Here is a 72089-nt window from a genome sequence, read left to right as displayed (position 1 = left end):
GGCCCTGCACTTGCCACCCCAGAAAAATATCTCATCTCCAAAGAAGGATTCTTCCGCTACCGGTTGAAAAGGGCTCCCGTTCTTGAAACAGTGGTGAAAAAATGGTGAAATAATACTGCAAACAATCCTATCTTCCAAGGCTCCTGTGCCAGCTATGGGAAATAGCAAGTTACCTGGGCCTCAGCAGAGGTTTCTCTGTAAAAAGCATCATAGGCTTCAGGATGCAGAGACCGACCTCATGACTATTACGGTGCCAAACGCCGTGGAAACGGCAAATAATTACCAACACACTGGTCATTTCAAAGTGTCTGGATGAAATCTGAAGCACGATCCACACTTTTCCCATCTCACGCAAATATGCACTTTCCAACTCTGGAGGTAAACAAATCAAAGGCAGGGCTGACAGAAGCCCCGAACTTACACCCCACCCAGAAATCTCAACTACCAGGCAGGATTCTTGTGCTAATGCGAGAACCATGCTCGGGTTCTGAAAATAATGCTGAAACCACAACGGAATAATACTTAAAAGAACACTTTCTTGGTAGTCTCTAGGACCAACTATTGGAAATGGCAAGATTAATGGGCCTCAGCCTGTTTCGTCTGTGAAAACTCTGGTATGCTTAAGGATGCAGAGACCAACCTTAGGACAATTACGGTGAAAAGTGCTTCGGAAAAATACCAAATAGTTCTCCACTTAGCGTTTCTTTCAAAAGTTGGGCCACACACCTCTTGGAAAGATCGAGTTACTTTGGCCTAGCCTTCGATTGGTCTGGAGAAGCAATCGCCATTCCTAGCTGATGAATCAAATGATTCTGAAAGGAACGGTGAAAAGTGCGGATCCTGTTTCAGTCTTTAGACTGAAACAGGATCCGCACTATTCACCTGTCCCACAAAGGCGCACTTCTCATGTCTGGCGCTAGTCCAACAAACCCAGGACTGACAGAGGCCCTGCACTTGCCACCCCAGAAAAATGTCTCATCTCCAAAGAAGGATTCTTCCGCTAACGGTTGAAAAGGGCTCCCGTTCTTGAAACAGTGGTGAAAAAATGCTGAAATAATACTGAAAGCAATCCTATCTTCCAAGGCTCCTGTGCCAGCTATGGGAAATAGCAAGTTACCTGGGCCTCAGCATAGGTTTCTCTGCAAAAAGCATCATAGGCTTCAGGGTGCAGAGACCGACCTCATGACTATTACGGTGCCAAACGCCATGGAAATGGCAAATAATTACCAACACACTGGTCATTTCAAAGTGTCAGGATGAAATCTGAAGCACGATCCACACTCTTCCGATCTCACGCAAATATGCACTTTCCAACTCTGGAGGTAAACAAATCAAAGGCAGGGCTGACAGAATCCCTGCACTTACACCCCACCATGAAATCTCAACTACCAGGCAGGATTCTTATGCTAATGCGAGAACCCTGCTCCGGTACTGAAAATAATGCTGAAACCACAACAGAATAATACTTAAAAGAACACTTTCTTGGTAGTCTCTAGGACCAACTATTGGAAATGCCAAGATTACTGGGCCTCAGCCTGTTTCGTGTGTGAAAACTCTGGTATGCTTAAGGATGCAGAGACCAACCTTAGGACAATTACGGTGAAAAGTGCTTAGGAAAAATACCAAATAGTTCTCCACTTAGCGGTTCTTTCAAAAGTTGGGCCACACACGTCTTTGAAAGATCGAGGTACTTTGGCCTAGCCTTCGATTGGTCTGGAGAAGCAATCGCCATTCCTAGCTGAGGAATCAAATGATTCTGAAAGGAACCGTGAAAAGTGCGGATCCTGTCTCAGTCTTTAGACTGAAACAGGATCCGCACTATTCACCTGTCCCACAAAGGCGCACTTCTCATGTCTGGCGCTAGTCCAACAAACCCAGGACTGACAGAGGCCCTGCACTTGCCACCCCAGGAAAATATCTCATCTCCAAAGAAGGATTCTTCCGCTACCGGTTGAAAAGTGCTCCCGTTCTTGAAACAGTGGTGAAAAAATGGTGAAATAATACTGCAAACAATCCTATCTTCCAAGGCTCCTGTGCCAGCTATGGGAAATAGCAAGTTACCTGGGCCTCAGCAGAGGTTTCTCTGCAAAAAGCATCATAGGCTTCAGGATGCAGAGACCGACCTCATGACTATTACGGTGTCAAACGCCATGGAAATGGCAAATAATTACCAACACACTGGTCATTTCAAAGTGTCAGGATGAAATCTGAAGCACATACACACTTTTCCCATCTCACGCATCTATGCACTTTCCAACTCTGGAGGTAAACAAATCAAAGGCAGGGCTGACAGAAGCCCCGCACTTACACCCCACCATGAAATCTCAACTACCAGGCAGGATTCTTATGCTAATGCGAGAACCCTGCTCGGGTACTGAAAATAATGCTGAAACCACAACAGAATAATACTTAAAAGAACACTTTCTTGGTAGTCTCTAGGACCAACTATTGGAAATGCCAAGGTTAATGGGCCTCAGCCTGTTTCGTCTGTGATAACTCTTGTATGCTTAAGGATGCAGAGACCAACCTTAGGACAATTACGGTGAAAAGTGCTTCGGAAAAATACCAAATAGTTCTCCACTTAGCGGTTCTTTCAAAAGTTGGGCCACACACCTCTTGGAAAGATCGAGTTACTTTGGCCTAGCCTTCGATTGGTCTGGAAAAGCAATCGCCATTCCTAGCTGATGAATCAAATGATTCTGAAAGGAACGGTGAAAAGTGCGGATCCTGTTTCAGTCTTTAGACTGAAACAGGATCCGCACTATTCACCTGTCCCACAAAGGCTCACTTCTCATGTCTGGCGCTAGTCCAACAAACCCAGGACTGACAGAGGCCCTGCACCTGCCACCCCAGAAAAATATCTCATCTCCAAAGAAGTATTCTTCCGCTACCAGTTGAAAAGGGCTCCCGTTCTTGAAACAGTGGTGAAAAAATGGTGAAATAATACTGAAAACAATCCTATCTTCCAAGGCTCCTGTGCCAGCTATGGGAAATAGCAAGTTACCTGGGCCTCAGCAGAGGTTTCTCTGCAAAAAGCATCATAGGCTTCAGGATGCAGAGACCGACCTCATGACTATTACGGTGCCAAACGCCATGGAAATGGCAAATAATTACCAACGCCAGGTCATTTCAAAGTGTCAGGATGAAATCTGAAGCACGATCCACACTTTTCCCATGTCACGCAAATATGCACTTTCCAACTCTGGAGGTAAAGAAATCAAAGGCAGGGCTGACAGAAGCCCCGCACTTACACCCCACCATGAAATCTCAACTACCAGGCAGGATTCTTATGCTAATGCGAGAACCCTGCTCGGGTTCTGAAAATAATGCTGAAGCCACAATGGAATAATACTTAAAAAAACACTTTCTTGGTAGTCTCTAGGACCAACTATTGGAAATGCCAAGATTACTGGGCCTCAGCCTGTTTCGTCTGTGAGAACACTCGTATGCTTAAGGATGCAGAGACCAACCTTATGACAATTACGGTGAAAAGTGCTTCGGAAAAATACCAAATAGTTCTCCACTTAGCAGTTCTTTCAAAAGTTGGGCCACACACCTCTTGGAAAGATCGAGTTACTTTGGCCTAGCCTTCGATTGGTCTGGAGAAGCAATCGCCATTCCTAGCTGATGAATCAAATGATTCTGAAAGGAACTGTGAAAAGTGCGGATCCTGTTTCAGTCCTTAGGCTGAAACAGGATCCGCACTATTCACCTGTCCCACAAAGACGCACTTCTCATGTCTGGCGCTAGTCCAACAAACCCAGGACTGACAGAGGCCCTGCACTTGCCACCCCAGAAAAATATGTCATCTCCAAAGAAGGATTCTTCCGCTAATGGTTGAAAAGGGCTCCCGTTCTTGAAACAGTGGTGAAAAAATGGTAAAATAATACTGAAAACAATCCTATCTTCCAAGGCTCCTGTGCCAGCTATGGGAAATAGCAAGTTACCTGGGCCTCAGCAGAGGTTTCTCTGCAAAAAGCGTCATAGGCTTCAGGATGCAGAGACCGACCTCATGACTATTATGGTGCCAAACGCCATGGAAATGGCAAATAATTACCAACACACTGATCATTTCAAATGTCAGTATGAAATCTGAAACACGATCCACACTTTTCCCATCTCACGCAATTATGCACTTTCCAACTCTGGAGGTAAACAAATCAAAGGCAGGGCTGACAGAATCCCCCAACTTATACCCCACCCAGAAAACTCAACTACCAGGCAGGATTCTTATGCTAATGCGAGAACCCTGCTCGGGTACTGAAAAGAATGCTGAAACCACAACAGAATAATACTTAAAAGAACACTTTCTTGGTAGTCTCTAGGACCAACTATTGGAAATGCCAAGATTACTGGGCCTCAGCCTGTTTCGTCTGTGAAAACTCTGGTATGCTTAAGGATGCAGAGACCAACCTTAGGACAATTACGGTGAAAAGTGCTTAGGAAAAATACCAAATAGTTCTCCACTTAGCGGTTCTTTCAAAAGTTGGGCCACACACCTCTTGGAAAGATCGAGTTACTTTGGCCTAGCCTTCGATTGGTCTGGAGAAGCAATCGCCATTCCTAGCTGATGAATCAAATGATTCTGAAAGGAACGGTGAAAAGTGCGGATCCTGTCTCAGTCTTTAGACTGAAACAGGATCCGCACTATTCACCTTTCCCACAAAGGCGCACTTCTCATGTCTGGCGCTAGTCCAACAAACCCAGGACTGACAGAGGCCCTGCACTTGCCACCCCAGAAAAATATCTCATCTCCAAAGAAGGATTCTTCCGCTAACGGTTGAAAAGGGCTCCCGTTCTTGAAACAGTGGTGAAAAAATGGTGAAATAATACTGCAAACAATCCTATCTTCCAAGGCTCCTGTGCCAGCTATGGGAAATAGCAAGTTACCTGGGCCTCAGCAGAGGTTTCTCTGCAAAAAGCATCATAGGCTTCAGGATGCAGAGACCGACCTCATGACTATTACGGGACCAAACGCCATGGAAATGGCAAATAATTACCAACACACTGGTCATTTCAAAGTGTCAGGATGAAATCTGAAGCACGATCCACACTTTTCCCATCTCACGCAACTATGCACTTTCCAACTCTGGAGGCAAAACAAATCAAAGGCAGGGCTGACAGAAGCCCCGCACTTACACCCCACCATGAAATCTCAACTACCAGGCAGGATTCTTATGCTAATGCGAGAACCCTGCTCTGGTACTGAAAATAATGCTGAAACCACAACAGAATAATACTTAAAACAACACTTTCTTGGTAGTCTCTAGGACCAACTATTGGAAATGCCAAGATTAATGGGCCTCAGCCTGTTTCGTCTGTGATAACTCTGGTACGCTTAAGGAAGCAGAGACCAACCTTAGGACAATTACGATGAAAAGTGCTTAGGCAAAATACCAAATAGTTCTCCACTTAGCGGTTCTTTCAAAAGTTGGGCCACACACCTCTTGGAAAGATCGAGTTACTTTGGCCTAGCCTTCGATTGGTCTGGAGAAGCAATCGCCATTCCTAGCTGATGAATCAAATGATTCTGAAAGGAACGGTGAAAAGTGCGGATCCTGTTTCAGTCCTTAGACTGAAACAGGATCCGCACTATTCACCTGTCCCACAAAGGCGCACTTCTCATGTCTGGCGCTAGTCCAACAAACCCGGGACTGACAGAGGCCCTGCACTTGCCACCCCAGAAAAATATGTCATCTCCAAAGAAGGATTCTTCCGCTAATGGTTTAAAAGGGCTCCCGTTCTTGAAACAGTGGTGAAAAAATGGTAAAATAATACTGAAAACAATCCTATCTTCCAAGGCTCCTGTGCCAGCTATGGGAAATAGCAAGTTACCTGGGCCTCAGCAGAGGTTTCTCTGCAAAAAGCGTCATAGGCTTCAGGATGCAGAGACCGACCTCATGACTATTATGGTGCCAAACGCCATGGAAATGGCAAATAATTACCAACACACTGATCATTTCAAATGTCAGTATGAAATCTGAAACACGATCCACACTTTTCCCATCTCACGCAATTATGCACTTTCCAACTCTGGAGGTAAACAAATCAAAGGCAGGGCTGACAGAATCCCCCAACTTATACCCCACCCAGAAAACTCAACTACCAGGCAGGATTCTTATGCTAATGCGAGAACCCTGCTCGGGTACTGAAAAGAATGCTGAAACCACAACAGAATAATACTTAAAAGAACACTTTCTTGGTAGTCTCTAGGACCAACTATTGGAAATGCCAAGATTACTGGGCCTCAGCCTGTTTCGCCTGTGAAAACTCTGGTATGCTTAAGGATGCAGAGACCAACCTTAGGACAATTACGGTGAAAAGTGCTTAGGAAAAATACCAAATAGTTCTCCACTTAGCGGTTCTTTCAAAAGTTGGGCCACACACCTCTTGGAAAGATCGAGTTACTTTGTCCTAGCCTTCGATTGGTCTGGAGAAGCAATCGCCATTCCTAGCTGATGAATCAAATGATTCTGAAAGGAACGGTGAAAAGTGGGGATCCTGTCTCAGTCTTTAGACTGAAACAGGATCCGCACTATTCACCTGTCCCACAAAGGCGCACTTCTCATGTCTGGCGCTAGTCCAACAAACCCAGGACTGACAGAGGCCCTGCACTTGCCACCCCAGAAAAATATCTCATCTCCAAAGAAGGATTCTTCCGCTAACGGTTGAAAAGGGCTCCCGTTCTTGAAACAGTGGTGAAAAAATGGTGAAATAATACTGAAAACAATCCTATCTTCCAAGGCTCCTGTGCCAGCTATGGGAAATAGCAAGTTACCTGGGCCTCAGCAGAGGTTTCTCTGCAAAAAGCATCATAGGCTTCAGGATGCAGAGACCGACCTCATGACTATTACGGTGCCAAACGCCATGGAAATGGCAAATAATTACCAACTCACTGTTCATTTCAAAGTGTCTGGATGAAATCTGAAGCACGATTCACACTTTTCCCATCTCACGCAAATATGCACTTTCCAACTCTGGGGGTAAACAAATCAAAGGCAGGGCTGACAGAAGCCCCGCACTTACACCCCACCATGAAATCTCAACTACCAGGCAGGATTCTTATGCTAATGCGAGAACCCTGCTCGGGTTCTGAAAATAATGCTGAAACCACAAAGGAATAATACTTAAAAGAACACTTTCTTGGTAGTCTCTAGGACCAACTATTGGAAATGCCACTGGGCCTCAGCCTGTTTCGTCTGTGAAGACACTGGTATGCTTAAGGTTGCAGAGACCAACCTTAGGAAAATTACGGTGAAAAGTGCTTAGGAAAAATACCAAATAGTTCTCCACCTAGCGGTTCTTTCAAAAGTTGGGCCACACACGTTTTTGAAAGATCGAGGTACTTTGGCCTAGCCTTCGATTGGTCTGGAGAAGCAATCGCCATTCCTAGCTGATGAATCAAATGATTCTGAAAGGAACGGTGAAAAGTGCGGATCCTGTTTCTGTCTTTAGACTGAAACAGCATCCGCACTATTCCCCTGTCAAACAAAGGCGCACTTCTCATGTCTGGCGCTAGTCCAACAAACCCAGGACTGACGGAATCACTGCACTTGCCACCCCAGAAAAATATCTCATCTCCAAAGAAGGATTCTTCCGCTACCAGTTGAAAAGGGCTCCCGTTCTTGAAACAGTGGTGAAAAATTGGTGAAATAATACTGAAAACAATCCTATCTTCCAAGGCTCCTGTGCCAGCTATGGGAAATAGCAAGTTACCTGGGCCTCAGCAGAGGTTTCTCTGCAAAAAGCATCATAGGCTTCAGGATGCAGAGACCGACCTCATGACTCTTACGGTGCCAAACGCCATGGAAATGGCAAATAATTACCAACACCCTGGTCATTTCAAAGTGTCAGGATGAAATCTGAAGCACGATCCACACTTTTCCCATCTCACGCAACTATGCACTTTCCAACTCTGGAGGTAAACAAATCAAAGGCAGGGCTGACAGAAGCCCTGCACTTACACCCCACCCAGAAATCTCAACTACCAGGCAGGATTCTTATGCTGATGCGAGAACGCTGCTCGGGTTCTGAAAATAATGCTGAAACCACAATGGAATAATACTTAAAAGAACACTTTCTTGCTAGTCTCTAGGACCAACTATTGGAAATGCCAAGATTACTGGGCCTCAGCCTGTTTCGTCTGTGAAAACTCTGGTATGCTTAAGGATGCAGAGACCAACCTTATGACAATTACGGTGAAAAGTGCTTCGGAAAAATACCAAATAGTTCTCCACTTAGCGGTTCTTTCAAAAGTTGGGCCACACACCTCTTGGAAAGATCGAGTTACTTTGGCCTAGCCTTCGATTGGTCGGGAGAAGCAATCGCCATTCCTAGCTGATGAATCAAATGATTCTGAAAGGAACGGTGAAAAGTGCAGATCCTGTTTCAGTCTTTAGACTGAAACAGGATCCGCACTATTCACCTGTCCCACAAAGGCGCACTTCTCATGTCTGGCGCTATTCCTACAAACCCAGGACTGACAGAGGCCCTGCACTTGCCACCCCAGAAAAATATCTCATCTCCAAAGAAGAATTCTTCCGCCAACGGTTGAAAAGGTCTCCCGTTCTTGAAACAGTGGTGAAAAAATGGTGAAATAATACTGAAAACAATCCTATCTTCCAAGGCTCCTGTGCCAGCTATGGGAAATAGCAAGTTACCTGGGCCTCAGCAGAGGTTTCTCTGCAAAAAGCATCATAGGCTTCAGGATGCAGAGACCGACCTCATGACTCTTACGGTGCCAAACGCCATGGAAATGGCAAATAATTACCAACACACTGGTCATTTCAAAGTGTCTGGATGAAATCTGAAGCACGATCCACACTTTTACCATCTCACGCAAATATGCACTTTCCAACTCTGGAGGTAAACAAATCAAAGGCAGGGATGACAGAAGCCCTGCACCTAAACCCCACCCAGAAACCTCAACTACCAGGCAGGATTCTTATGCTAATGCGAGAACCCTGCTCGGGTTCTGAAAATAATGCTGAAACCACAACGGAATAATACTAAAAAGAACACATTCTTTGTAGTCTCTAGGACCAACTATTGGAAATGCCAAGATTACTGGGCCTCTGCCTGTTTCGTCTTTGAAGACTCTCGTATGCTTAAGGATGCAGAGACCAACCTTGTGACAATTACGGTGAAAAGTGCTTCGGAAAAATACCAAATAGTTCTCCACTTAGCGGTTCTTTCAAAAGTTGGGCCACACACCTCTTGGGAAGATCGAGTTACTTTGGCCTAGCCTTCGATTGGCCTGGAGAAGCAATCGCCATTCCTAGCTGATGAATCAAATGATTCTGAAAGGAACGGTGAAAAGTTCGGATCCTGTTTCAGTCTTTAGACTGAAACAGGATCCGCACTATTCACCTGTCCCACAAAGGCGCACAACTCATGTCTGGCGCTAGTCCAACAAACCCAGGACTGACAGAGGCCCTGCACTTGCCACCCCAGAAAAATATCTCATCTCCAAAGAAGGATTCTTCCGCTAACGGTTTAAAAGGGCTCCCGTTCTTGAAACAGTGGTGAAAAAATGGTGAAATAATACTGAAAACAATCCTATCTTCCAAGGCTCCTGTGCCAGCTATGGGAAATAGCAAGTTACCTGGGCCTCAGCAGAGGTTTCTCTGCAAAAAGCATCATAGGCTTCAGGATGCAGAGACCGACCTCATGACTATTACGGGGCCAAACGCCATGGAAATGGCAAATAATTACCAACACACTGGTCATTTCAAAGTGTCTGGATGAAATCTGAAGCACGATCCACACTTTTCCCATCTCACGCAAATATGCACTTTCCAACTCTGGAGGTAAACAAATCAAAGGCAGGGCTGACAGAAGCCCCACACTTACACCCCACCCAGAAATCTCAACTACCAGGCAGGATTCTTATGCTAATGCGAGAACCCTGCTCGGGTTCTGAAAATAATGCTGAAACCACAACTGAATAATACTTAAAAAAACACTTTCTTGGTAGTCTCTAGGACCAACTATTGGAAATGCCAAGATTACTGGGCCTCAGCCTGTTTCGTCTGTGAAAACTCTGGTATGCTTAAGGATGCAGAGACCAACCTTATGACAATTACGGTGAAAAGTGCTTCGGAAAAATACCAAATAGTTCTCCACTTAGCGGTTCTTTCAAAAGTTGGGCCACACACCTCTTGGAAAGATCGAGTTACTTTGGCCTAGCCTTCGATTGGTCTGGAGAAGCAATCGCCATTCCAGGCTGATGAATCAAATGATTCTGAAAGGAACGGTGAAAAGTGCGGATCCTGTTTAAGTCTTTAGACTGAAACAGGATCCGCTCTATTCACCTGTCCCACAAAGGCGCACTTCTCATGTCTGGCGCTAGTCCAACAAACCCAGGACTGACAGAGGCCCTGCACTTGCCACCCCAGAAAAATATCTCATCTCCAAAGAAGGATTCTTCCGCTAACGGTTGAAAAGGGCTCCCGTTCTTGAAACAGTGGTGAAAAAATGGTGAAATAATACTGCAAACAATCCTATCTTCCAAGGCTCCTGTGCCAGCTATGGGAAATAGCAAGTTACCTGGGCCTCAGCAGAGGTTTCTCTGCAAAAAGCATCATAGGCTTCAGGATGCAGAGACCGACCTCATGACTCTTACGGTGCCAAACGCCATGGAAATGGCAAATAATTACCAACACACTGGTCATTTCAAAGTGTCTGGATGAAATCTGAAGCACGATCCACACTTTTCCCATCTCACGCAAATATGCACTTTCCAACTATGGAGGTAAACAAATCAAAGGCAGGGCTGACAGAAGCCCCGCACCTACACCCCATCCAGAAATCTCAACTACCAGGCAGGATTCTTATGCTAATGCGAGAACCCTGCTCGGGTTCTGAAAATAATGCTGAAACCACAACAGAATAATACTTAAAAAAACACTTTCTTGGTAGTCTCTAGGACCAACTACTGGAAATGCCAAGATTGATGGGCCTCAGCCTGTTTCGTCTGTGAAAACTCCCGTATGCTTAAGGATGCAGAGACCAACCTTATGACAACTACGGTGAAAAGTGCTTCGGAAAAATACCAAATAGTTCTCCACTTAGCGTTTCTTTCAAAAGTTGGGCCACACACCTCTTGGAAAGATCGAGGTACTTTGGCCTAGCCTTCGATTGGTCTGGAGAAGCAATCGCCATTCCTAGCTGATGAATCAAATGATTCTGAAAGGAACGGTGAAAAGTGCGGATCCTGTTTCAGTCTTTAGACTGAAACAGGATCCGCACTATTCACCTGTCCCACAAAGGCGCACTTCTCATGTCTGGCGCTAGTCCAACAAACCCAGGACTGACAGAGGCCCTGCACTTGCCACCCCAGAAAAATATCTCATCTCCAAAGAAGGATTCTACCGCTAATGTTTGAAAAGGGCTCCCGTTCTTGAAACAGTGGTGAAAAAATGGTGAAATAATACTGAAAACAATCCTATCTTCCAAGGCTCCTGTGCCAGCTATGGGAAATAGCAAGTTACCTGGGCCTCAGCAGAGGTTTCTCTGCAAAAAGCATCATAGGCTTCAGGATGCAGAGACCGACCTCATGAGTATTACGGTGCCAAACGCCATGGAAATGGCAAATAATTACCAACACACTGGTCATTTCAAAGTGTCTGGATGAAATCTGAAGCACGATCCACACTTTTCCCATCTCACGCAAATATGCACTTTCCAACTCTGGAGGTAAACAAATCAAAGGCAGGGCTGACAGAAGCCCCGCACCTACACCCCACCCAGAAATCTCAACTACCAGGCAGGATTCTTATGCTAATGCGAGAACCCTGCGCGGGTTCTGAAAATAATGCTGAAACCACAACGGAATAATACTTAAAAAAACACTTTCTTGGTAGACTCTAGGACCAACTATTGGAAATGCCAAGATTACTGGGCCTCAGCCTGTTTCGTCTGTGAAAACTCTGGTATGCTTTAGGATGCAGAGACCAACCTTATGACAATTACGGTGAAAAGTGCTTCGGAAAAATACCAAATAGGTCTCCACTTAGCTGTTCTTTCAAAAGTTGGGCCACACACCTCTTGGAAAGATCGAGGTACTTTGGCCTAGCCTTCGATTGGTCTAGAGAAGCAATCGCCATTTCTAGCTGATGAATCAAATGATTCTGAAAGGAACGGTGAAAAGTGCGGATCCTGTTTCAGTCTTTAGACTGAAACAGGATCCGCACTATTCACCTGTCCCACAAAGGCGCACTTCTCATGTCTGGCGCTAGTCCAACAAACCCAGGACTGACAGAGGCCCTGCACTTGCCACCCCAGAAAACTACCTCATCTCCAAAGAAGGATTCTTCCGCTAACGGTTGAAAAGGGCTCCCGTTCTTCAAACAGTGGTGAAAAAATGGTGAAATAATACTGAAAACAATCCTATCTTCCAAGGCTCCTGTGCCAGCTATGGGAAATAGCAAGTTACCTGGGCCTCAGCAGAGGTTTCTCTGCAAAAAGCATCATAGGCTTCAGGATGCAGAGACCGACCTCATGACTATTACGGTGCCAAACGCCAAGGAAATGGCAAATAATTACCAACACACTGGTCATTTCAAAGTGTCTGGATGAAATCTGAAGCACGATCCACACTTTTCCCATCTCACGCAAATATGCACTTTCCAACTATGGAGGTAAACAAATGAAAGGCAGGGCTGACAGCAGCCCCGCACCTACACCCCATCCAGAAATCTCAACTACCAGGCAGGATTCTTATGCTAATGCGAGAACCCTGCTTGGGTTCTGAAAATAATGCTGAAACCACAACAGAATAATACTTAAAAAAACACTTTCTTGGTAGTCTCTAGGACCAACTACTGGAAATGCCAAGATTGATGGGCCTCAGCCTGTTTCGTTTGTGAAAACTCCCGTATGCTTAAGGATGCAGAGACCAACCTTATGACAACTACGGTGAAAAGTGCTTCGGAAAAATACCAAATAGTTCTCCACTTAGCGTTTCTTTCAAAAGTTGGGCCACACACCTCTTGGAAAGATCGAGGTACTTTGGCCTAGCCTTCGATTGGTCTGGAGAAGCAATCGCCATTCCTAGCTGATGAATCAAATGATTCTGAAAGGAACGGTGAAAAGTGCGGATCCTGTTTCAGTCTTTAGACTGAAACAGGATCCGCACTATTCACCTGTCCCACAAAGGCGCACTTCTCATGTCTGGCGCTAGTCCAACAAACCCAGGACTGACAGAGGCCCTGCACTTGCCACCCCAGAAAAATATCTCATCTCCAAAGAAGGATTCTTCCGCTAACGGTTGAAAAGGGCTCCCGTTCTTGAAACAGTGGTGAAAAAATGGTGAAATAATACTGCAAACAATCCTATCTTCCAAGGCTCCTGTGCCAGCTATGGGAAATAGCAAGTTACCTGGGCCTCAGCAGAGGTTTCTCTGCAAAAAGCATCATAGGCTTCAGGATGCAGAGACCGACCTCATGACTATTACGGGGCCAAACGCCATGGAAATGGCAAATAATTACCAACACACTGGTCATTTCAAAGTGTCTGGATGAAATCTGAAGCACATACACACTTTTCCCATCTCACGCAAATATGCACTTTCCAACTCTGGAGGTAAACAAATCAAAGGCAGGGCTGACAGAAGCCCCGCACCTACACCCCACCCAGAAATCTCAACTACCAGGCAGGATTCTTATGCTAATGCGAGAACCCTGCTCGGGTTCTGAAAATAATGCTGAAACCACAACTGAATAATACTTAAAAAAACACTTTCTTGGTAGTCTCTAGGACCAACTATTGGAAATGCCAAGATTACTGGGCCTCAGCCTGTTTCGTCTGTGAAAACTCTGGTATGCTTAAGGATGCAGAGACCAACACTAGGAAAATTAAGGTTAAAAGTGCTTGGGAAAAATACCAAATAGTTCTCCACTTAGCGGTTCTTTCAAAAGTTGGGGCACACACCTCTTGGAAAGATCGAGTTACTTTGGCCTAGCCTTCGATTGGTCTGGAGAAGCAATCGCCATTCCTAGCTGATGAATCAAATGATTCTGAAAGGAACGGTGAAAAGTGCGGATCCTGTTTCAGTCTTTAGACTGAAACAGGATCCGCACTATTCACCTGTCCCCCAAAGGCGCACTTCTCATGTCTGGCGCTAGTCCAACAAACCCAGGACTGACAGAGGCCCTGCACTTGCCACCCCAGAAAAATATCTCATCTCCAAAGAAGGATTCTTCCGCTAACGGTTGAAAAGGGCTCCCGTTCTTGAAACAGTGGTGAAAAAATGGTGAAATAATACTGAAAACAATCCTATCTTCCAAGGCTCCTGTGCCAGCTATGGGAAATAGCAAGTTACCTGGGCCGCAGCAGAGGTTTCTCTGCAAAAAGCATCATAGGCTTCAGGATGCAGAGACCGACCTCATGACTCTTACGGTGCCAAACGCCATGGAAATGGCAAATAATTACCAACACACTGGTCATTTCAAAGTGTCTGGATGAAATCTGAAGCACGATCCACACTTTTCCCATCTCACGCAAATATGCACTTTCCAACTCTGGAGGTAAACAAATCAAAGGCAGGGCTGACAGAAGCCCTGCACCTAAACCCCACCCAGAAATCTCAACTACCAGGCAGGATTCTTATGCTAATGCGAGAACCCTGCTCGGGTTCTGAAAATAATGCTGAAACCACAACGGAATAATACTTAAAAAAACACTTTCTTGGTAGTCTCTAGGACCAACTATTGGAAATGCCAAGATTACTGGGCCTCAGCCTGTTTCGTCTGTGAAAACTCTGGTATGCTTAAGGATGCAGAGACCAACCTTATGACAATTACGGTGAAAAGTGCTTCGGAAAAAAACCAAATAGATCTCCACTTAGCGGTTCTTTCAAAAGTTGGGCCACACACCTCTTGGAAAGATCGAGGTACTTTGGCCTAGCCTTCGATTGGTCTGGAGAAGCAATCGCCATTCCTAGCTGATGAATCAAATGATTCTGAAAGGAACGGTGAAAAGTGCGGATCCTGTTTCAGTCTTTAGACTGAAACAGGATCCGCACTATTCACCTGTCCCACAAAGGCGCACTTCTCATGTCTGGCGCTAGTCCAACAAACCCAGGACTGACAGAGGCCCTGCACTTGCCACCCCAGAAAAATATCTCATCTCCAAAGAAGGATTCTTCCGCTAACGGTTGAAAAGGGCTCCCGTTCTTGAAACAGTGGTGAAAAAATGGTGAAATAATACTGAAAACAATCCTATCTTCCAAGGCTCCTGTGCCAGCTATGGGAAATAGCAAGTTACCTGGGCCTCAGCAGAGGTTTCTCTGCAAAAAGTATCATAGGCTTCAGGATGCAGAGACCGACCTCATGACTATTACGGTGCCAAACGCCATGGAAATGGCAAATAATTACCAACACACTGGTCATTTTAAAGTGTCAGGATGAAATCTGAAGCACGATCCACACTTTTCCCATCTCACGCAAATATGCACTTTCCAACTCTGGAGGTAAACAAATCAAAGGCAGGGCTGACAGAAGCCCCGCACTTACACCCCGCCATGAAATCTCAACTACCAGGCAGGATTCTTATGCTAATGCGAGAACCCTGCTTGGGTTCTGAAAATAATGCTGAAACCACAACAGAATAATACTTAAAAGAACCCTGTCTTGGTAGTTTCTAGGACCAACTATTGGAAATGCCAAGATTAATGGGCCTCAGCCTGTTTCGTCTGTGAAAACTCTGGTATGCTTAAGGATGCAGAGACCAACACTAGGAAAATTAAGGTTAAAAGTGCTTGGGAAAAATACCCAATAGTTCTCCACTTAGCGGTTCTTTCAAAAGTTGGGGCACACACCTCTTGGAAAGATCGAGTTACTTTGGCCTAGCCTTCGATTGGTCTGGAGAAGCAATCGCCATTCCTAGCTGATGAATCAAATGATTCTGAAAGGAACGGTGAAAAGTGCGGATCCTGTTTCAGTCTTTAGACTGAAACAGGATCCGCACTATTCACCTGTCCCACAAAGGCGCACTTCTCATGTCTGGCGCTAGTCCAACAAACCCAGGACTGACAGAGGCCCTGCACTTGCCACCCCAGAAAAATATCTCATCTCCAAAGAAGGATTCTTCCGCTAACGGTTGAAAAGGGCTCCCGTTCTTGAAACAGTGGTGAAAAAATGGTGAAATAGTACTGCAAACAATCCTATCTTCCAAGGCTCCTGTGCCAGCTATGGGAAATAGCAAGTTACCTGGGCCTCAGCAGAGGTTTCTCTGCAAAAAGCATCATAGGCTTCAGGATGCAGAGACCGACCTCATGACTATTACGGGGCCAAACGCCATGGAAATGGCAAATAATTACCAACACACTGGTCATTTCAAAGTGTCTGGATGAAATCTGAAGCACGATCCACACTTTTCCCATCTCACGCAAATATGCACTTTCCAACTCTGGAGGTAAACAAATCAAAGGCAGGGCTGACAGAAGCCCCGCACCTACACCCCACCCAGAAATCTCAACTACCAGGCAGGATTCTTATGCTAATGCGAGAACCCTGCTCGGGTTCTGAAAATAATGCTGAAACCACAACTGAATAATACTTAAAAAAACACTTTCTTGGTAGTCTCTAGGACCAACTATTGGAAATGCCAAGATTACTGGGCCTCAGCCTGTTTCGTCTGTGAAAACTCTGGTATGCTTAAGGATGCAGAGACCAACACTAGGAAAATTAAGGTTAAAAGTGCTTGGGAAAAATACCAAATAGTTCTCCACTTAGCGGTTCTTTCAAAAGTTGGGGCACACACCTCTTGGAAAGATCGAGTTACTTTGGCCTAGCCTTCGATTGGTCTGGAGAAGCAATCGCCATTCCTAGCTGATGAATCAAATGATTCTGAAAGGAACGGTGAAAAGTGCGGATCCTGTTTCAGTCTTTAGACTGAAACAGGATCCGCACTATTCACCTGTCCCCCAAAGGCGCACTTCTCATGTCTGGCGCTAGTCCAACAAACCCAGGACTGACAGAGGCCCTACACTTGCCACCCCAGAAAAATATCTCATCTCCAAAGAAGGATTCTTCCGCTAACGGTTGAAAAGTGCTCCCGTTCTTGAAACAGTGGTGAAAAAATGGTGAAATAATACTGAAAACAATCCTATCTTCCAAGGCTCCTGTGCCAGCTATGGGAAATAGCAAGTTACCTGGGCCGCAGCAGAGGTTTCTCTGCAAAAAGCATCATAGGCTTCAGGATGCAGAGACCGACCTCATGACTCTTACGGTGCCAAACGCCATGGAAATGGCAAATAATTACCAACACACTGGTCATTTCAAAGTGTCTGGATGAAATCTGAAGCACGATCCACACTTTTCCCATCTCACGCAAATATGCACTTTCCAACTCTGGAGGTAAACAAATCAAAGGCAGGGCTGACAGAAGCCCTGCACCTAAACCCCACCCAGAAATCTCAACTACCAGGCAGGATTCTTATGCTAATGCGAGAACCCTGCTCGGGTTCTGAAAATAATGCTGAAACCACAACGGAATAATACTTAAAAAAACACTTTCTTGGTAGTCTCTAGGACCAACTATTGGAAATGCCAAGATTACTGGGCCTCAGCCTGTTTCGTCTGTGAAAACTCTGGTATGCTTAAGGATGCAGAGACCAACCTTATGACAATTACGGTGAAAAGTGCTTCGGAAAAAAACCAAATAGATCTCCACTTAGCGGTTCTTTCAAAAGTTGGGCCACACACCTCTTGGAAAGATCGAGGTACTTTGGCCTAGCCTTCGATTGGTCTGGAGAAGCAATCGCCATTCCTAGCTGATGAATCAAATGATTCTGAAAGGAACGGTGAAAAGTGCGGATCCTGTTTCAGTCTTTAGACTGAAACAGGATCCGCACTATTCACCTGTCCCCCAAAGGCGCACTTCTCATGTCTGGCGCTAGTCCAACAAACCCAGGACTGACAGAGGCCCTGCACTTGCCACCCCAGAAAAATATCTCATCTCCAAAGAAGGATTCTTCCGCTAACGGTTGAAAAGCGCTCCCGTTCTTGAAACAGTGGTGAAAAAATGGTGAAATAATACTGAAAACAATCCTATCTTCCAAGGCTCCTGTGCCAGCTATGGGAAATAGCAAGTTACCTGGGCCTCAGCAGAGGTTTCTCTGCAAAAAGTATCATAGGCTTCAGGATGCAGAGACCGACCTCATGACTATTACGGTGCCAAACGCCATGGAAATGGCAAATAATTACCAACACACTGGTCATTTTAAAGTGTCAGGATGAAATCTGAAGCACGATCCACACTTTTCCCATCTCACGCAAATATGCACTTTCCAACTCTGGAGGTAAACAAATCAAAGGCAGGGCTGACAGAAGCCCCGCACTTACACCCCGCCATGAAATCTCAACTACCAGGCAGGATTCTTATGCTAATGCGAGAACCCTGCTTGGGTTCTGAAAATAATGCTGAAACCACAACAGAATAATACTTAAAAGAACCCTGTCTTGGTAGTTTCTAGGACCAACTATTGGAAATGCCAAGATTAATGGGCCTCAGCCTGTTTCGTCTGTGAAAACTCTGGTATGCTTAAGGATGCAGAGACCAACACTAGGAAAATTAAGGTTAAAAGTGCTTGGGAAAAATACCCAATAGTTCTCCACTTAGCGGTTCTTTCAAAAGTTGGGGCACACACCTCTTGGAAAGATCGAGTTACTTTGGCCTAGCCTTCGATTGGTCTGGAGAAGCAATCGCCATTCCTAGCTGATGAATCAAATGATTCTGAAAGGAACGGTGAAAAGTGCGGATCCTGTTTCAGTCTTTAGACTGAAACAGGATCCGCACTATTCACCTGTCCCACAAAGGCGCACTTCTCATGTCTGGCGCTAGTCCAACAAACCCAGGACTGACAGAGGCCCTGCACTTGCCACCCCAGAAAAATATCTCATCTCCAAAGAAGGATTCTTCCGCTACCGGTTGAAAAGGGCTCCCGTTCTTGAAACAGTGGTGAAAAAATGGTGAAATAATACTGAAAACAATCCTATCTTCCAAGGCTCCTGTGCCAGCTATGGGAAATAGCAAGTTACCTGGGCCTCAGCAGAGGTTTCTCTGCAAAAAGCATCATAGGCTTCAGGATGCAGAGACCGACCTCATGACTATTACGGGGCCAAACGCCATGAAAATGGCAAATAATTACCAACACACTGGTCATTTCAAAGTGTCTGGATGAAATCTGAAGCACGATCCACACTTTTCCCATCTCACGCAAATATGCACTTTCCAACTATGGAGGTAAACAAATCAAAGGCAGGGCTGACAGAAGCCCCGCACCTACACCCCACCCAGAAATCTCAACTACCAGGCAGGATTCTTATGCTAATGCGAGAACCCTGCGGGGGTTCTGAAAATAATGCTGAAACCACAACGGAATAATACTTAAAAAAACACTTTCTTGGTAGTCTCTAGGACCAACTATTGGAAATGCCAAGATTAATGGGCCTCAGCCTGTTTCGTCTGTGAAAACTCTGGTATGCTTTAGGATGCAGAGACCAACCTTATGACAATTACGGTGAAAAGTGCTTCGGAAAAATACCAAATAGTTCTCCACTTAGCTGTTCTTTCAAAAGTTGGGCCACACACCTCTTGGAAAGATCGAGGTACTTTGGCCTAGCCTTCGATTGGTCTAGAGAAGCAATCGCCATTTCTAGCTGATGAATCAAATGATTCTGAAAGGAACGGTGAAAAGTGCGGATCCTGTTTCAGTCTTTAGACTGAAACAGGATCCGCACTATTCACCTGTCCCACAAAGGCGCACTTCTCATGTCTGGCGCTAGTCCAACAAACCCTGGACTGACAGAGGCCCTGCACTTGCCACCCCAGAAAACTACCTCATCTCCAAAGAAGGATTCTTCCGCTAACGGTTGAAAAGGGCTCCCGTTCTTGAAACAGTGGTGAAAAAATGGTGAAATAATACTGCAAACAATCCTATCTTCCAAGGCTCCTGTGCCAGCTATGGGAAATAGCAAGTTACCTGGGCCTCAGCAGAGGTTTCTCTGCAAAAAGCATCATAGGCTTCAGGATGCAGAGACCGACCTCATGACTCTTACGGTGCCAAACGCCATGGAAATGGCAAATAATTACCAACACACTGGTCATTTCAAAGTGTCTGGATGAAATCTGAAGCACGATCCACACTTTTCCCATCTCACGCAAATATGCACTTTCCAACTCTGGAGGTAAACAAATCAAAGGCAGGGCTGACAGAAGCCCCGCACCTACACCCCACCCAGAAATCTCAACTACCAGGCAGGATTCTTATGCTAATGCGAGAACCCTGCTCGGGTTCTGAAAATAATGCTGAAACCACAACGGAATAATACTTAAAAAAACACTTTCTTGGTAGTCTCTAGGACCAACTATTGGAAATGCCAAGATTACTGGGCCTCAGCCTGTTTCGTCTGTGAAAACTCTGGTATGCTTTAGGATGCAGAGACCAACCTTATGACAATTACGGTGAAGAGTGCTTCGGAAAAATACCAAATAGTTCTGCACTTAGCGGTTCTTTCAAAAGTTGGGCCACACACCTCTTGGAAAGATCGAGTTACTTTGGCCTAGCCTTCGATTGGTCTGGAGAAGCAATCGCCATTCCTAGCTAATGAATCAAATGATTCTGAAAGGAACGGTGAAAAGTGCGGATCCTGTTTCAGTCTTTAGACTGAAACAGGATCCGCACTATTCACCTGTCCCACAAAGGCGCACTTCTCATGTCTGGCGCTAGTCCAACAAACCCAGGACTGACAGAGGCCCTGCACTTGCCACCCCAGAAAAATATCTCATCTCCAAAGAAGGATTCTTCCGCTAACGGTTGAAAAGGGCTCCCGTTCTTGAAACAGTGGTGAAAAAATGGTGAAATAATACTGCAAACAATCCTATCTTCCAAGGCTCCTGTGCCAGCTATGGGAAATAGCAAGTTACCTGGGCCTCAGCAGAGGTTTCTCTGCAAAAAGCATCATAGGCTTCAGGATGCAGAGACCGACCTCATGAGTATTACGGTGCCAAACGCCATGGAAATGGCAAATAATTACCAACACACTGGTCATTTCAAAGTGTCTGGATGAAATCTGAAGCACGATCCACACTTTTCCCATCTCACGCAAATATGCACTTTCCAACTCTGGAGGTAAACAAATCAAAGGCAGGGCTGACAGAAGCCCCACACCTACACCCCACCCAGAAATCTCAAGTACCAGGCAGGATTCTTATGCTAATGCGAGAACCCTGCTCAGGTTCTGAAAATAATGCTGAAACCACAACTGAATAATACTTAAAAAAACACTTTCTTGCTAGTCTCTAGGACCAACTATTGGAAATGCCAAGATTACCGGGCCTCAGCCTGTTTCGTCTGTGAAAACTCTGGTATGCTTAAGGATGCAGAGACCAACCTTATGACAATTACGGTGAAAAGTGCTTCGGAAAAAAACCAAATAGTTCTCCACTTAGCGGTTCTTTCAAAAGTTGGGCCACACACCTCTTGGAAAGATCGAGGTACTTTGGCCTAGCCTTCGATTGGTCTGGAGAAGCAATCGCCATTCCTAGCTGATGAATCAAATGATTCTGAAAGGAACGGTGAAAAGTGCGGATCCTGTTTCAGTCTTTAGACTGAAACAGGATCCGCACTATTCACCTGTCCCACAAAGGCGCACTTCTCATGGCTGGCGCTAGTCCAACAAACCCAGGACTGACAGAGGCCCTGCACTTGCCACCCCAGAAAAATATCTCATCTCCAAAGAAGGATTCTTCCGCTAACGGTTGAAAAGCGCTCCCGTTCTTGAAACAGTGGTGAAAAAATGGTGAAATAATACTGAAAACAATCCTATCTTCCAAGGCTCCTGTGCCAGCTATGGGAAATAGCAAGTTACCTGGGCCTCAGCAGAGGTTTCTCTGCAAAAAGTATCATAGGCTTCAGGATGCAGAGACCGACCTCATGACTATTATGGTGCTAAACGCCATGGAAATGGCAAATAATTACCAACACACTGGTCATTTCAAAGTGTCAGGATGAAATCTGAAGCACGATCCACACTTTTCCCATCTCACGCAAATATGCACTTTCCAACTCTGGAGGTAAACAAATCAAAGGCAGGGCTGACAGAAGCCCCACACCTACACCCCACCCAGAAATCTCAACTACCAGGCAGGATTCTTATGCTAATGCGAGAACCCTGCGCGGGTTCTGAAAATAATGCTGAAACCACAACGGAATAATACTTAAAAAAACACTTTCTTGGTAGTCTCTAGGACCAACTATAGGAAATGCCAAGATTACTGGGCCTCAGCCTGTTTCGTCTGTGAAAACTCTGGTATGCTTTAGGATGCAGAGACCAACCTTATGACAATTACGGTGAAAAGTGCTTCGGAAAAATACCAAATAGTTCTGCACTTAGCGGTTCTTTCAAAAGTTGGGCCACACACCTCTTGGAAAGATCGAGTTACTTTGGCCTAGCCTTCGATTGGTCTGGAGAAGCAATCGCCATTCCTAGCTAATGAATCAAATGATTCTGAAAGGAACGGTGAAAAGTGCGGATCCTGTTTCAGTCTTTAGACTGAAACAGGATCCGCACTATTCACCTGTCCCACAAAGGCGCACTTCTCATGTCTGGCGCTAGTCCAACAAACCCAGGACTGACAGAGGCCCTGCACTTGCCACCCCAGAAAAATATCTCATCTCCAAAGAAGGATTCTTCCGCTAACGGTTGAAAAGGGCTCCCGTTCTTGAAACAGTGGTGAAAAAATGGTGAAATAATACTGCAAACAATCCTATCTTCCAAGGCTCCTGTGCCAGCTATGGGAAATAGCAAGTTACCTGGGCCTCAGCAGAGGTTTCTCTGCAAAAAGCATCATAGGCTTCAGGATGCAGAGACCGACCTCATGAGTATTACGGTGCCAAACGCCATGGAAATGGCAAATAATTACCAACACACTGGTCATTTCAAAGTGTCTGGATGAAATCTGAAGCACGATCCACACTTTTCCCATCTCACGCAAATATGCACTTTCCAACTCTGGAGGTAAACAAATCAAAGGCAGGGCTGACAGAAGCCCCACACCTACACCCCACCCAGAAATCTCAAGTACCAGGCAGGATTCTTATGCTAATGCGAGAACCCTGCTCAGGTTCTGAAAATAATGCTGAAACCACAACTGAATAATACTTAAAAAAACACTTTCTTGCTAGTCTCTAGGACCAACTATTGGAAATGCCAAGATTACCGGGCCTCAGCCTGTTTCGTCTGTGAAAACTCTGGTATGCTTAAGGATGCAGAGACCAACCTTATGACAATTACGGTGAAAAGTGCTTCGGAAAAAAACCAAATAGTTCTCCACTTAGCGGTTCTTTCAAAAGTTGGGCCACACACCTCTTGGAAAGATCGAGGTACTTTGGCCTAGCCTTCGATTGGTCTGGAGAAGCAATCGCCATTCCTAGCTGATGAATCAAATGATTCTGAAAGGAACGGTGAAAAGTGCGGATCCTGTTTCAGTCTTTAGACTGAAACAGGATCCGCACTATTCACCTGTCCCACAAAGGCGCACTTCTCATGGCTGGCGCTAGTCCAACAAACCCAGGACTGACAGAGGCCCTGCACTTGCCACCCCAGAAAAATATCTCATCTCCAAAGAAGGATTCTTCCGCTAACGGTTGAAAAGCGCTCCCGTTCTTGAAACAGTGGTGAAAAAATGGTGAAATAATACTGAAAACAATCCTATCTTCCAAGGCTCCTGTGCCAGCTATGGGAAATAGCAAGTTACCTGGGCCTCAGCAGAGGTTTCTCTGCAAAAAGTATCATAGGCTTCAGGATGCAGAGACCGACCTCATGACTATTATGGTGCTAAACGCCATGGAAATGGCAAATAATTACCAACACACTGGTCATTTCAAAGTGTCAGGATGAAATCTGAAGCACGATCCACACTTTTCCCATCTCACGCAAATATGCACTTTCCAACTCTGGAGGTAAACAAATCAAAGGCAGGGCTGACAGAAGCCCCACACCTACACCCCACCCAGAAATCTCAACTACCAGGCAGGATTCTTATGCTAATGCGAGAACCCTGCGCGGGTTCTGAAAATAATGCTGAAACCACAACGGAATAATACTTAAAAAAACACTTTCTTGGTAGTCTCTAGGACCAACTATAGGAAATGCCAAGATTACTGGGCCTCAGCCTGTTTCGTCTGTGAAAACTCTGGTATGCTTTAGGATGCAGAGACCAACCTTATGACAATTACGGTGAAAAGTGCTTCGGAAAAATACCAAATAGTTCTGCACTTAGCGGTTCTTTCAAAAGTTGGGCCACACACCTCTTGGAAAGATCGAGTTACTTTGGCCTAGCCTTCGATTGGTCTGGAGAAGCAATCGCCATTCCTAGCTAATGAATCAAATGATTCTGAAAGGAACGGTGAAAAGTGCGGATCCTGTTTCAGTCTTTAGACTGAAACAGGATCCGCACTATTCACCTGTCCCACAAAGGCGCACTTCTCATGTCTGGCGCTAGTCCAACAAACCCAGGACTGACAGAGGCCCTGCACTTGCCACCCCAGAAAAATATCTCATCTCCAAAGAAGGATTCTTCCGCTAACGGTTGAAAAGGGCTCCCGTTCTTGAAACAGTGGTGAAAAAATGGTGAAATAATACTGCAAACAATCCTATCTTCCAAGGCTCCTGTGCCAGGTATGGGAAATAGCAAGTTACCTGGGCCTCAGCAGAGGTTTCTCTGCAAAAAGCATCATAGGCTTCAGGATGCAGAGACCGACCTCATGAGTATTACGGTGCCAAACGCCATGGAAATGGCAAATAATTACCAACACACTGGTCATTTCAAAGTGTCTGGATGAAATCTGAAGCACGATCCACACTTTTCCCATCTCACGCAAATATGCACTTTCCAACTCTGGAGGTAAACAAATCAAAGGCAGGGCTGACAGAAGCCCCACACCTACACCCCACCCAGAAATCTCAAGTACCAGGCAGGATTCTTATGCTAATGCGAGAACCCTGCTCAGGTTCTGAAAATAATGCTGAAACCACAACGGAATAATACTTAAAAAAACACTTTCTTGGTAGTCTCTAGGACCAACTATTGGAAATGCCAAGATTACTGGGCCTCAGCCTGTTTCGTCTGTGAAAACTCTGGTATGCTTAAGGATGCAGAGACCAACCTTATGACAATTACGGTGAAAAGTGCTTCGGAAAAAAACCAAATAGATCTCCACTTAGCGGTTCTTTCAAAAGTTGGGCCACACACCTCTTGGAAAGATCGAGGTACTTTGGCCTAGCCTTCGATTGGTCTGGAGAAGCAATCGCCATTCCTAGCTGATGAATCAAATGATTCTGAAAGGAACGGTGAAAAGTGCGGATCCTGTTTCAGTCTTTAGACTGAAACAGGATCCGCACTATTCACCTGTCCCACAAAGGCGCACTTCTCATGTCTGGCGCTAGTCCAACAAACCCAGGACTGACAGAGGCCCTGCACTTGCCACCCCAGAAAAATATCTCATCTCCAAAGAAGGATTCTTCCGCTAACGGTTGAAAAGGGCTCCCGTTCTTGAAACAGTGGTGAAAAAATGGTGAAATAATACTGAAAACAATCCTATCTTCCAAGGCTCCTGTGCCAGCTATGGGAAATAGCAAGTTACCTGGGCCTCAGCAGAGGTTTCTCTGCAAAAAGTATCATAGGCTTCAGGATGCAGAGACCGACCTCATGACTATTACGGTGCCAAACGCCATGGAAATGGCAAATAATTACCAACACACTGGTCATTTTAAAGTGTCAGGATGAAATCTGAAGCACGATCCACACTTTTCCCATCTCACGCAAATATGCACTTTCCAACTCTGGAGGTAAACAAATCAAAGGCAGGGCTGACAGAAGCCCCGCACTTACACCCCGCCATGAAATCTCAACTACCAGGCAGGATTCTTATGCTAATGCGAGAACCCTGCTTGGGTTCTGAAAATAATGCTGAAACCACAACAGAATAATACTTAAAAGAACCCTGTCTTGGTAGTTTCTAGGACCAACTATTGGAAATGCCAAGATTAATGGGCCTCAGCCTGTTTCGTCTGTGAAAACTCTGGTATGCTTAAGGATGCAGAGACCAACACTAGGAAAATTAAGGTTAAAAGTGCTTGGGAAAAATACCCAATAGTTCTCCACTTAGCGGTTCTTTCAAAAGTTGGGGCACACACCTCTTGGAAAGATCGAGTTACTTTGGCCTAGCCTTCGATTGGTCTGGAGAAGCAATCGCCATTCCTAGCTGATGAATCAAATGATTCTGAAAGGAACGGTGAAAAGTGCGGATCCTGTTTCAGTCTTTAGACTGAAACAGGATCCGCACTATTCACCTGTCCCACAAAGGCGCACTTCTCATGTCTGGCGCTAGTCCAACAAACCCAGGACTGACAGAGGCCCTGCACTTGCCACCCCAGAAAAATATCTCATCTCCAAAGAAGGATTCTTCCGCTAACGGTTGAAAAGTGCTCCCGTTCTTGAAACAGTGGTGAAAAAATGGTGAAATAATACTGAAAACAATCCTATCTTCCAAGGCTCCTGTGCCAGCTATGGGAAATAGCAAGTTACCTGGGCCGCAGCAGAGGTTTCTCTGCAAAAAGCATCATAGGCTTCAGGATGCAGAGACCGACCTCATGACTCTTACGGTGCCAAACGCCATGGAAATGGCAAATAATTACCAACACACTGGTCATTTCAAAGTGTCTGGATGAAATCTGAAGCACGATCCACACTTTTCCCATCTCACGCAAATATGCACTTTCCAACTCTGGAGGTAAACAAATCAAAGGCAGGGATGACAGAAGCCCTGCACCTAAACCCCACCCAGAAATCTCAACTACCAGGCAGGATTCTTATGCTAATGCGAGAACCCTGCTCGGGTTCTGAAAATAATGCTGAAACCACAACGGAATAATACTTAAAAAAACACTTTCTTGGTAGTCTCTAGGACCAACTATTGGAAATGCCAAGATTACTGGGCCTCAGCCTGTTTCGTCTGTGAAAACTCTGGTATGCTTAAGGATGCAGAGACCAACCTTATGACAATTACGGTGAAAAGTGCTTCGGAAAAAAACCAAATAGATCTCCACTTAGCGGTTCTTTCAAAAGTTGGGCCACACACCTCTTGGAAAGATCGAGGTACTTTGGCCTAGCCTTCGATTGGTCTGGAGAAGCAATCGCCATTCCTAGCTGATGAATCAAATGATTCTGAAAGGAACGGTGAAAAGTGCGGATCCTGTTTCAGTCTTTAGACTGAAACAGGATCCGCACTATTCACCTGTCCCACAAAGGCGCACTTCTCATGTCTGGCGCTAGTCCAACAAACCCAGGACTGACAGAGGCCCTGCACTTGCCACCCCAGAAAAATATCTCATCTCCAAAGAAGGATTCTTCCGCTAACGGTTGAAAAGCGCTCCCGTTCTTGAAACAGTGGTGAAAAAATGGTGAAATAATACTGAAAACAATCCTATCTTCCAAGGCTCCTGTGCCAGCTATGGGAAATAGCAAGTTACCTGGGCCTCAGCAGAGGTTTCTCTGCAAAAAGTATCATAGGCTTCAGGATGCAGAGACCGACCTCATGACTATTACGGTGCCAAACGCCATGGAAATGGCAAATAATTACCAACACACTGGTCATTTTAAAGTGTCAGGATGAAATCTGAAGCACGATCCACACTTTTCCCATCTCACGCAAATATGCACTTTCCAACTCTGGAGGTAAACAAATCAAAGGCAGGGCTGACAGAAGCCCCGCACTTACACCCCGCCATGAAATCTCAACTACCAGGCAGGATTCTTATGCTAATGCGAGAACCCTGCTTGGGTTCTGAAAATAATGCTGAAACCACAACAGAATAATACTTAAAAGAACCCTGTCTTGGTAGTTTCTAGGACCAACTATTGGAAATGCCAAGATTAATGGGCCTCAGCCTGTTTCGTCTGTGAAAACTCTGGTATGCTTAAGGATGCAGAGACCAACACTAGGAAAATTAAGGTTAAAAGTGCTTGGGAAAAATACCCAATAGTTCTCCACTTAGCGGTTCTTTCAAAAGTTGGGGCACACACCTCTTGGAAAGATCGAGTTACTTTGGCCTAGCCTTCGATTGGTCTGGAGAAGCAATCGCCATTCCTAGCTGATGAATCAAATGATTCTGAAAGGAACGGTGAAAAGTGCGGATCCTGTTTCAGTCTTTAGACTGAAACAGGATCCGCACTATTCACCTGTCCCACAAAGGCGCACTTCTCATGTCTGGCGCTAGTCCAACAAACCCAGGACTGACAGAGGCCCTGCACTTGCCACCCCAGAAAAATATCTCATCTCCAAAGAAGGATTCTTCCGCTAACGGTTGAAAAGGGCTCCCGTTCTTGAAACAGTGGTGAAAAAATGGTGAAATAATACTGCAAACAATCCTATCTTCCAAGGCTCCTGTGCCAGCTATGGGAAATAGCAAGTTACCTGGGCCTCAGCAGAGGTTTCTCTGCAAAAAGCATCATAGGCTTCAGGATGCAGAGACCGACCTCATGACTATTACGGGGCCAAACGCCATGAAAATGGCAAATAATTACCAACACACTGGTCATTTCAAAGTGTCTGGATGAAATCTGAAGCACGATCCACACTTTTCCCATCTCACGCAAATATGCACTTTCCAACTATGGAGGTAAACAAATCAAAGGCAGGGCTGACAGAAGCCCCGCACCTACACCCCATCCAGAAATCTCAACTACCAGGCAGGATTCTTATGCTAATGCGAGAACCCTGCTCGGGTTCTGAAAATAATGCTGAAACCACAACAGAATAATACTTAAAAAAACACTTTCTTGGTAGTCTCTAGGACCAACTACTGGAAATGCCAAGATTGATGGGCCTCAGCCTGTTTCGTCTGTGAAAACTCCCGTATGCTTAAGGATGCAGAGACCAACCTTATGACAACTACGGTGAAAAGTGCTTCGGAAAAATACCAAATAGTTCTCCACTTAGCGTTTCTTTCAAAAGTTGGGCCACACACCTCTTGGAAAGATCGAGGTACTTTGGCCTAGCCTTCGATTGGTCTGGAGAAGCAATCGCCATTCCTAGCTGATGAATCAAATGATTCTGAAAGGAACGGTGAAAAGTGCGGATCCTGTTTCAGTCTTTAGACTGAAACAGGATCCGCACTATTCACCTGTCCCCCAAAGGCGCACTTCTCATGTCTGGCGCTAGTCCAACAAACCCAGGACTGACAGAGGCCCTGCACTTGCCACCCCAGAAAAATATCTCATCTCCAAAGAAGGATTCTTCCGCTAACGGTTGAAAAGGGCTCCCGTTCTTGAAACAGTGGTGAAAAAATGGTGAAATAATACTGAAAACAATCCTATCTTCCAAGGCTCCTGTGCCAGCTATGGGAAATAGCAAGTTACCTGGGCCTCAGCAGAGGTTTCTCTGCAAAAAGCATCATAGGCTTCAGGATGCAGAGACCGACCTCATGACTATTACGGTGCCAAACGCCATGGAAATGGCAAATAATTACCAACACACTGGTCATTTCAAAGTGTCTGGATGAAATCTGAAGCACGATCCACACTTTTCCCATCTCACGCAAATATGCACTTTCCAACTCTGGAGGTAAACAAATCAAAGGCAGGGCTGACAGAAGCCCCGCACCTACACCCCACCCAGAAATCTCAACTACCAGGCAGGATTCTTATGCTAATGCGAGAACCCTGCGGGGGTTCTGAAAATAATGCTGAAACCACAACGGAATAATACTTAAAAAAACACTTTCTTGGTAGTCTCTAGGACCAACTATTGGAAATGCCAAGATTAATGGGCCTCAGCCTGTTTCGTCTGTGAAAACTCTGGTATGCTTTAGGATGCAGAGACCAACCTTATGACAATTACGGTGAAAAGTGCTTCGGAAAAATACCAAATAGTTCTCCACTTAGCTGTTCTTTCAAAAGTTGGGCCACACACCTCTTGGAAAGATCGAGGTACTTTGGCCTAGCCTTCGATTGGTCTAGAGAAGCAATCGCCATTTCTAGCTGATGAATCAAATGATTCTGAAAGGAACGGTGAAAAGTGCGGATCCTGTTTCAGTCTTTAGACTGAAACAGGATCCGCACTATTCACCTGTCCCACAAAGGCGCACTTCTCATGTCTGGTGCTAGTCCAACAAACCCTGGACTGACAGAGGCCCTGCACTTGCCACCCCAGAAAACTACCTCATCTCCAAAGAAGGATTCTTCCGCTAACGGTTGAAAAGGGCTCCCGTTCTTGAAACAGTGGTGAAAAAATGGTGAAATAATACTGCAAACAATCCTATCTTCCAAGGCTCCTGTGCCAGCTATGGGAAATAGCAAGTTACCTGGGCCTCAGCAGAGGTTTCTCTGCAAAAAGCATCATAGGCTTCAGGATGCAGAGACCGACCTCATGACTCTTACGGTGCCAAACGCCATGGAAATGGCAAATAATTACCAACACACTGGTCATTTCAAAGTGTCTGGATGAAATCTGAAGCACGATCCACACTTTTCCCATCTCACGCAAATATGCACTTTCCAACTCTGGAGGTAAACAAATCAAAGGCAGGGCTGACAGAAGCCCCGCACCTACACCCCACCCAGAAATCTCAACTACCAGGCAGGATTCTTATGCTAATGCGAGAACCCTGCTCGGGTTCTGAAAATAATGCTGAAACCACAACGGAATAATACTTAAAAAAACACTTTCTTGGTAGTCTCTAGGACCAACTATTGGAAATGCCAAGATTACTGGGCCTCAGCCTGTTTCGTCTGTGAAAACTCTGGTATGCTTAAGGATGCAGAGACCAACCTTATGACAATTACGGTGAAAAGTGCTTCGGAAAAATACCAAATAGTTCTGCACTTAGCGGTTCTTTCAAAAGTTGGGCCACACACCTCTTGGAAAGATCGAGTTACTTTGGCCTAGCCTTCGATTGGTCTGGAGAAGCAATCGCCATTCCTAGCTAATGAATCAAATGATTCTGAAAGGAACGGTGAAAAGTGCGGATCCTGTTTCAGTCTTTAGACTGAAACAGGATCCGCACTATTCACCTGTCCCACAAAGGCGCACTTCTCATGTCTGGCGCTAGTCCAACAAACCCAGGACTGACAGAGGCCCTGCACTTGCCACCCCAGAAAAATATCTCATCTCCAAAGAAGGATTCTTCCGCTAACGGTTGAAAAGGGCTCCCGTTCTTGAAACAGTGGTGAAAAAATGGTGAAATAATACTGCAAACAATCCTATCTTCCAAGGCTCCTGTGCCAGCTATGGGAAATAGCAAGTTACCTGGGCCTCAGCAGAGGTTTCTCTGCAAAAAGCATCATAGGCTTCAGGATGCAGAGACCGACCTCATGAGTATTACGGTGCCAAACGCCATGGAAATGGCAAATAATTACCAACACACTGGTCATTTCAAACTGTCTGGATGAAATCTGAAGCACGATCCACACTTTTCCCATCTCACGCAAATATGCACTTTCCAACTCTGGAGGTAAACAAATCAAAGGCAGGGCTGACAGAAGCCCCACACCTACACCCCACCCAGAAATCTCAAGTACCAGGCAGGATTCTTATGCTAATGCGAGAACCCTGCTCAGGTTCTGAAAATAATGCTGAAACCACAACTGAATAATACTTAAAAAAACACTTTCTTGCTAGTCTCTAGGACCAACTATTGGAAATGCCAAGATTACCGGGCCTCAGCCTGTTTCGTCTGTGAAAACTCTGGTATGCTTAAGGATGCAGAGACCAACCTTATGACAATTACGGTGAAAAGTGCTTCGGAAAAAAACCAAATAGTTCTCCACTTAGCGGTTCTTTCAAAAGTTGGGCCACACACCTCTTGGAAAGATCGAGTTACTTTGGCCTAGCCTTCGATTGGTCTGGAGAAGCAATCGGCATTCCTTGCTGATGAATCAAATGATTCTGAAAGGAACGGTGAAAAGTGCGGATCCTGTTTCAGTCTTTAGACTGAAACAGGATCCGCACTATTCACCTGTCCCACAAAGGCGCACTTCTCATGTCTGGCGCTAGTCCAACAAACCCAGGACTGACAGAGGCCCTGCACTTGCCACCCCAGAAAAATATCTCATCTCCAAAGAAGGATTCTTCCGCTAACGGTTGAAAAGGGCTCCCGTTCTTGAAACAGTGGTGAAAAAATGGTGAAATAATACTGAAAACAATCCTATCTTCCAAGGCTCCTGTGCCAGCTATGGGAAATAGCAAGTTACCTGGGCCTCAGCAGAGGTTTCTCTGCAAAAAGCATCATAGGCTTCAGGATGCAGAGACCGACCTCATGACTATTACGGGGCCAAACGCCATGGAAATGGCAAATAATTACCAACACACTGGTCATTTCAAAGTGTCAGGATGAAATCTGAAGCACGATCCACACTTTTCCCATCTCACGCAACTATGCACTTTCCAACTCTGGAGGTAAACAAATCAAAGGCAGGGCTGACAGAAGCCGCGCACTTACACCCCACCATGAAATCTCAACTACCAGGCAGGATTCTTATGCTAATGCGAGAACCCTGCTCGGGTTCTGAAAATAATGCTGAAACCACAACGGAATAATACTTAAAAGAACACTTTCTTGGTAGTCTCTAGGACCAACTATTGGAAATGCCAAGATTAATGGGCCTCAGCCTGTTTCGTCTGTGAAAACTCTGGTATGCTTAAGGATGCAGAGACCAACCTTAGGACAATTACGGTGAAAAGTGCTTCGGAAAAATACCAAATAGTTCTCCACTTAGCGGTTCTTTCAAAAGTTGGGCCACACACCTCTTGGAAAGATCGAGTTACTTTGGCCTAGCTTTCGATTGGTCTGGAGAAGCAATCGCCATTCCTAGCTGATGAATCAAATGATTCTGAAAGGAACGGTGAAAAGTGCGGATCCTGTTTCAGTCTTTAGACTGAAACAGGATCCGCACTATTCACCTGTCCCCCAAAGGCGCACTTCTCATGTCTGGCGCTAGTCCAACAAACCCAGGACTGACAGAGGCCCTGCACTTGACACCCCAGAAAAATATCTCATCTCCAAAGAAGGATTCTTCCGCTAACGGTTGAAAAGGGCTCCCGTTCTTGAAACAGTGGTGAAAAAATGGTGAAATAATACTGAAAACAATCCTATCTTCCAAGGCTCCTGTGCCAGCTATGGGAAATAGCAAGTTACCTGGGCCTCAGCAGAGGTTTCTCTGCAAAAAGCATCATAGGCTTCAGGATGCAGAGACCGACCTCATGACTATTACGGTGCCAAACGCCATGGAAATGGCAAATAATTACCAACACACTGGTCATTTCAAAGTGTCAGGATGAAATCTGAAGCACGATCCACACTTTTCCCATCTCAGGCAACTATGCACTTTCCAACTCTGGAGGTAAACAAATCAAAGGCAGGGCTGACAGAAGCCCCGCACCTACACCCCACCCAGAAATCTCAACTACCAGGCAGGATTCTTATGCTAATGCGAGAACCCTGCTCGGGTTCTGAAAATAATGCTGAAACCACAATAGAATAATACTTAAAAGAACACTTTCTTGGTAGTCTCTAGGACCAACTATTGGAAATGCCAAGATTACTGGGCCTCAGCCAGTTTCGTCTGTGAAGACACTGGTATGCTTAAGGATGCAGAGACCAACCTTAGGACAATTACGGTGAAAAGTGCTTCGGAAAAAAACCAGATAGTTCTCCACTTAGCGGTTCTTTCAAAAGTTGGGCCACACACCTCTTGGAAAGATCGAGTTACTTTGGCCTAGCCTTCGATTGGTCTGGAGAAGCAATCGCCATTCCTAGCTGATGAATCAAATGATTCTGAAAGGAACGGTGAAAAGTGCGGATCCTGTTTCAGTCTTTAGACTGAAACAGGATCCGCACTATTCACCTGTCCCACAAAGGCGCACTTCTCATGTCTGGCGCTAGTCCAACAAACCCAGGACTGACAGAGGCCCTGCACTTGCCACCCCAGAAAAATATCTCATCTCCAAAGAAGGATTCTTCCGCTACCGGTTGAAAAGGGCTCCCGTTCTTGAAACAGTGGTGAAAAAATGGTGAAATAATACTGAAAACTATCCTATCCTCCAAGGCTCCTGTGCCAGCTATGGGAAATAGCAAGTTACCTGGGCCTCAGCAGAGGTTTCTCTGCAAAAAGCACCATAGGCTTCAGGATGCAGAGACCGACCTCATGACTATTACGGGGCCAAACGCCATGGAAATGGCAAATAATTACCAACACACTGGTCATTTCAAAGTGTCAGGATGAAATCTGAAGCACGATCCACACTTTTCCCATCTCAGGCAAATATGCACTTTCCAACTCTGCAGGTAAACAAATCAAAGGCAGGGCTGACAGAAGCCCCGCACTTACACCCCACCATGAAATCTCAACTACCAGGCAGGATTCTTATGCTAATGCGAGAACCCTGCTCGGGTTCTGAAAATAATGCTGAAACCACAATAGAATAATACTTAAAAGAACACTTTCTTGGTAGTCTCTAGGACCAACTATTGGAAATGCCAAGATTAATGGGCCTCAGCCTGTTTCGTCTGTGAAAACTCTGGTATGCTTAAGGATGCAGAGACCAACCTTAGGACAATTACGGTGAAAAGTGCTTCGGAAAAATACCAAATAGTTCTCCACTTAGCGGTTCTTTCAAAAGTTGGGCCACACTCTCTTGGAAAGATCGAGTTACTTTGGCCTAGCCTTCGATTGGTCTGGAGAAGCAATCGCCATTCCTAGCTGATGAATCAAATGATTCTGAAAGGAACGGAGAAAAGTGCGGATCCTGTTTCAGTCTTTAGACTGAAACAGGATCCGCAATATTCACCTGTCCCACAAAGGCGCACTTCTCATGTCTGGCGCTAGTCCAACAAACCCAGGACTGACAGAGGCCCTGCACTTGCCACCCCAGAAAAATATCTCATCTCCAAAGAAGGATTCTTCCGCTAACGGTTGAAAAGGGCTCCCGTTCTTCAAACAGTGGTGAAAAAATGGTGAAATAATACTGAAAACAATCCTATCTTCCAAGGCTCCTGTGCCAGCTATGGGAAATAGCAAGTTACCTGGACCTCAGCAGAGGTTTCTCTGCAAAAAGAATCATAGGCTTCAGGATGCAGAGACCGACCTCATGACTATTACGGTGCCAAACGCCTTGGAAATGGCAAATAATTACCAACACACTGGTCATTTCAAAGTGTCAGGATGAAATCTGAAGCACGATCAACACTTTTCCCATCTCAGGCAAGTATGCACTTTCCAACTCTGGAGGTAAACAAATCAAAGGCAGGGCTGACAGAAGCCCCGCACCTACACCCCACCCAGAAATCTCAACTACCAGGCAGGATTCTTATGCTAATGCGAGAACCCTGCTCGGGTTCTGAAAATAATGCTGAAACCACAATAGAATAATACTTAAAAGAACACTTTCTTGGTAGTCTCTAGGACCAACTATTGGAAATGCCAAGATTACTGGGCCTCAGCCAGTTTCGTCTGTGAAGACACTGGTATGCTTAAGGATGCAGAGACCAACCTTAGGACAATTACGGTGAAAAGTGCTTCGGAAAAAAACCAAATAGTTCTCCACTTAGCGGTTCTTTCAAAAGTTGGGCCACACACCTCTTGGAAAGATCGAGTTACTTTGGCCTAGCCTTCGATTGGTCTGGAGAAGCAATCGCCATTCCTAGCTGATGAATCAAATGATTCTGAAAGGAACGGTGAAAAGTGCAGATCCTGTTTCAGTCTTTAGACTGAAACAGCATCCGCACTATTCCCCTGTCAAACAAAGGCGCACTTCTCATGTCTGGCGCTAGTCCAACAAACCCAGGACTGACAGAGGCCCTGCACTTGCCACCCCAGAAAAATATCTCATCTCGAAAGAAGGATTCTTCCGCTACCAGTTGAAAAGGGCTCCCGTTCTTCAAACAGTGGTGAAAAATTGGTGAAATAATACTGAAAACAATCCTATCTTCCAAGGCTCCTGTGCCAGCTATGGGAAATAGCAAGTTACCTGGGCCTCAGCAGAGGTTTCTCTGCAAAAAGCATCATAGGCTTCAGGATGCAGAGACCGACCTCATGACTATTACGGGGCCAAACGCCATGGAAATGGCAAATAATTACCAACACACTGGTCATTTCAAAGTGTCAGGATGAAATCTGAAGCACGATCCACACTTTTCCCATCTCACGCAACTATGCACTTTCCAACTGTGGAGGTAAACAAATCAAAGGCAGGGCTGACAGAAGCCGCGCACTTACACCCCACCATGAAATCTCAACTACCAGGCAGGATTCTTATGCTAATTCGGGAACCCTGCTCGGGTTTTGAAAATAATGCTGAAACCACAACGGAATAATACTTAAAAGAACACTTTCTTGGTAGTCTCTAGGACCAACTATTGGAAATGCCAAGATTAATGGGCCTCAGCCTGTTTCGTCTGTGAAAACTCTGGTATGCTTAAGGATGCAGAGACCAACCTTAGGACAATTACGGTGAAAAGTGCTTCGGAAAAATACCAAATAGTTCTCCACTTAGCGGTTCTTTCAAAAGTTGGGCCACACACCTCTTGGAAAGATCGAGTTACTTTGGCCTAGCCTTCGATTGGTCTGGAAAAGCAATCGCCATTCCTAGCTGATGAATCAAATGATTCTGAAAGGAACGGTGAAAAGTGCGGATCCTGTTTCAGTCTTTAGACTGAAACAGGATCCGCACTATTCACCTGTCCCACAAAGGCGCACTTCTCATGTCTGGCGCTAGTCCTACAAACCCAGGACTGACAGAGGCCCTGCACTTGCCACCCCAGAAAAATATCTCATCTCCAAAGAAGGATTCTTCCGCTAACGGTTGAAAAGGGCTCCCGTTCTTGAAACAGTGGTGAAAAAACGGTGAAATAATACTGAAAACAATCCTATCTTCCAAGGCTCCTGTGCCAGCTATGGGAAATAGCAAGTTACCTGGGCCTCAGCAGAGGTTTCTCTGCAAAAAGCATCATAGGCTTCAGGATGCAGAGACCGACCTCATGACTATTACGGTGCCAAACGCCATGGAAATGGCAAATAATTACCAACACACTGGTCATTTCAAAGTGTCAGGATGAAATCTGAAGCACGATCCACACTTTTCCCATCTCAGGCAACTATGCACTTTCCAACTCTGGAGGTAAACAAATCAAAGGCAGGGCTGACAGAAGCCCCGCACCTACACCCCACCCAGAAATCTCAACTACCAGGCAGGATTCTTATGCTAATGCGAGAACCCTGCTCGGGTTCTGAAAATAATGCTGAAACCACAATAGAATAATACTTAAAAGAACACTTTCTTGGTAGTCTCTAGGACCAACTATTGGAAATGCCAAGATTACTGGGCCTCAGCCAGTTTCGTCTGTGAAGACACTGGTATGCTTAAGGATGCAGAGACCAACCTTAGGACAATTACGGTGAAAAGTGCTTCGGAAAAAAACCAGATAGTTCTCCACTTAGCGGTTCTTTCAAAAGTTGGGCCACACACCTCTTGGAAAGATCGAGTTACTTTGGCCTAGCCTTCGATTGGTCTGGAGAAGCAATCGGCATTCCTAGCTGATGAATCAAATGATTCTGAAAGGAACGGTGAAAAGTGCGGATCCTGTTTCAGTCTTTAGACTGAAACAGGATCCGCACTATTCACCTGTCCCACAAAGGCGCACTTCTCATGTCTGGCGCTAGTCCAACAAACCCAGGACTGACAGAGGCCCTGCACTTGCCACCCCAGAAAAATATCTCATCTCCAAAGAAGGATTCTTCCGCTACCGGTTGAAAAGGGCTCCCGTTCTTGAAACAGTGGTGAAAAAATGGTGAAATAATACTGAAAACTATCCTATCTTCCAAGGCTCCTGTGCCAGCTATGGGAAATAGCAAGTTACCTGGGCCTCAGCAGAGGTTTCTCTGCAAAAAGCACCATAGGCTTCAGGATGCAGAGACCGACCTCATGACTATTACGGGGCCAAACGCCATGGAAATGGCAAATAATTACCAACACACTGGTCATTTCAAAGTGTCAGGATGAAATCTGAAGCACGATCCACACTTTTCCCATCTCAGGCAAATATGCACTTTCCAACTCTGCAGGTAAACAAATCAAAGGCAGGGCTGACAGAAGCCCCGCACTTACACCCCACCATGAAATCTCAACTACCAGGCAGGATTCTTATGCTAATGCGAGAACCCTGCTCGGGTTCTGAAAATAATGCTGAAACCACAATAGAATAATACTTAAAAGAACACTTTCTTGGTAGTCTCTAGGACCAACTATTGGAAATGCCAAGATTAATGGGCCTCAGCCTGTTTCGTCTGTGAAAACTCTGGTATGCTTAAGGATGCAGAGACCAACCTTAGGACAATTACGGTGAAAAGTGCTTCGGAAAAATACCAAATAGTTCTCCACTTAGCGGTTCTTTCAAAAGTTGGGCCACACTCTCTTGGAAAGATCGAGTTACTTTGGCCTAGCCTTCGATTGGTCTGGAGAAGCAATCGCCATTCCTAGCTGATGAATCAAATGATTCTGAAAGGAACGGAGAAAAGTGCGGATCCTGTTTCAGTCTTTAGACTGAAACAGGATCCGCAATATTCACCTGTCCCACAAAGGCGCACTTCTCATGTCTGGCGCTAGTCCAACAAACCCAGGACTGACAGAGGCCCTGCACTTGCCACCCCAGAAAAATATCTCATCTCCAAAGAAGGATTCTTCCGCTAACGGTTGAAAAGGGCTCCCGTTCTTCAAACAGTGGTGAAAAAATGGTGAAATAATACTGAAAACAATCCTATCTTCCAAGGCTCCTGTGCCAGCTATGGGAAATAGCAAGTTACCTGGACCTCAGCAGAGGTTTCTCTGCAAAAAGAATCATAGGCTTCAGGATGCAGAGACCGACCTCATGACTATTACGGTGCCAAACGCCTTGGAAATGGCAAATAATTACCAACACACTGGTCATTTCAAAGTGTCAGGATGAAATCTGAAGCACGATCAACACTTTTCCCATCTCAGGCAAGTATGCACTTTCCAACTCTGGAGGTAAACAAATCAAAGGCAGGGCTGACAGAAGCCCCGCACCTACACCCCACCCAGAAATCTCAACTACCAGGCAGGATTCTTATGCTAATGCGAGAACCCTGCTCGGGTTCTGAAAATAATGCTGAAACCACAATAGAATAATACTTAAAAGAACACTTTCTTGGTAGTCTCTAGGACCAACTATTGGAAATGCCAAGATTACTGGGCCTCAGCCAGTTTCGTCTGTGAAGACACTGGTATGCTTAAGGATGCAGAGACCAACCTTAGGACAATTACGGTGAAAAGTGCTTCGGAAAAAAACCAAATAGTTCTCCACTTAGCGGTTCTTTCAAAAGTTGGGCCACACACCTCTTGGAAAGATCGAGTTACTTTGGCCTAGCCTTCGATTGGTCTGGAGAAGCAATCGCCATTCCTAGCTGATGAATCAAATGATTCTGAAAGGAACGGTGAAAAGTGCGGATCCTGTTTCAGTCTTTAGACTGAAACAGCATCCGCACTATTCCCCTGTCAAACAAAGGCGCACTTCTCATGTCTGGCGCTAGTCCAACAAACCCAGGACTGACAGAGGCCCTGCACTTGCCACCCCAGAAAAATATCTCATCTCGAAAGAAGGATTCTTCCGCTACCAGTTGAAAAGGGCTCCCGTTCTTCAAACAGTGGTGAAAAATTGGTGAAATAATACTGAAAACAATCCTATCTTCCAAGGCTCCTGTGCCAGCTATGGGAAATAGCAAGTTACCTGGGCCTCAGCAGAGGTTTCTCTGCAAAAAGCATCATAGGCTTCAGGATGCAGAGACCGACCTCATGACTATTACGGGGCCAAACGCCATGGAAATGGCAAATAATTACCAACACACTGGTCATTTCAAAGTGTCAGGATGAAATCTGAAGCACGATCCACACTTTTCCCATCTCAGGCAACTATGCACTTTCCAACTCTGGAGGTAAACAAATCAAAGGCAGGGCTGACAGAAGCCCCGCACCTACACCCCACCCAGAAATCTCAACTACCAGGCAGGATTCTTATGCTAATGCGAGAACCCTGCTCGGGTTCTGAAAATAATGCTGAAACCACAATAGAATAATACTTAAAAGAACACTTTCTTGGTAGTCTCTAGGACCAACTATTGGAAATGCCAAGATTACTGGGCCTCAGCCAGTTTCGTCTGTGAAGACACTGGTATGCTTAAGGATGCAGAGACCAACCTTAGGACAATTACGGTGAAAAGTGCTTCGGAAAAAAACCAGATAGTTCTCCACTTAGCGGTTCTTTCAAAAGTTGGGCCACACACCTCTTGGAAAGATCGAGTTACTTTGGCCTAGCCTTCGATTGGTCTGGAGAAGCAATCGCCATTCCTAGCTGATGAATCAAATGATTCTGAAAGGAACGGTGAAAAGTGCGGATCCTGTTTCAGTCTTTAGACTGAAACAGCATCCGCACTATTCCCCTGTCAAACAAAGGCGCACTTCTCATGTCTGGCGCTAGTCCAACAAACCCAGGACTGACAGAGGCCCTGCACTTGCCACCCCAGAAAAATATCTCATCTCGAAAGAAGGATTCTTCCGCTACCAGTTGAAAAGGGCTCCCGTTCTTCAAACAGTGGTGAAAAATTGGTGAAATAATACTGAAAACAATCCTATCTTCCAAGGCTCCTGTGCCAGCTATGGGAAATAGCAAGTTACCTGGGCCTCAGCAGAGGTTTCTCTGCAAAAAGCATCATAGGCTTCAGGATGCAGAGACCGACCTCATGACTATTACGGGGCCAAACGCCATGGAAATGGCAAATAATTACCAACACACTGGTCATTTCAAAGTGTCAGGATGAAATCTGAAGCACGATCCACACTTTTCCCATCTCACGCAACTATGCACTTTCCAACTGTGGAGGTAAACAAATCAAAGGCAGGGCTGACAGAAGCCGCGCACTTACACCCCACCATGAAATCTCAACTACCAGGCAGGATTCTTATGCTAATTCGGGAACCCTGCTCGGGTTTTGAAAATAATGCTGAAACCACAACGGAATAATACTTAAAAGAACACTTTCTTGGTAGTCTCTAGGACCAACTATTGGAAATGCCAAGATTAATGGGCCTCAGCCTGTTTCGTCTGTGAAAACTCTGGTATGCTTAAGGATGCAGAGACCAACCTTAGGACAATTACGGTGAAAAGTGCTTCGGAAAAATACCAAATAGTTCTCCACTTAGCGGTTCTTTCAAAAGTTGGGCCACACACCTCTTGGAAAGATCGAGTTACTTTGGCCTAGCCTTCGATTGGTCTGGAAAAGCAATCGCCATTCCTAGCTGATGAATCAAATGATTCTGAAAGGAACGGTGAAAAGTGCGGATCCTGTTTCAGTCTTTAGACTGAAACAGGATCCGCACTATTCACCTGTCCCACAAAGGCGCACTTCTCATGTCTGGCGCTAGTCCTACAAACCCAGGACTGACAGAGGCCCTGCACTTGCCACCCCAGAAAAATATCTCATCTCCAAAGAAGGATTCTTCCGCTAACAGTTGAAAAGGGCTCCCGTTCTTGAAACAGTGGTGAAAAAACGGTGAAATAATACTGAAAACAATCCTATCTTCCAAGGCTCCTGTGCCAGCTATGGGAAATAGCAAGTTACCTGGGCCTCAGCAGAGGTTTCTCTGCAAAAAGCATCATAGGCTTCAGGATGCAGAGACCGACCTCATGACTATTACGGTGCCAAACGCCATGGAAATGGCAAATAATTACCAACACACTGGTCATTTCAAAGTGTCAGGATGAAATCTGAAGCACGATCCACACTTTTCCCATCTCAGGCAACTATGCACTTTCCAACTCTGGAGGTAAACAAATCAAAGGCAGGGCTGACAGAAGCCCCGCACCTACACCCCACCCAGAAATCTCAACTACCAGGCAGGATTCTTATGCTAATGCGAGAACCCTGCTCGGGTTCTGAAAATAATGCTGAAACCACAATAGAATAATACTTAAAAGAACACTTTCTTGGTAGTCTCTAGGACCAACTATTGGAAATGCCAAGATTACTGGGCCTCAGCCAGTTTCGTCTGTGAAGACACTGGTATGCTTAAGGATGCAGAGACCAACCTTAGGACAATTACGGTGAAAAGTGCTTCGGAAAAAAACCAGATAGTTCTCCACTTAGCGGTTCTTTCAAAAGTTGGGCCACACACCTCTTGGAAAGATCGAGTTACTTTGGCCTAGCCTTCGATTGGTCTGGAGAAGCAATCGCCATTCCTAGCTGATGAATCAAATGATTCTGAAAGGAACGGTGAAAAGTGCGGATCCTGTTTCAGTCTTTAGACTGAAACAGGATCCGCACTATTCACCTGTCCCACAAAGGCGCACTTCTCATGTCTGGCGCTAGTCCAACAAACCCAGGACTGACAGAGGCCCTGCACTTGCCACCCCAGAAAAATATCTCATCTCCAAAGAAGGATTCTTCCGCTACCCGTTGAAAAGGGCTCCCGTTCTTGAAACAGTGGTGAAAAAATGGTGAAATAATACTGAAAACTATCCTATCTTCCAAGGCTCCTGTGCCAGCTATGGGAAATAGCAAGTTACCTGGGCCTCAGCAGAGGTTTCTCTGCAAAAAGCACCATAGGCTTCAGGATGCAGAGACCGACCTCATGACTATTACGGGGCCAAACGCCATGGAAATGGCAAATAATTACCAACACACTGGTCATTTCAAAGTGTCAGGATGAAATCTGAAGCACGATCCACACTTTTCCCATCTCAGGCAAATATGCACTTTCCAACTCTGCAGGTAAACAAATCAAAGGCAGGGCTGACAGAAGCCCCGCACTTACACCCCACCATGAAATCTCAACTACCAGGCAGGATTCTTATGCTAATGCGAGAACCCTGCTCGGGTTCTGAAAATAATGCTGAAACCACAATAGAATAATACTTAAAAGAACACTTTCTTGGTAGTCTCTAGGACCAACTATTGGAAATGCCAAGATTAATGGGCCTCAGCCTGTTTCGTCTGTGAAAACTCTGGTATGCTTAAGGATGCAGAGACCAACCTTAGGACAATTACGGTGAAAAGTGCTTCGGAAAAATACCAAATAGTTCTCCACTTAGCGGTTCTTTCAAAAGTTGGGCCACACTCTCTTGGAAAGATCGAGTTACTTTGGCCTAGCCTTCGATTGGTCTGGAGAAGCAATCGCCATTCCTAGCTGATGAATCAAATGATTCTGAAAGGAACGGAGAAAAGTGCGGATCCTGTTTCAGTCTTTAGACTGAAACAGGATCCGCAATATTCACCTGTCCCACAAAGGCGCACTTCTCATGTCTGGCGCTAGTCCAACAAACCCAGGACTGACAGAGGCCCTGCACTTGCCACCCCAGAAAAATATCTCATCTCCAAAGAAGGATTCTTCCGCTAACGGTTGAAAAGGGCTCCCGATCTTGAAACAGTGGTGAAAAAATGGTGAAATAATACTGAAAACAATCCTATCTTCCAAGGCTCCTGTGCCAGCTATGGGAAATAGCAAGTTACCTGGACCTCAGCAGAGGTTTCTCTGCAAAAAGAATCATAGGCTTCAGGATGCAGAGACCGACCTCATGACTATTACGGTGCCAAACGCCATGGAAATGGCAAATAATTACCAACACAGTGGTCATTTCACAGTGTCTGGATGAAATCTGAAGCACGATCCACACTTTTCCGATCTCACGCAAATATGCACTTTCCAACTCTGCAGGTAAACAAATCAAAGGCAGGGCTGACAGAAGCCCCGCACTTACACCCCACCATGAAATCTCAACTACCAGGCAGGATTCTTATGCTAATGCGAGAACCCTGCTCGGGTTCTGAAAATAATGCTGAAACCACAAAGGAATAATACTTAAAAGAACACTTTCTTGGTAGTCTCTAGGACCAACTATTGGAAATGCCAAGATTACTGGGCCTCAGCCAGTTTCGTCTGTGAAGACACTGGTATGCTTAAGGATGCAGAGACCAACCTTAGGACAATTACGGTGAAAAGTGCTTAGGAAAAATTCCAAATAGTTCTCCACTTAGCGGTTCTTTCAAAAGTTGGGCCACACACCTCTTGGAAAGATCGAGTTACTTTGGCCTAGCCTTCGATTGGTCTGGAGAAGCAATCGCCATTCCTAGCTGATGAATCAAATGATTCTGAAAGGAACGGTGAAAAGTGCGGATCCTGTTTCAGTCTTTAGACTGAAACAGCATCCGCACTATTCCCCTGTCAAACAAAGGCGCACTTCTCATGTCTGGCGCTAGTCCAACAAACCCAGGACTGACAGAGGCCCTGCACTTGCCACCCCAGAAAAATATCTCATCTCGAAAGAAGGATTCTTCCGCTACCAGTTGAAAAGGGCTCCCGTTCTTCAAACAGTGGTGAAAAATTGGTGAAATAATACTGAAAACAATCCTATCTTCCAAGGCTCCTGTGCCAGCTATGGGAAATAGCAAGTTACCTGGGCCTCAGCAGAGGTTTCTCTGCAAAAAGCATCATAGGCTTCAGGATGCAGAGACCGACCTCATGACTATTACGGGGCCAAACGCCATGGAAATGGCAAATAATTACCAACACACTGGTCATTTCAAAGTGTCAGGATGAAATCTGAAGCACGATCCACACTTTTCCCATCTCACGCAACTATGCACTTTCCAACTGTGGAGGTAAACAAATCAAAGGCAGGGCTGACAGAAGCCGCGCACTTACACCCCACCATGAAATCTCAACTACCAGGCAGGATTCTTATGCTAATGCGAGAACCCTGCTCGGGTTCTGAAAATAATGCTGAAACCACAACGGAATAATACTTAAAAGAACACTTTCTTGGTAGTCTCTAGGACCAACTATTGGAAATGCCAAGATTAATGGGCCTCAGCCTGTTTCGTCTGTGAAAACTCTGGTATGCTTAAGGATGCAGAGACCAACCTTAGGACAATTACGGTGAAAAGTGCTTCGGAAAAATACCAAATAGTTCTCCACTTAGCGGTTCTTTCAAAAGTTGGGCCACACACCTCTTGGAAAGATCGAGTTACTTTGGCCTAGCCTTCGATTGGTCTGGAGAAGCAATCGCCATTCCTAGCTGATGAATCAAATGATTCTGAAAGGAACGGTGAAAAGTGCGGATCCTGTTTCAGTCTTTAGACTGAAACAGGATCCGCACTATTCACCTGTCCCACAAAGGCGCACTTCTCATGTCTGGCGCTAGTCCTACAAACCCAGGACTGACAGAGGCCCTGCACTTGCCACCCCAGAATAATATCTCATCTCCAAAGAAGGATTCTTCCGCTAACGGTTGAAAAGGGCTCCCGTTCTTCAAACAGTGGTGAAAAAATGGTGAAATAATACTGAAAACAATCCTATCTTCCAAGGCTCCTGTGCCAGCTATGGGAAATAGCAAGTTACCTGGGCCTCAGCAGAGGTTTCTCTGCAAAAAGCATCATAGGCTTCAGGATGCAGAGACCGACCTCATGACTATTACGGTGCCAAACGCCTTGGAAATGGCAAATAATTACCAACACACTGGTCATTTCAAAGTGTCAGGATGAAATCTGAAGCACGATCAACACTTTTCCCATCTCAGGCAAGTATGCACTTTCCAACTCTGGAGGTAAACAAATCAAAGGCAGGGCTGACAGAAGCCCCGCACCTACACCCCACCCAGAAATCTCAACTACCAGGCAGGATTCTTATGCTAATGCGAGAACCCTGCTCGGGTTCTGAAAATAATGCTGAAACCACAATAGAATAATACTTAAAAGAACACTTTCTTGGTAGTCTCTAGGACCAACTATTGGAAATGCCAAGATTACTGGGCCTCAGCCAGTTTCGTCTGTGAAGACACTGGTATGCTTAAGGATGCAGAGACCAACCTTAGGACAATTACGGTGAAAAGTGCTTCGGAAAAAAACCAAATAGTTCTCCACTTAGCGGTTCTTTCAAAAGTTGGGCCACACACCTCTTGGAAAGATCGAGTTACTTTGGCCTAGCCTTCGATTGGTCTGGAGAAGCAATCGCCATTCCTAGCTGATGAATCAAATGATTCTGAAAGGAACGGTGAAAAGTGCGGATCCTGTTTCAGTCTTTAGACTGAAACAGCATCCGCACTATTCACCTGTCCCACAAAGGCGCACTTCTCATGTCTGGCGCTAGTCCAACAAACCCAGGACTGACAGAGGCCCTGCACTTGCCACCCCAGAAAAATATCTCATCTCGAAAGAAGGATTCTTCCGCTACCAGTTGAAAAGGGCTCCCGTTCTTCAAACAGTGGTGAAAAATTGGTGAAATAATACTGAAAACAATCCTATCTTCCAAGGCTCCTGTGCCAGCTATGGGAAATAGCAAGTTACCTGGGCCTCAGCAGAGGTTTCTCTGCAAAAAGCATCATAGGCTTCAGGATGCAGAGACCGACCTCATGACTATTACGGGGCCAAACGCCATGGAAATGGCAAATAATTACCAACACACTGGTCATTTCAAAGTGTCAGGATGAAATCTGAAGCACGATCCACACTTTTCCCATCTCAGGCAACTATGCACTTTCCAACTCTGGAGGTAAACAAATCAAAGGCAGGGCTGACAGAAGCCCCGCACCTACACCCCACCCAGAAATCTCAACTACCAGGCAGGATTCTTATGCTAATGCGAGAACCCTGCTCGGGTTCTGAAAATAATGCTGAAACCACAATAGAATAATACTTAAAAGAACACTTTCTTGGTAGTCTCTAGGACCAACTATTGGAAATGCCAAGATTACTGGGCCTCAGCCAGTTTCGTCTGTGAAGACACTGGTATGCTTAAGGATGCAGAGACCAACCTTAGGACAATTACGGTGAAAAGTGCTTCGGAAAAAAACCAGATAGTTCTCCACTTAGCGGTTCTTTCAAAAGTTGGGCCACACACCTCTTGGAAAGATCGAGTTACTTTGGCCTAGCCTTCGATTGGTCTGGAGAAGCAATCGCCATTCCTAGCTGATGAATCAAATGATTCTGAAAGGAACGGTGAAAAGTGCGGATCCTGTTTCAGTCTTTAGACTGAAACAGCATCCGCACTATTCCCCTGTCAAACAAAGGCGCACTTCTCATGTCTGGCGCTAGTCCAACAAACCCAGGACTGACAGAGGCCCTGCACTTGCCACCCCAGAAAAATATCTCATCTCGAAAGAAGGATTCTTCCGCTACCAGTTGAAAAGGGCTCCCGTTCTTCAAACAGTGGTGAAAAATTGGTGAAATAATACTGAAAACAATCCTATCTTCCAAGGCTCCTGTGCCAGCTATGGGAAATAGCAAGTTACCTGGGCCTCAGCAGAGGTTTCTCTGCAAAAAGCATCATAGGCTTCAGGATGCAGAGACCGACCTCATGACTATTACGGGGCCAAACGCCATGGAAATGGCAAATAATTACCAACACACTGGTCATTTCAAAGTGTCAGGATGAAATCTGAAGCACGATCCACACTTTTCCCATCTCACGCAACTATGCACTTTCCAACTGTGGAGGTAAACAAATCAAAGGCAGGGCTGACAGAAGCCGCGCACTTACACCCCACCATGAAATCTCAACTACCAGGCAGGATTCTTATGCTAATTCGGGAACCCTGCTCGGGTTTTGAAAATAATGCTGAAACCACAACGGAATAATACTTAAAAGAACACTTTCTTGGTAGTCTCTAGGACCAACTATTGGAAATGCCAAGATTAATGGGCCTCAGCCTGTTTCGTCTGTGAAAACTCTGGTATGCTTAAGGATGCAGAGACCAACCTTAGGACAATTACGGTGAAAAGTGCTTCGGAAAAATACCAAATAGTTCTCCACTTAGCGGTTCTTTCAAAAGTTGGGCCACACACCTCTTGGAAAGATCGAGTTACTTTGGCCTAGCCTTCGATTGGTCTGGAAAAGCAATCGCCATTCCTAGCTGATGAATCAAATGATTCTGAAAGGAACGGTGAAAAGTGCGGATCCTGTTTCAGTCTTTAGACTGAAACAGGATCCGCACTATTCACCTGTCCCACAAAGGCGCACTTCTCATGTCTGGCGCTAGTCCTACAAACCCAGGACTGACAGAGGCCCTGCACTTGCCACCCCAGAAAAATATCTCATCTCCAAAGAAGGATTCTTCCGCTAACGGTTGAAAAGGGCTCCCGTTCTTGAAACAGTGGTGAAAAAACGGTGAAATAATACTGAAAACAATCCTATCTTCCAAGGCTCCTGTGCCAGCTATGGGAAATAGCAAGTTACCTGGGCCTCAGCAGAGGTTTCTCTGCAAAAAGCATCATAGGCTTCAGGATGCAGAGACCGACCTCATGACTATTACGGTGCCAAACGCCATGGAAATGGCAAATAATTACCAACACACTGGTCATTTCAAAGTGTCAGGATGAAATCTGAAGCACGATCCACACTTTTCCCATCTCAGGCAACTATGCACTTTCCAACTCTGGAGGTAAACAAATCAAAGGCAGGGCTGACAGAAGCCCCGCACCTACACCCCACCCAGAAATCTCAACTACCAGGCAGGATTCTTATGCTAATGCGAGAACCCTGCTCGGGTTCTGAAAATAATGCTGAAACCACAATAGAATAATACTTAAAAGAACACTTTCTTGGTAGTCTCTAGGACCAACTATTGGAAATGCCAAGATTACTGGGCCTCAGCCAGTTTCGTCTGTGAAGACACTGGTATGCTTAAGGATGGAGAGACCAACCTTAGGACAATTACGGTGAAAAGTGCTTCGGAAAAATACCAAATAGTTCTCCACTTAGCGGTTCTTTCAAAAGTTGGGCCACACACCTCTTGGAAAGATCGAGTTACTTTGGCCTAGCCTTCCATTGGTCTGGAGAAGCAAACGGCATTCCTAGCTGATGAATCAAATGATTCTGAAAGGAACGGTGAAAAGTGCGGATCCTGTTTCAGTCTTTAGACTGAAACAGGATCCGCACTATTCACCTGTCCCACAAAGGCGCACTTCTCATGTCTGGCGCTAGTCCAACAAACCCAGGACTGACAGAGGCCCTGCACTTGCCACCCCAGAAAAATATCTCATCTCCAAAGAAGGATTCTTCCGCTAACGGTTGAAAAGGGCTCCCGTTCTTGAAACAGTGGTGAAAAAATGGTGAAATAATACTGAAAACAATCCTATCTTCCAAGGCTCCTGTGCCAGCTATGGGAAATAGCAAGTTACCTGGGCCTCAGCAGAGGTTTCTCGGCAAAAAGCATCATAGGCTTCAGGATGCAGAGACCGACCTCATGACTATTACGGGGCCAAACGCCATGGAAATGGCAAATAATTACCAACACACTGGTCATTTCAAAGTGTCTGGATGAAATCTGAAGCACGATCCACACTTTTCCCATCTAAGGCAACTATGCACTTTCCAACTCTGGAGGTAAACAAATCAAAGGCAGGGCTGACAGAAGCCCCGCACCTACACCCCACCCAGAAATCTCAACTACCAGGCAGGATTCTTATGCTAATGCGAGAACCCTGCTCAGGTTCTGAAAATAATGCTGAAACCACAATAGAATAATACTTAAAAGAACACTTTCTTGGTAGTCTCTAGGACCAACTATTGGAAATGCCAAGATTAATGGGCCTCAGCCTGTTTCGTCTGTGAAAACTCTGGTATGCTTAAGGATGCAGACACCAACCTTAGGACAATTACGGTGAAAAGTGCTTCGGAAAAATACCAAATAGTTCTCCACTTAGCGGTTCTTTCAAAAGTTGCGCCACACAACTCTTGGAAAGATCGAGTTACTTTGGCCTAGCCTTCCATTGGTCTGGAGAAGCAAACGGCATTCCTAGCTGATGAATCAAATGATTCTGAAAGGAACGGTGAAAAGTGCGGATCCTGTTTCAGTCTTTAGACTGAAACAGGATCCGCACTATTCACCTGTCCCACAAAGGCGCACTTCTCATGTCTGGCGCTAGTCCAACAAACCCAGGACTGACAGAGGCCCTGCACTTGCCACCCCAGAGAAATATCTCATCTCCAAGAAGGATTCTTCCGCTAACGGTTGAAAAGGGCTCCCGTTCTTGAAACAGTGGTGAAAAAATGGTGAAATAATACTGAAAACAATCCTATCTTCCAAGGCTCCTGTGCCAGCTATGGGAAATAGCAAGTTACCTGGGCCTCAGCAGAGGTTTCTCTGCAAAAAGCATCATAGGCTTCAGGATGCAGAGACCGACCTCATGACTATTACGGGGCCAAACGCCATGGAAATGGCAAATAATTACCAACACACTGGTCATTTCAAAGTGTCTGGATGAAATCTGAAGCACGATCCACACTTTTCCCATCTCACGCAAATATGCACTTTCCAACTCTGGAGGTAAACAAATCAAAGGCAGGGCTGACAGAAGCCCCGCACCTACACCCCACCCAGAAATCTCAACTACCAGGCACTATTCTTATGCTAATGCGAGAACCCTGCTCGGGTTCTGAAAATAATGCTGAAACCACAACAGAATAATACATAAAAAAACACTTTCTTGGTAGTCTCTAGGACCAACTATTGGAAATGCCAAGATTACTGGGCCTCAGCCTGTTTCATCTGTGAAAACTCTCGTATGCTTAAGGATGCAGAGACCAACCTTATGACAATTACGGTGAAAAGTGCTTCGGAAAAAAACCAAATAGTTCTCCACTTAGCGGTTCTTTCAAAAGTTGGGCCACACACCTCTTGGAAAGATCGAGTTACTTTGGCCTAGCCTTCGATTGGTCTGGAGAAGCAATCGCCATTCCTAGCTGATGAATTAAATGATTCTGAAAGGAACGGTGAAAAGTGCGGGTCCTGTTTCAGTCTTTAGACTGAAACAGGATCCGCACTATTCACCTGTCCCACAAAGGCGCACTTCTCATGTCTGGCGCTAGTCCAACAAACCCAGGACTGACAGAGGCCCTGCACTTGCCACCCCAGAAAAATATCTCATCTCGAAAGAAGGATTCTTCCGCTACCAGTTGAAAAGGGCTCCCGTTCTTCAAACAGTGGTGAAAAATTGGTGAAATAATACTGAAAACAATCCTATCTTCCAAGGCTCCTGTGCCAGCTATGGGAAATAGCAAGTTACCTGGGCCTCAGCAGAGGTTTCTCTGCAAAAAGCATCATAGGCTTCAGGATGCAGAGACCGACCTCATGACTATTACGGGGCCAAACGCCATGGAAATGGCAAATAATTACCAACACACTGGTCATTTCAAAGTGTCAGGATGAAATCTGAAGCACGATCCACACTTTTCCCATCTCACGCAACTATGCACTTTCCAACTGTGGAGGTAAACAAATCAAAGGCAGGGCTGACAGAAGCCGCGCACTTACACCCCACCATGAAATCTCAACTACCAGGCAGGATTCTTATGCTAATGCGAGAACCCTGCTCGGGTACTGAAAATAATGCTGAAACCACAACAGAATAATACTTAAAAGAACACTTTCTTGGTAGTCTCTAGGACCAACTATTGGAAATGCCAAGATTAATGGGCCTCAGCCTGTTTCGTCTGTGAAAACTCTGGTATGCTTAAGGATGCAGACACCAACCTTAGGACAATTACGGTGAAAAGTGCTTCGGAAAAATACCAAATAGTTCTCCACTTAGCGGTTCTTTCAAAAGTTGGGCCACACACCTCTTGGAAAGATCGAGTTACTTTGGCCTAGCCTTCCATTGGTCTGGAGAAGGAAACGGCATTCCTAGCTGATGAATCAAATGATTCTGAAAGGAACGGTGAAAAGTGCGGATCCTGTTTCAGTCTTTAGACTGAAACAGGATCCGCACTATTCACCTGTCCCACAAAGGCGCACTTCTCATGTCTGGCGCTAGTCCAACAAACCCAGGACTGACAGAGGCCCTGCACTTGCCACCCCAGAAAAATATCTCATCTCCAAAGAAGGATTCTTCCGCTAACGGTTGAAAAGGGCTCCCGTTCTTGAAACAGTGGTGAAAAAATGGTGAAATAATACTGAAAACAATCCTATCTTCCAAGGCTCCTGTGCCAGCTATGGGAAATAGCAAGTTACCTGGGCCTCAGCAGAGGTTTCTCTGCAAAAAGCATCATAGGCTTCAGGATGCAGAGACCGACCTCATGACTATTACGGGGCCAAACGCCATGGAAATGGCAAATAATTACCAACACACTGGTCATTTCAAAGTGTCTGGATGAAATCTGAAGCACGATCCACACTTTTCCCATCTCAGGCAACTATGCACTTTCCAACTCTGGAGGTAAACAAATCAAAGGCAGGGCTGACAGAAGCCCCGCACCTACACCCCACCCAGAAATCTCAACTACCAGGCAGGATTCTTATGCTAATGCGAGAACCCTGCTCGGGTTCTGAAAATAATGCTGAAACCACAATAGAATAATACTTAAGAGAACACTTTCTTGGTAGTCTCTAGGACCAACTATTGGAAATGCCAAGATTACTGGGCCTCAGCCAGTTTCGTCTGTGAAGACACTGGTATGCTTAAGGATGCAGAGACCAACCTTAGGACAATTACAGTGAAAAGTGCTTCGGAAAAAAACCAGATAGTTCTCCACTTAGCGGTTCTTTCAAAAGTTGGGCCACACACTTCTTGGAAAGATCGAGTTACTTTGGCCTAGCCTTCGACTGCTCTGGAGAAGCAATCGCCATTCCTAGCTGATGAATCAAATGATTCTGAAAGGAACGGTGAAAAGTGCGGATCCTATTTCAGTCTTTAGACTGAAACAGCATCCGCACTATTCCCCTGTCAAACAAAGGCGCACTTCTCATGTCTGGCGCTAGTCCAACAAACCCAGGACTGACAGAGGCCCTGCACTTGCCACCCCAGAAAAATATCTCATCTCGAAAGAAGGATTCTTCCGCTACCAGTTGAAAAGGGCTCCCGTTCTTCAAACAGTGGTGAAAAATTGGTGAAATAATACTGAAAACAATCCTGTCTTCCAAGGCTCCTGTGCCAGCTATGGGAAATAGCAAGTTACCTGGGCCTCAGCAGAGGTTTCTCTGCAAAAAGCATCATAGGCTTCAGGATGCAGAGACCGACCTCATGACTATTACGGGGCCAAACGCCATGGAAATGGCAAATAATTACCAACACACTGGTCATTTCAAAGTGTCTGGATGAAATCTGAAGCACGATCCACACTTTTCCCATCTAAGGCAACTATGCACTTTCCAACTCTGGAGGTAAACAAATCAAAGGCAGGGCTGACAGAAGCCCCGCACCTACACCCCACCCAGAAATCTCAACTACCAGGCAGGATTCTTATGCTAATGCGAGAACCCTGCTCGGGTTCTGAAAATAATGCTGAAACCACAATAGAATAATACTTAAAAGAACACTTTCTTGGTAGTCTCTAGGACCAACTATTGGAAATGCCAAGATTACTGGGCCTCAGCCAGTTTCGTCTGTGAAGACACTGGTATGCTTAAGGATGCAGAGACCAACCTTAGGACAATTACGGTGAAAAGTGCTTCGGAAAAAAACCAAATAGTTCTCCACTTAGCGGTTCTTTCAAAAGTTGGGCCACACACCTCTTGGAAAGATCGAGTTACTTTGGCCTAGCCTTCGATTGGTCTGGAGAAGCAATCGCCATTCCTAGCTGATGAATCAAATGATTCTGAAAGGAACGGTGAAAAGTGCGGATCCTGTTTCAGTCTTTAGACTGAAACAGCATCCGCACTATTCCCCTGTCAAACAAAGGCGCACTTCTCATGTCTGGCGCTAGTCCAACAAACCCAGGACTGACAGAGGCCCTGCACTTGCCACCCCAGAAAAATATCTCATCTCGAAAGAAGGATTCTTCCGCTACCAGTTGAAAAGGGCTCCCGTTCTTCAAACAGTGGTGAAAAATTGGTGAAATAATACTGAAAACAATCCTATCTTCCAAGGCTCCTGTGCCAGCTATGGGAAATAGCAAGTTACCTGGGCCTCAGCAGAGGTTTCTCTGCAAAAAGCATCATAGGCTTCAGGATGCAGAGACCGACCTCATGACTATTACGGGGCCAAACGCCATGGAAATGGCAAATAATTACCAACACACTGGTCATTTCAAAGTGTCAGGATGAAATCTGAAGCACGATCCACACTTTTCCCATCTCACGCAACAATGCACTTTCCAACTGTGGAGGTAAACAAATCAAAGGCAGGGCTGACAGAAGCCGCGCACTTACACCCACCATGAAATCTCAACTACCAGGCAGGATTCTTATGCTAATGCGAGAACCCTGCTCGGGTTCTGAAAATAATGCTGAAACCACAACAGAATAATACTTAAAAAAACACTTTCTTGGTAGTCTCTAGGACCAACTATTGGAAATGCCAAGATTAATGGGCCTCAGCCTGTTTCGTCTGTGAAAACTCTGGTATGCTTAAGGATGCAGACACCAACCTTAGGACAATTACGGTGAAAAGTGCTTCGGAAAAATACCAAATAGTTCTCCACTTAGCGGTTCTTTCAAAAGTTGGGCCACACACCTCTTGGAAAGATCGAGTTACTTTGGCCTAGCCTTCGATTGGTCTGGAGAAGCAATCGCCATTCCTAGCTGATGAATCAAATGATTCTGAAAGGAACGGTGAAAAGTGCGGATCCTGTTTCAGTCTTTAGACTGAAACAGGATCCGCACTATTCACCTGTCCCACAAAGGCGCACTTCTCATGTCTGACGCTAGTCCTACAAACCCAGGACTGACAGAGGCCCTGCACTTGCCACCCCAGAAAAATATCTCATCTCCAAAGAAGGATTCTTCCGCTAACGGTTGAAAAGGGCTCCCGTTCTTGAAACAGTGGTGAAAAAATCGTGAAATAATACTGAAAACAATCCTATCTTCCAAGGCTCCTGTGCCAGCTATGGGAAATAGCAAGTTACCTGGGCCTCAGCAGAGGTTTCTCTGCAAAAAGCATCATAGGCTTCAGGATGCAGAGACCGACCTCATGACTATTACGGGGCCAAACGCCATGGAAATGGCAAATAATTACCAACACACTGGTCATTTCAAAGTGTCTGGATGAAATCTGAAGCACGATCCACACTTTTCCCATCTAAGGCAACTATGCACTTTCCAACTCTGGAGGTAAACAAATCAAAGGCAGGGCTGACAGAAGCCCCGCACCTACACCCCACCCAGAAATCTCAACTACCAGGCAGGATTCTTATGCTAATGCGAGAACCCTGCTCGGGTTCTGAAAATAATGCTGAAACCACAATAGAATAATACTTAAAAGAACACTTTCTTGGTAGTCTCTAGGACCAACTATTGGAAATGCCAAGATTAATGGGCCTCAGCCTGTTTCGTCTGTGAAAACTCTGGTATGCTTAAGGATGCAGACACCAACCTTAGCACAATTACGGTGAAAAGTGCTTCGGAAAAATACCAAATAGTTCTCCACTTAGCGGTTCTTTCAAAAGTTGGGCCACACAACTCTTGGAAAGATCGAGTTACTTTGGCCTAGCCTTCCATTGGTCTGGAGAAGCAAACGGCATTCCTAGCTGATGAATCAAATGATTCTGAAAAGACCGGTGAAAAGTGCGGATCCTGTTTCAGTCTTTAGACTGAAACAGGATCCGCACTATTCACCTGTCCCACAAAGGCGCACTTCTCATGTCTGGCGCTAGTCCAACAAACCCAGGACTGACAGAGGCCCTGCACTTGCCACCCCAGAAAAATATCTCATCTCCAAAGAAGGATTCTTCCGCTACCGGTTGAAAAGGGCTCCCGTTCTTGAAACAGTGGTGAAAAAATGGTGAAATAATACTGAAAACAATCCTATCTTCCAAGGCTCCTGTGCCAGCTATGGGAAATAGCAAGTTACCTGGGCCTCAGCAGAGGTTTCTCTGCAAAAAGCATCATAGGCTTCAGGATGCAGAGACCGACCTCATGACTATTACGGGGCCAAACGCCATGGAAATGGCAAATAATTACCAACACACTGGTCATTTCAAAGTGTCTGGATGAAATCTGAAGCACGATCCACACTTTTCCCATCTCACGCAACTATGCACTTTCCAACTCTGGAGGTAAACAAATCAAAGGCAGGGCTGACAGAAGCCCCGCACCTACACCCCACCCAGAAATCTCACCTACCAGGCAGGATTCTTATGCTAATGCGAGAACCCTGCTCGGGTTCTGAAAATAATGCTGAAACCACAACAGAATAATACTTTAAAAAACACTTTCTTGGTAGTCTCTAGGACCAACTATTGGAAATGCCAAGATTACTGGGCCTCAGCCTGTTTCGTCTGTGAAAACTCTCGTATGCTTAAGGATGCAGAGACCAACCTTATGACAATTACGGTGAAAAGTGCTTCGGAAAAAAACCAAATAGTTCTCCAATTAGCGGTTCTTTCAAAAGTTGGGCCTCACACCTCTTGGAAAGATCGAGTTACTTTGGCCTAGCATTCGATTGGTCTGGAGAAGCAATCGGCATTCCTAGCTGATGAATCAAATGATTCTGAAAGGAACGGTGAAAAGTGCGGATCCTGTTTCAGTCTTTAGACTGAAACAGGATCCGCACTATTCACCTGTCCCACAAAGGCGCACTTCTCATGTCTGGCGCTAGTCCAACAAACCCAGGACTGACAGAGGCCCTGCACTTGCCACCCCAGAAAAATATCTCATCTCCAAAGAAGGATTCTTCCGCTAACGGTTGAAAAGGGCTCCCGTTCTTGAAACAGTGGTGAAAAAATGGTGAAATAATACTGAAAACAATCCTATCTTCCAAGGCTCCTGTGCCAGCTATGGGAAATAGCAAGTTACCTGGGCCTCAGCAGAGGTTTCTCTGCAAAAAGCATCATAGGCTTCAGGATGCAGAGACCGACCTCATGACTATTACGGGGCCAAACGCCATGGAAATGGCAAATAATTACCAACACACTGGTCATTTCAAAGTGTCTGGATGAAATCTAAAGCACGATCCACACTTTTCCCATCTCACGCAAATATGCACTTTCCAACTCTGGAGGTAAACAAATCAAAGGCAGGGCTGACAGAAGCCCCACACTTACACCCCACCCAGAAATCTCAACTACCAGGCAGGATTCTTATGCTAATGCGAGAACCCTGCTCGGGTTCTGAAAATAATGCTGAAACCACAACAGAATAATACTTAAAAGAACACTTTCTTGGTAGTCTCTAGGACCAACTATAGGAAATGCCAAGATTAATGGGCCTCAGCCTGTTTCGTCTGTGAAAACTCTGGTATGCTTAAGGATGCAGAGACCAACCTTAGGACAATTACGGTGAAAAGTGCTTAGGAAAAATACCAAATAGTTCTCCACTTAGCGGTTCTTTCAAAAGTTGGGCCACACTCTCTTGGAAAGATCGAGTTACTTTGGCCTAGCCTTCGATTGGTCTGGAGAAGCAATCGCCATTCCTAGCTGATGAATCAAATGATTCTGAAAGGAACGGTGAAAAGTGCGGATCCTGTTTCAGTCTTTAGACTGAAACAGGATCCGCACTATTCACCTGTCCCACAAAGGCGCACTTCTCATGTCTGGCGCTAGTCCAACAAACCCAGGACTGACAGAGGCCCTGCACTTGCCACCCCAGAAAAATATCTCATCTCCAAAGAAGGATTCTTCCGCTACCGGTTGAAAAGGGCTCCCGTTCTTGAAACAGTGGTGAAAAAATGGTGAAATAATACTGAAAACAATCCTATCTTCCAAGGCTCCTGTGCCAGCTATGGGAAATAGCAAGTTACCTGGGCCTCAGCAGAGGTTTCTCTGCAAAAAGCATCATAGGCTTCAGGATGCAGAGACCGACCTCATGACTATTACGGGGCCAAACGCCATGGAAATGGCAAATAATTACCAACACACTGGTCATTTCAAAGTGTCTGGATGAAATCTGAAGCACGATCCACACTTTTCCCATCTAAGGCAACTATGCACTTTCCAACTCTGGAGGTAAACAAATCAAAGGCAGGGCTGACAGAAGCCCCGCACCTACACCCCACCCAGAAATCTCAACTACCAGGCAGGATTCTTATGCTAATGCGAGAACCCTGCTCGGGTTCTGAAAATAATGCTGAAACCACAACAGAATAATACTTAAAAGAACACTTTCTTGGTAGTCTCTAGGACCAACTATTGGAAATGCCAAGATTAATGGGCCTCAGCCTGTTTCGTCTGTGAAAACTCTGGTATGCTTAAGGATGCAGAGACCAACCTTAGGACAATTACGGTGAAAAGTGCTTAGGAAAAATACCAAATAGTTCTCCACTTAGCGGTTCTTTCAAAAGTTGGGCCACACTCTCTTGGAAAGATCGAGTTACTTTGGCCTAGCCTTCGATTGGTCTGGAGAAGCAATCGCCATTCCTAGCTGATGAATCAAATGATTCTGAAAGGAACGGTGAAAAGTGCGGATCCTGTTTCAGTCTTTAGACTGAAACAGGATCCGCACTATTCACCTGTCCCACAAAGGCGCACTTCTCATGTCTGGCGCTAGTCCAACAAACCCAGGACTGACAGAGGCCCTGCACTTGCCACCCCAGAAAAATATCTCATCTCCAAAGAAGGATTCTTCCGCTACCGGTTGAAAAGGGCTCCCGTTCTTGAAACAGTGGTGAAAAAATGGTGAAATAATACTGAAAACAATCCTATCTTCCAAGGCTCCTGTGCCAGCTATGGGAAATAGCAAGTTACCTGGGCCTCAGCAGAGGTTTCTCTGCAAAAAGCATCATAGGCTTCAGGATGCAGAGACCGACCTCATGACTATTACGGGGCCAAACGCCATGGAAATGGCAAATAATTACCAACACACTGGTCATTTCAAAGTGTCTGGATGAAATCTGAAGCACGATCCACACTTTTCCCATCTCAGGCAACTATGCACTTTCCAACTCTGGAGGTAAACAAATCAAAGGCAGGGCTGACAGAAGCCCCGCACCTACACCCCACCCAGAAATCTCAACTACCAGGCAGGATTCTTATGCTAATGCGAGAACCCTGCTCGGGTTCTGAAAATAATGCTGAAACCACAATAGAATAATACTTAAAAGAACACTTTCTTGGTAGTCTCTAGGACCAACTATTGGAAATGCCAAGATTACTGGGCCTCAGCCAGTTTCGTCTGTGAAGACACTGGTATGCTTAAGGATGCAGAGACCAACCTTAGGACAATTACGGTGAAAAGTGCTTCGGAAAAAAACCAAATAGTTCTCCACTTAGCGGTTCTTTCAAAAGTTGGGCCACACACCTCTTGGAAAGATCGAGTTACTTTGGCCTAGCCTTCGATTGGTCTGGAGAAGCAATCGCCATTCCTAGCTGATGAATCAAATGATTCTGAAAGGAACGGTGAAAAGTGCGGATCCTGTTTCAGTCTTTAGACTGAAACAGCATCCGCACTATTCCCCTGTCAAACAAAGGCGCACTTCTCATGTCTGGCGCTAGTCCAACAAACCCAGGACTGACAGAGGCCCTGCACTTGCCACCCCAGAAAAATATCTCATCTCGAAAGAAGGATTCTTCCGCTACCAGTTGAAAAGGGCTCCCGTTCTTGAAACAGTGGTGAAAAAATCGTGAAATAATACTGAAAACAATCCTATCTTCCAAGGCTCCTGTGCCAGCTATGGGAAATAGCAAGTTACCTGGGCCTCAGCAGAGGTTTCTCTGCAAAAAGCATCATAGGCTTCAGGATGCAGAGACCGACCTCATGACTATTACGGGGCCAAACGCCATGGAAATGGGAAATAATTACCAACACACTGGTCATTTCAAAGTGTCTGGATGAAATCTGAAGCACGATCCACACTTTTCCCATCTAAGGCAACTATGCACTTTCCAACTCTGGAGGTAAACAAATCAAAGGCAGGGCTGACAGAAGCCCCGCACCTACACCCCACCCAGAAATCTCAACTACCAGGCAGGATTCTTATGCTAATGCGAGAACCCTGCTCGGGTTCTGAAAATAATGCTGAAACCACAATAGAATAATACTTAAAAGAACACTTTCTTGGTAGTCTCTAGGACCAACTATTGGAAATGCCAAGATTAATGGGCCTCAGCCAGTTTCGTCTGTGAAGACACTGGTATGCTTAAGGATGCAGACACCAACCTTAGGACAATTACGGTGAAAAGTGCTTCGGAAAAATACCAAATAGTTCTCCACTTAGCGGTTCTTTCAAAAGTTGGGCCACACAACTCTTGGAAAGATCGAGTTACTTTGGCCTAGCCTTCCATTGGTCTGGAGAAGCAAACGGCATTCCTAGCAGATGAATCAAATGATTCTGAAAGGACCGGTGAAAAGTGCGGATCCTGTTTCAGTCTTTAGACTGAAACAGGATCCGCACTATTCACCTGTCCCACAAAGGCGCACTTCTCATGTCTGGCGCTAGTCCAACAAACCCAGGACTGACAGAGGCCCTGCACTTGCCACCCCAGAAAAATATCTCATCTCCAAAGAAGGATTCTTCCGCTACCGGTTGAAAAGGGCTCCCGTTCTTGAAACAGTGGTGAAAAAATGGTGAAATAATACTGAAAACAATCCTATCTTCCAAGGCTCCTGTGCCAGCTATGGGAAATAGCAAGTTACCTGGGCCTCAGCAGAGGTTTCTCTGCAAAAAGCATCATAGGCTTCAGGATGCAGAGACCGACCTCATGACTATTACGGGGCCAAACGCCATGGAAATGGCAAATAATTACCAACACACTGGTCATTTCAAAGTGTCTGGATGAAATCTAAAGCACGATCCACACTTTTCCCATCTCACGCAAATATGCACTTTCCAACTCTGGAGGTAAACAAATCAAAGGCAGGGCTGACAGAAGCCCCACACTTACACCCCACCCAGAAATCTCAACTACCAGGCAGGATTCTTATGCTAATGCGAGAACCCTGCTCGGGTTCTGAAAATAATGCTGAAACCACAACAGAATAATACTTAAAAGAACACTTTCTTGGTAGTCTCTAGGACCAACTATTGGAAATGCCAAGATTAATGGGCCTCAGCCTGTTTCGTCTGTGAAAACTCTGGTATGCTTAAGGATGCAGAGACCAACCTTAGGACAATTACGGTGAAAAGTGCTTAGGAAAAATACCAAATAGTTCTCCACTTAGCGGTTCTTTCAAAAGTTGGGCCACACTCTCTTGGAAAGATCGAGTTACTTTGGCCTAGCCTTCGATTGGTCTGGAGAAGCAATCGCCATTCCTAGCTGATGAATCAAATGATTCTGAAAGGAACGGTGAAAAGTGCGGATCCTGTTTCAGTCTTTAGACTGAAACAGGATCCGCACTATTCACCTGTCCCACAAAGGCGCACTTCTCATGTCTGGCGCTAGTCCAACAAACCCAGGACTGACAGAGGCCCTGCACTTGCCACCCCAGAAAAATATCTCATCTCCAAAGAAGGATTCTTCCGCTACCGGTTGAAAAGGGCTCCCGTTCTTGAAACAGTGGTGAAAAAATGGTGAAATAATACTGAAAACAATCCTATCTTCCAAGGCTCCTGTGCCAGCTATGGGAAATAGCAAGTTACCTGGGCCTCAGCAGAGGTTTCTCTGCAAAAAGCATCATAGGCTTCAGGATGCAGAGACCGACCTCATGACTATTACGGGGCCAAACGCCATGGAAATGGCAAATAATTACCAACACACTGGTCATTTCAAAGTGTCTGGATGAAATCTGAAGCACGATCCACACTTTTCCCATCTCAGGCAACTATGCACTTTCCAACTCTGGAGGTAAACAAATCAAAGGCAGGGCTGACAGAAGCCCCGCACCTACACCCCACCCAGAAATCTCAACTACCAGGCAGGATTCTTATGCTAATGCGAGAACCCTGCTCGGGTTCTGAAAATAATGCTGAAACCACAATAGAATAATACTTAAAAGAACACTTTCTTGGTAGTCTCTAGGACCAACTATTGGAAATGCCAAGATTACTGGGCCTCAGCCAGTTTCGTCTGTGAAGACACTGGTATGCTTAAGGATGCAGAGACCAACCTTAGGACAATTACGGTGAAAAGTGCTTCGGAAAAAAACCAAATAGTTCTCCACTTAGCGGTTCTTTCAAAAGTTGGGCCACACACCTCTTGGAAAGATCGAGTTACTTTGGCCTAGCCTTCGATTGGTCTGGAGAAGCAATCGCCATTCCTAGCTGATGAATCAAATGATTCTGAAAGGAACGGTGAAAAGTGCGGATCCTGTTTCAGTCTTTAGACTGAAACAGCATCCGCACTATTCCCCTGTCAAACAAAGGCGCACTTCTCATGTCTGGCGCTAGTCCAACAAACCCAGGACTGACAGAGGCCCTGCACTTGCCACCCCAGAAAAATATCTCATCTCGAAAGAAGGATTCTTCCGCTACCAGTTGAAAAGGGCTCCCGTTCTTGAAACAGTGGTGAAAAAATCGTGAAATAATACTGAAAACAATCCTATCTTCCAAGGCTCCTGTGCCAGCTATGGGAAATAGCAAGTTACCTGGGCCTCAGCAGAGGTTTCTCTGCAAAAAGCATCATAGGCTTCAGGATGCAGAGACCGACCTCATGACTATTACGGGGCCAAACGCCATGGAAATGGCAAATAATTACCAACACACTGGTCATTTCAAAGTGTCTGGATGAAATCTGAAGCACGATCCACACTTTTCCCATCTAAGGCAACTATGCACTTTCCAACTCTGGAGGTAAACAAATCAAAGGCAGGGCTGACAGAAGCCCCGCACCTACACCCCACCCAGAAATCTCAACTACCAGGCAGGATTCTTATGCTAATGCGAGAACCCTGCTCGGGTTCTGAAAATAATGCTGAAACCACAATAGAATAATACTTAAAAGAACACTTTCTTGGTAGTCTCTAGGACCAACTATTGGAAATGCCAAGATTAATGGGCCTCAGCCAGTTTCGTCTGTGAAGACACTGGTATGCTTAAGGATGCAGACACCAACCTTAGGACAATTACGGTGAAAAGTGCTTCGGAAAAATACCAAATAGTTCTCCACTTAGCGGTTCTTTCAAAAGTTGGGCCACACAACTCTTGGAAAGATCGAGTTACTTTGGCCTAGCCTTCCATTGGTCTGGAGAAGCAAACGGCATTCCTAGCAGATGAATCAAATGATTCTGAAAGGACCGGTGAAAAGTGCGGATCCTGTTTCAGTCTTTAGACTGAAACAGGATCCGCACTATTCACCTGTCCCACAAAGGCGCACTTCTCATGTCTGGCGCTAGTCCAACAAACCCAGGACTGACAGAGGCCCTGCACTTGCCACCCCAGAAAAATATCTCATCTCCAAAGAAGGATTCTTCCGCTACCGGTTGAAAAGGGCTCCCGTTCTTGAAACAGTGGTGAAAAAATGGTGAAATAATACTGAAAACAATCCTATCTTCCAAGGCTCCTGTGCCAGCTATGGGAAATAGCAAGTTACCTGGGCCTCAGCAGAGGTTTCTCTGCAAAAAGCATCATAGGCTTCAGGATGCAGAGACCGACCTCATGACTATTACGGGGCCAAACGCCATGGAAATGGCAAATAATTACCAACACACTGGTCATTTCAAAGTGTCTGGATGAAATCTAAAGCACGATCCACACTTTTCCCATCTCACGCAAATATGCACTTTCCAACTCTGGAGGTAAACAAATCAAAGGCAGGGCTGACAGAAGCCCCACACTTACACCCCACCCAGAAATCTCAACTACCAGGCAGGATTCTTATGCTAATGCGAGAACCCTGCTCGGGTTCTGAAAATAATGCTGAAACCACAACAGAATAATACTTAAAAGAACACTTTCTTGGTAGTCTCTAGGACCAACTATTGGAAATGCCAAGATTAATGGGCCTCAGCCTGTTTCGTCTGTGAAAACTCTGGTATGCTTAAGGATGCAGAGACCAACCTTAGGACAATTACGGTGAAAAGTGCTTAGGAAAAATACCAAATAGTTCTCCACTTAGCGGTTCTTTCAAAAGTTGGGCCACACTCTCTTGGAAAGATCGAGTTACTTTGGCCTAGCCTTCGATTGGTCTGGAGAAGCAATCGCCATTCCTAGCTGATGAATCAAATGATTCTGAAAGGAACGGTGAAAAGTGCGGATCCTGTTTCAGTCTTTAGACTGAAACAGGATCCGCACTATTCACCTGTCCCACAAAGGCGCACTTCTCATGTCTGGCGCTAGTCCAACAAACCCAGGACTGACAGAGGCCCTGCACTTGCCACCCCAGAAAAATATCTCATCTCCAAAGAAGGATTCTTCCGCTACCGGTTGAAAAGGGCTCCCGTTCTTGAAACAGTGGTGAAAAAATGGTGAAATAATACTGAAAACAATCCTATCTTCCAAGGCTCCTGTGCCAGCTATGGGAAATAGCAAGTTACCTGGGCCTCAGCAGAGGTTTCTCTGCAAAAAGCATCATAGGCTTCAGGATGCAGAGACCGACCTCATGACTATTACGGGGCCAAACGCCATGGAAATGGCAAATAATTACCAACACACTGGTCATTTCAAAGTGTCTGGATGAAATCTGAAGCACGATCCACACTTTTCCCATCTCAGGCAACTATGCACTTTCCAACTCTGGAGGTAAACAAATCAAAGGCAGGGCTGACAGAAGCCCCGCACCTACACCCCACCCAGAAATCTCAACTACCAGGCAGGATTCTTATGCTAATGCGAGAACCCTGCTCGGGTTCTGAAAATAATGCTGAAACCACAATAGAATAATACTTAAAAGAACACTTTCTTGGTAGTCTCTAGGACCAACTATTGGAAATGCCAAGATTACTGGGCCTCAGCCAGTTTCGTCTGTGAAGACACTGGTATGCTTAAGGATGCAGAGACCAACCTTAGGACAATTACGGTGAAAAGTGCTTCGGAAAAAAACCAAATAGTTCTCCACTTAGCGGTTCTTTCAAAAGTTGGGCCACACACCTCTTGGAAAGATCGAGTTACTTTGGCCTAGCCTTCGATTGGTCTGGAGAAGCAATCGCCATTCCTAGCTGATGAATCAAATGATTCTGAAAGGAACGGTGAAAAGTGCGGATCCTGTTTCAGTCTTTAGACTGAAACAGCATCCGCACTATTCCCCTGTCAAACAAAGGCGCACTTCTCATGTCTGGCGCTAGTCCAACAAACCCAGGACTGACAGAGGCCCTGCACTTGCCACCCCAGAAAAATATCTCATCTCGAAAGAAGGATTCTTCCGCTACCAGTTGAAAAGGGCTCCCGTTCTTGAAACAGTGGTGAAAAAATCGTGAAATAATACTGAAAACAATCCTATCTTCCAAGGCTCCTGTGCCAGCTATGGGAAATAGCAAGTTACCTGGGCCTCAGCAGAGGTTTCTCTGCAAAAAGCATCATAGGCTTCAGGATGCAGAGACCGACCTCATGACTATTACGGGGCCAAACGCCATGGAAATGGCAAATAATTACCAACACACTGGTCATTTCAAAGTGTCTGGATGAAATCTGAAGCACGATCCACACTTTTCCCATCTAAGGCAACTATGCACTTTCCAACTCTGGAGGTAAACAAATCAAAGGCAGGGCTGACAGAAGCCCCGCACCTACACCCCACCCAGAAATCTCAACTACCAGGCAGGATTCTTATGCTAATGCGAGAACCCTGCTCGGGTTCTGAAAATAATGCTGAAACCACAATAGAATAATACTTAAAAGAACACTTTCTTGGTAGTCTCTAGGACCAACTATTGGAAATGCCAAGATTAATGGGCCTCAGCCAGTTTCGTCTGTGAAGACACTGGTATGCTTAAGGATGCAGACACCAACCTTAGGACAATTACGGTGAAAAGTGCTTCGGAAAAATACCAAATAGTTCTCCACTTAGCGGTTCTTTCAAAAGTTGGGCCACACAACTCTTGGAAAGATCGAGTTACTTTGGCCTAGCCTTCCATTGGTCTGGAGAAGCAAACGGCATTCCTAGCAGATGAATCAAATGATTCTGAAAGGACCGGTGAAAAGTGCGGATCCTGTTTCAGTCTTTAGACTGAAACAGGATCCGCACTATTCACCTGTCCCACAAAGGCGCACTTCTCATGTCTGGCGCTAGTCCAACAAACCCAGGACTGACAGAGGCCCTGCACTTGCCACCCCAGAAAAATATCTCATCTCCAAAGAAGGATTCTTCCGCTACCGGTTGAAAAGGGCTCCCGTTCTTGAAACAGTGGTGAAAAAATGGTGAAATAATACTGAAAACAATCCTATCTTCCAAGGCTCCTGTGCCAGCTATGGGAAATAGCAAGTTACCTGGGCCTCAGCAGAGGTTTCTCTGCAAAAAGCATCATAGGCTTCAGGATGCAGAGACCGACCTCATGACTATTACGGGGCCAAACGCCATGGAAATGGCAAATAATTACCAACACACTGGTCATTTCAAAGTGTCTGGATGAAATCTAAAGCACGATCCACACTTTTCCCATCTCACGCAAATATGCACTTTCCAACTCTGGAGGTAAACAAATCAAAGGCAGGGCTGACAGAAGCCCCACACTTACACCCCACCCAGAAATCTCAACTACCAGGCAGGATTCTTATGCTAATGCGAGAACCCTGCTCGGGTTCTGAAAATAATGCTGAAACCACAACAGAATAATACTTAAAAGAACACTTTCTTGGTAGTCTCTAGGACCAACTATTGGAAATGCCAAGATTAATGGGCCTCAGCCTGTTTCGTCTGTGAAAACTCTGGTATGCTTAAGGATGCAGAGACCAACCTTAGGACAATTACGGTGAAAAGTGCTTAGGAAAAATACCAAATAGTTCTCCACTTAGCGGTTCTTTCAAAAGTTGGGCCACACTCTCTTGGAAAGATCGAGTTACTTTGGCCTCGCCTTCGATTGGTCTGGAGAAGCAATCGCCATTCCTAGCTGATGAATCAAATGATTCTGAAAGGAACGGTGAAAAGTGCGGATCCTGTTTCAGTCTTTAGACTGAAACAGGATCCGCACTATTCACCTGTCCCACAAAGGCGCACATCTCATGTCTGGCGCTAGTCCAACAAACCCAGGACTGACAGAGGCCCTGCACTTGCCACCCCAGAAAAATATCTCATCTCCAAAGAAGGATTCTTCCGCTACCGGTTGAAAAGGGCTCCCGTTCTTGAAACAGTGGTGAAAAAATGGTGAAATAATACTGAAAACAATCCTATCTTCCAAGGCTCCTGTGCCAGCTATGGGAAATAGCAAGTTACCTGGGCCTCAGCAGAGGTTTCTCTGCAAAAAGCATCATAGGCTTCAGGATGCAGAGACCGACCTCATGACTATTACGGGGCCAAACGCCATGGAAATGGCAAATAATTACCAACACACTGGTCATTTCAAAGTGTCTGGATGAAATCTGAAGCACGATCCACACTTTTCCCATCTAAGGCAACTATGCACTTTCCAACTCTGGAGGTAAACAAATCAAAGGCAGGGCTGACAGAAGCCCCGCACCTACACCCCACCCAGAAATCTCAACTACCAGGCAGGATTCTTATGCTAATGCGAGAACCCTGCTCGGGTTCTGAAAATAATGCTGAAACCACAATAGAATAATACTTAAAAGAACACTTTCTTGGTAGTCTCTAGGACCAACTATTGGAAATGCCAAGATTACTGGGCCTCAGCCAGTTTCGTCTGTGAAGACACTGGTATGCTTAAGGATGCAGAGACCAACCTTAGGACAATTACGGTGAAAAGTGCTTCGGAAAAAAACCAAATAGTTCTCCACTTAGCGGTTCTTTCAAAAGTTGGGCCACACACCTCTTGGAAAGATCGAGTTACTTTGGCCTAGCCTTCGATTGGTCTGGAGAAGCAATCGCCATTCCTAGCTGATGAATCAAATGATTCTGAAAGGAACGGTGAAAAGTGCGGATCCTGTTTCAGTCTTTAGACTGAAACAGCATCCGCACTATTCCCCTGTCAAACAAAGGCGCACTTCTCATGTCTGGCGCTAGTCCAACAAACCCAGGACTGACAGAGGCCCTGCACTTGCCACCCCAGAAAAATATCTCATCTCGAAAGAAGGATTCTTCCGCTACCAGTTGAAAAGGGCTCCCGTTCTTCAAACAGTGGTGAAAAATTGGTGAAATAATACTGAAAACAATCCTATCTTCCAAGGCTCCTGTGCCAGCTATGGGAAATAGCAAGTTACCTGGGCCTCAGCAGAGGTTTCTCTGCAAAAAGCATCATAGGCTTCAGGATGCAGAGACCGACCTCATGACTATTACGGGGCCAAACGCCATGGAAATGGCAAATAATTACCAACACACTGGTCATTTCAAAGTGTCATGATGAAATCTGAAGCACGATCCACACTTTTCCCATCTCACGCAACAATGCACTTTCCAACTGTGGAGGTAAACAAATCAAAGGCAGGGCTGACAGAAGCCGCGAACTTACACCCACCATGAAATCTCAACTACCAGGCAGGATTCTTATGCTAATGCGAGAACCCTGCTCGGGTTCTGAAAATAATGCTGAAACCACAATGGAATAATACTTAAAAGAACACTTTCTTGGTAGTCTCTAGGACCAACTATTGGAAATGCCAAGATTAATGGGCCTCAGCCTGTTTCGTCTGTGAAAACTCTGGTATGCTTAAGGATGCAGAGACCAACCTTAGGACAATTACGGTGAAAAGTGCTTCGGAAAAATACCAAATAGTTCTCCACTTAGCGGTTCTTTCAAAAGTTGGGCCACACACCTCTTGGAAAGATCGAGTTACTTTGGCCTAGCCTTCGATTGGTCTGGAGAAGCAATCGCCATTCCTAGCTGATGAATCAAATGATTCTGAAAGGAACGGTGAAAAGTGCGGATCCTGTTTCAGTCTTTAGACTGAAACAGGATCCGCACTATTCACCTGTCCCACAAAGGCGCACTTCTCATGTCTGACGCTAGTCCTACAAACCCAGGACTGACAGAGGCCCTGCACTTGCCACCCCAGAAAAATATCTCATCTCCAAAGAAGGATTCTTCCGCTACCGGTTGAAAAGGGCTCCCGTTCTTGAAACAGTGGTGAAAAAATCGTGAAATAATACTGAAAACAATCCTATCTTCCAAGGCTCCTGTGCCAGCTATGGGAAATAGCAAGTTACCTGGGCCTCAGCAGAGGTTTCTCTGCAAAAAGCATCATAGGCTTCAGGATGCAGAGACCGACCTCATGACTATTACGGGGCCAAACGCCATGGAAATGGCAAATAATTACCAACACACTGGTCATTTCAAAGTGTCTGGATGAAATCTGAAGCACGATCCACACTTTTCCCATCTAAGGCAACTATGCACTTTCCAACTCTGGAGGTAAACAAATCAAAGGCAGGGCTGACAGAAGCCCCGCACCTACACCCCACCCAGAAATCTCAACTACCAGGCAGGATTCTTATGCTAATGCGAGAACCCTGCTCGGGTTCTGAAAATAATGCTGAAACCACAATAGAATAATACTTAAAAGAACACTTTCTTGGTAGTCTCTAGGACCAACTATTGGAAATGCCAAGATTACTGGGCCTCAGCCAGTTTCGTCTGTGAAGACACTGGTATGCTTAAGGATGCAGAGGCCAACCTTAGGACAATTACGGTGAAAAGTGCTTCGGAAAAAAACCAAATAGTTCTCCACTTAGGGGTTCTTTCAAAAGTTGGGCCACACACCTCTTGGAAAGATCGAGTTACTTTGGCCTAGCCTTCGATTGGTCTGGAGAAGCAATCGCCATTCCTAGCTGATGAATCAAATGATTCTGAAAGGAACGCTGAAAAGTGCGGATCCTGTTTCAGTCTTTAGACTGAAACAGGATCCGCACTATTCCCCTGTCCCACAAAGGCGCACTTCTCATGTCTGGCGCTAGTCCAACAAACCCAGGAGTGACAGAGGCCCTGCACTTGCCACCCCAGAAAAATATCTCATCTCCAAAGAAGGATTCTTCCGCTAACGGTTGAAAAGGGCTCCCGTTCTTGAAACAGTGGTGAAAAAATGGTGAAATAATACTGAAAACAATCCTATCTTCCAAGGCTCCTGTGCCAGCTATGGGAAATAGCAAGTTACCTGGGCCTCAGCAGAGGTTTCTCTGCAAAAAGCATCATAGGCTTCAGGATGCAGAGACCGACCTCATGACTATTACGGGGCCAAACGCCATGGAAATGGCAAATAATTACCAACACACTGGTCATTTCAAAGTGTCTGGATGAAATCTGAAGCACGATCCACACTTTTCCCATCTCACGCAAATATGCACTTTCCAACTCTGGAGGTAAACAAATCAAAGGCAGGGCTGACAGAAGCCCCGCACCTACACCCCACCCAGAAATCTCAACTACCAGGCAGGATTCTTATGCTAATGCGAGAACCCTGCTCGGGTTCTGAAAATAATGCTGAAACCACAACAGAATAATACATAAAAAAACACTTTCTTGGTAGTCTCTAGGACCAACTATTGGAAATGCCAAGATTACTGGGCCTCAGCCTGTTTCGTCTGTGAAAACTCTCGTATGCTTAGGGATGCAGAGACCAACCTTATGACAATTACGGTGAAAAGTGCTTCGGAAAAAAACCAAATAGTTCTCCACTTAGCGGCTCTTTCAAAAGTTGGGCCACACACCTCTTGGAAAGATCGAGTTACTTTGGCCTAGCCTTCGATTGGTCTGGAGAAGCAATCGCCATTCCTAGCTGATGAATCAAATGATTCTGAAAGGAACGGTGAAAAGTGCGGATCCTGTTTCAGTCTTTAGACTGAAACAGGATCCGCACTATTCACCTGTCCCACAAAGGCGCACTTCTCATGTCTGGCGCTAGTCCAACAAACCCAGGACTGACAGAGGCCCTGCACTTGCCACCCCAGAGAAATATCTCATCTCCAAAGAAGGATTCTTCCGCTAACGGTTGAAAAGGGCTCCCGTTCTTCAAACAGTGGTGAAAAATTGGTGAAATAATACTGAAAACAATCCTATCTTCCAAGGCTCCTGTGCCAGCTATGGGAAATAGCAAGTTACCTGGGCCTCAGCAGAGGTTTCTCTGCAAAAAGCATCATAGGCTTCAGGATGCAGAGACCGACCTCATGACTACTACGGGGACAAACGCCATGGAAATGGCAAATAATTACCAACACACTGGTCATTTCAAAGTGTCAGGATGAAATCTGAAGCACGATACACACTTTTCCCATCTCACGCAACTATGCACTTTCCAACTGTGGAGGTAAACAAATCAAAGGCAGGGCTGACAGAAGCCGCGCACTTACACCCCACCATGAAATCTCAACTACCAGGCAGGATTCTTATGCTAATGCGAGAACCCTCCTCGGGTACTGAAAATAATGCTGAAACCACAACAGAATAATACTTAAAAGAACACTTTCTTGGTAGTCTCTAGGACCAACTATTGGAAATGCCAAGATTAATGGGCCTCAGCCTGTTTCGTCTGTGAAAACTCTGGTATGCTTAAGGATGCAGACACCAACCTTAGGACAATTACGGTGAAAAGTGCTTCGGAAAAATACCAAATAGTTCTCCACTTAGCGGTTCTTTCAAAAGTTGGGCCACACACCTCTTGGAAAGATCGAGTTACTTTGGCCTAGCCTTCCATTGGTCTGGAGAAGGAAACGGCATTCCTAGCTGATGAATCAAATGATTCTGAAAGGAACGGTGAAAAGTGCGGATCCTGTTTCAGTCTTTAGACTGAAACAGGATCCGCACTATTCACCTGTCCCACAAAGGCGCACTTCTCATGTCTGGCGCTAGTCCAACAAACCCAGGACTGACAGAGGCCCTGCACTTGCCACCCCAGAAAAATATCTCATCTCCAAAGAAGGATTCTTCCGCTAACGGTTGAAAAGGGCTCCCGTTCTTGAAACAGTGGTGAAAAAATGGTGAAATAATACTGAAAACAATCCTATCTTCCAAGGCTCCTGTGCCAGCTATGGGAAATAGCAAGTTACCTGGGCCTCAGCAGAGGTTTCTCTGCAAAAAGCATCATAGGCTTCAGGATGCAGAGACCGACCTCATGACTATTACGGGGCCAAACGCCATGGAAATGGCAAATAATTACCAACACACTGGTCATTTCAAAGTGTCAGGATGAAATCTGAAGCACGATCCACACTTTTCCCATCTCAGGCAACTATGCACTTT

This window comes from Lemur catta, chromosome 3 (assembly GCF_020740605.2).
Source record: "Lemur catta isolate mLemCat1 chromosome 3, mLemCat1.pri, whole genome shotgun sequence".
Classification (NCBI taxonomy): Eukaryota; Metazoa; Chordata; class Mammalia; order Primates; family Lemuridae; genus Lemur; species Lemur catta.
This window is presented reverse-complemented; position numbering follows the sequence as displayed.